General features: G+C 37.4%; 4 protein-coding genes and 2 long non-coding RNA genes across 7 annotated transcripts in view; 3 read left to right on the forward strand and 3 right to left on the reverse strand.

Annotated features, from left to right (window-relative positions):
* Positions 1 to 30027: 30027 nt before the first annotated feature.
* LOC114358611 (fructose-bisphosphate aldolase-like) lies at positions 30028 to 43318 on the reverse strand. Its single transcript, XM_028312629.1, has 9 exons — positions 43103 to 43318; positions 42890 to 43018; positions 42637 to 42805; positions 39852 to 40082; positions 37883 to 38086; positions 37013 to 37128; positions 36285 to 36384; positions 35484 to 35683; positions 30028 to 30897 (listed from the first exon to the last, which is right to left on the reverse strand). Exons 1-9 carry the CDS (start codon positions 43316 to 43318, stop codon positions 30802 to 30804), a joined length of 1461 nt encoding a protein of 486 aa, XP_028168430.1. The 3' UTR covers positions 30028 to 30801.
* Positions 34039 to 35457, reverse strand: LOC114358610 (uncharacterized). The gene is made up of 2 exons (XR_003656384.1): positions 35275 to 35457; positions 34039 to 34198 (listed from the first exon to the last, which is right to left on the reverse strand). It is a non-coding gene; the product is annotated as an uncharacterized LOC114358610 (long non-coding RNA).
* A 661-nt stretch (positions 43319 to 43979) lies between the features above and the next one.
* On the forward strand, positions 43980 to 44541 carry LOC114358621 (uncharacterized). Its single transcript, XR_003656385.1, has 2 exons — positions 43980 to 44256; positions 44393 to 44541. It is a non-coding gene; the product is annotated as an uncharacterized LOC114358621 (long non-coding RNA).
* Positions 44542 to 46714: 2173 nt separating this feature from the next.
* Positions 46715 to 47836, forward strand: LOC114358618 (uncharacterized). The gene is made up of 3 exons (XM_028312636.1): positions 46715 to 46933; positions 47172 to 47490; positions 47649 to 47836. Exons 1-3 carry the CDS (start codon positions 46753 to 46755, stop codon positions 47671 to 47673), a joined length of 525 nt encoding a protein of 174 aa, XP_028168437.1. The 5' UTR covers positions 46715 to 46752; the 3' UTR covers positions 47674 to 47836.
* A 2958-nt stretch (positions 47837 to 50794) lies between these two features.
* LOC114358612 (uncharacterized) lies at positions 50795 to 61663 on the reverse strand. Its single transcript, XM_028312630.1, has 13 exons — positions 61430 to 61663; positions 60552 to 61025; positions 60369 to 60475; positions 59777 to 59918; positions 59059 to 59582; positions 58752 to 58839; positions 58362 to 58515; positions 56490 to 56696; positions 55456 to 55526; positions 54243 to 54436; positions 52686 to 52807; positions 51886 to 52054; positions 50795 to 50926 (listed from the first exon to the last, which is right to left on the reverse strand). Exons 1-13 carry the CDS (start codon positions 61446 to 61448, stop codon positions 50795 to 50797), a joined length of 2403 nt encoding a protein of 800 aa, XP_028168431.1. The 5' UTR covers positions 61449 to 61663.
* A 587-nt stretch (positions 61664 to 62250) lies between these two features.
* Positions 62251 to 72089, forward strand: part of Ire1 (serine/threonine-protein kinase/endoribonuclease Ire1) — a 17637-nt gene continuing 7798 nt past the window's right edge. The window contains exons 1-10 of one of the 2 annotated variants that reach the window (XM_028312628.1): positions 62251 to 62593; positions 62690 to 62807; positions 64596 to 64847; positions 65031 to 65222; positions 65975 to 66215; positions 66547 to 67117; positions 68773 to 68954; positions 69595 to 69744; positions 70226 to 70365; positions 70804 to 70994. In XM_028312628.1, the coding sequence (XP_028168429.1) occupies positions 62519 to 62593; positions 62690 to 62807; positions 64596 to 64847; positions 65031 to 65222; positions 65975 to 66215; positions 66547 to 67117; positions 68773 to 68954; positions 69595 to 69744; positions 70226 to 70365; positions 70804 to 70994 (2112 nt within the window). In that variant the 5' untranslated portion in view covers positions 62251 to 62518. The remainder of the gene's footprint in view (positions 62594 to 62689; positions 62808 to 64595; positions 64848 to 65030; positions 65223 to 65974; positions 66216 to 66546; positions 67118 to 68772; positions 68955 to 69594; positions 69745 to 70225; positions 70366 to 70803; positions 70995 to 72089) is intronic. The other variant, XM_028312626.1, reaches the window with a different exon arrangement.

Raw genomic sequence — 72089 nt, forward strand, 5'->3', positions numbered from 1 at the left:
TTAATCTTTATACATAATTGATAAATAAATTATACTAATATGATAGGTTCTACATACCCTCTCTTGGCTGAGAAAAGGGGTCTTAGACGGACAATGAACTAACAGTGTTAAAGGGTTTCTTAATAGGTACGGGACCCTTTTGAAGCAAGGAAGTGCGCTGCTAAATTGCGGTCTGTCTTCTGCACATCCCTCAGGAAATGTGATTTCCGGGTGTAAATCCCTTACTATGCTTTAGACATAAGCACACGCACAAACTAGAAAACCATTTCTAGTTTGTGCTCGGGGTTTTTACTGGGGGTATTTACCTACGTTTTTATTCCTAATGCATACAGTCTGTATTGTCAACTCGATGAATAAAATATTGTAAAATGCATTCCGATTTATCAGTTTGGGTTTGACAGCTGTAAAGCTTTGAAAATTACAATTTTCTTAATTAACGTTTCAAACTTTGAAAAACTTTCTCTAGCCTTTCCATTCGGCTTCACAAAACTGTCAATAGAGCCGAAAATCGCTTACCGTACGTCACGATCAGCTGTTCACACATGGACGAAAAAAAAGACACCACCCCCTGCATTGACGGTCACGCACACACCTGCCAGTTCGATGGGAGAACGAGACGGGTATCGACTATTGATCGGTTCGAAAGAGCTCCTGCTTTATTCTGCGCGCCTGGTACTTTCCGATCGGGCCACCATTATCGGTATTCGCCGATACCCGACCAATAACTTGCCGATTGGTTCAGTATCGATAGATTTGTATCGATACTGCGACGTGGTATCGATTCCAATTAGTTCGGAGATGAATTTCATTGCGATGTTTGTATGCTACATTTTCGGTTGTGATGCCAATTTAGATTATGAATTATGATCCAATTGTATTAAATAAAATGAGATTAAGTTTCGAGTATCGGTATACCAAAAAAAATTAGGCTACAAAATTCTGTACACACACAATCTATCGAATTTTTAACTCTCAGGCAGGAGCGACTTTATTCTGACTTAATTTACAGATACATAGCGCTATCGCAAAATAATACATTAGTGTACCTTCCTAGATGGTAATTATGATTTTTTCCTGAAAAATCCCCGCTCATTTTTACCCCCTTAGGAATGGAGTTTCGTAAAATCCGTTCTTAGTGAGCACCTACGTTCTAAAAGGAACCCCCATGCTAAATTTGAGACTCCTAGCACATGTAGTTTCTGAAATTTCGTGATGACTGGGTGAGTCAGTCAGTGACCTTTCGCTTTTAAAAATATAGATAGATAGATATTTAATTTTCATTACATGCCTAATTTGATTTTCACTAAACAAACATAATTTCGACGAAAAATGTTTACTTCGAGTAAGCACCGAATCATTTCGAGGTCGATGTTCTTTTGTCGGGATCCTCGGAACAAAAAACTTTATCAGAAAAACGTTCAAATTGATTTGTTTATTAATGTTTACAAAAAGCGAAATTAAAAGTGTTGAAGTTTACAAAAAGAGCGGTTCGTGGGAGGTTGGAGAGTTCGAAAGATTTCAAAGACGTTAGAAATTTGACCTGCCAACATTAATTAGAAAATTGATCAAGTGTGAAGTTAATATTTTCAGCTAAAGGCAGGTTCTAAATGTAGAGCTTTTTCATAGATCATGCTTGTAGAGCATGGATTTCTGCTTTTTTTCAGTCATTAAAATTAATTGCCCAGAGTCAAAAATCTACCTTTTCATCGGTCCTGCGACAGTTGGCCAGCCTACTAGACGACTGTTAGGTAAGTAAGTACCTACTAGTACGATTTAACACTGAGTAGTATAAAATCTATTTTTATGATTGTGGTAATGAACTGTCTCTATCAATATTCAAAAGAAGCCTGAAAAATAATCCTACTATAATATTATAAATACGAAAGTTTGGATGTTTGGATGTCTGGATGTTTGTTACTCTACTACTGAACGGATTTTGACGAAACTTTACAGAATTAATGTTTATAACCCAGAATAACATATAGGCTATAATTTATGACGATCTGTGACAAACTAAATTTCATGCGGGTGAAGCCGCGGGCAAAAGCTAGTATGGAATATATTGCATTGGTATAATTCTATAGGACGGGGTTAAAAGTAAACTTTTTCTCATGGGATAGGCTCTGTTCTAAATTGAGATTTTTGGCTCAATGCTCTTTCTAATCAAGTATGAACTGACATAATTAAATTCATCTTCGAATAGAAGATGAATGAATATGCTAAAGTCATAAATCTTTATTCAGACAGGCCTAAATCTCAATTGATTGATTGATAATAATTATGTCAACAAAAATTTTTAGAATCCGACCACAAATTCCAAAGACAATACATACAAACGAATGAATTTTTAGTACCAATAGACCACGTAACCGCGTTACGTTCGAAGGTTGATTTACACGGCCCGATTAGATGCGTATGCGCACTTACAACCGTTTCGCAATGTTACTGTGGCCTATTTCCGAAGTGTTTCTTATCGTAATCTCGAAGCTAATTTGTGGTGGCATTTGTATATTGATTCGTGGAGTTTACACTGCACGATTTTTGGTTTGGTTTTCTTGGAAAATTCGGAATGCTGGTAAAATTGCTACAAGGATCTAATTGCTCACCAACCATTGTACTCTTAAATGAGATCTAGTTCAATTTGATCAATTTCTTAATATAATTATTGCAAAGCCAAACTTTTAACTGCCATTACTTTAATTTGCTGATTTTTTTTCTTTAAGATAATATTATAATTATTAGATGTAACCAATTCCCTGAGCACGAATGACAGTCGTTATCGTATACCTAGTACAATCGCATTCCTAATAGAACAGTAGCAGCCTGTTTTGGTTTTCATACAAAAAAACGAGAACGATATTTATTCGTGCTCCGGGTACTGTTTTTTTCTAAAACGTAAGGTATTCCATCAGAACTCTTGACTCATCAAGACAGTAATTTAAAGCAGGAATCGAATGAGTCACAGTTAAATACAGCTTAATCGTAAGTCACGCATCACTCCATAGAGTGTTGGCAGCCGAAGCATAAATATTTGAATTGGAGGAGGAAATTAACTATTAAATTACGATGTTTATACTGAACCATCAAAATGGCAGTCCACTCATCACTTGTGGATTGTCAGATGTTTCAGCTATTGCGGTGTTGACGCAGTCCTGGGTTTTATGTTCAGTGGGGTCACTTTTGTAAATAAGCTCGTTATGAACAGGCTTTAGTTAAAACAAAGGAATTTTCTCTGGATTTAGATATTTAATTAAAAATGTTAATCTCCCAAACATAAAGGGACGTACTTTAGTTATGGTTTACAAGGTATGGCGAAAATAATGGCATCATGCTTAGGTGTCTACAAACCATGTAATTCAGTTATAGTTTTTGCAACTCACGAAGGCGAGTGAGCTTTACTTGTGTGTACGTGTACACGCATATAACGATAGTGTAATGTCTAACTTTTGAAAAACTTTTGAAAAACGAACAGTAGCGAGCCACCACCAGCCACCACACATGTAAAGCTCACTCCGCCTTCGTGAATGAGGGTTTTCGCGTATGAAAAATCCGCCAGATGGCAATAAGTAGACGCGAGGTCCAAATGCTGCATGATTGGTTATTTTTGACATGACATTGACAGATATATTAAAATCCACCAATCACGCAGCAGTCAGACCCCACATCCACGTCCCGCCATCTAGCGGATCTTTCAAACGCGTAAACCCTCATTGCAAAAACTGTACACGTACTTACATATCACATAACTTAATCAATTTCTAGCCATGACCTTCGTTTTCGAGCAAAAGATTTTATTTTTCATCTACCAAGACTTTCATGTCAATCAATAGCGTCAAAAAAAGACCAATGCCCAGTTTACAAATTTTCGCTAGCTGGAAAAGTCTCCGTTATTTTTTAATACTTTTCATTATACATTAATTTACTTTCAGGCCTCTTTATCCAGCAGATAACTTCGTTAACTTGTCAATCATGTCAGGAGCAGTATCAGTCAAAATACAAACTTCGTCTTGACAAGTTAACCCTTGCCTCTTATGACGTTGTAATAGAGCCCATTTTGCAACAAAATGGAGAGAATAATGTGCTGTTGTCGGTACTTAAATTTGATGATATAAAATATTTAGAAGGTTTCTCACCTTGCCCTCTGAGAGGTCAATAGACTCTTCATTTCATTATAGGCTTTTCAGATGTTGCGGATGAGTGCGAGTGAGATGTTACTTTAATTAAGATGGCCACATGGTTAGTGGTTTGAGTGATGGAGCAATCGAAGAGTACCGGGGTCGAATCTTGGGGTCAAAAGAAAATAGTGTATGAGCATGAACATTCTACAATACTCAATATGATTATTCTTATTATTGAAATTCTGACATCGTTTAATCTAATGCTAAAGATTAAGGCCCAGAACAGACGGTGAAACGCAACTGCAACGAAACTGCAACTGCTAGTTACTTTTGAGTTGCATCTAAGTTTCTGCCATAGCGTCCGTTGAGAGACCAAACATGACGCGACCAGTTTGAAACTTTCAGTTTCAGTTTCATTCATTAGAATCATCACAAAGTTGCAGTTTCGTTGCAGTTGCGTTTCACCGTCTGTTCTGGGTCTAAGTTGAATAAAATTGCGTTTTGAACTCTGTTTTGTGATACGAGTTTCACGCTCGTATTCACAAACGATGCCTGCTTAAGTAAAGCATCAAATCGAACGCCTATCGTTGAATAGAGCTCTATGATTGGTTTGTGTGTCACCCTGTGCGTCCACGCGCACTGTGAGACCTCATAGTATTGTTTGTGAATACGGGGATTAGTCATGTTCGCACATTTTAGCTAGTCTTAAAACATTTCCATAATCCTATTCGAACAGTGTAAAAGATACTTTGAATCCAAATGTTTATGGATCTTCGCTGAAGACGTTATGTGGAGTGTCGATTCAATTTCTCAAAACGCGGGACCGGCCTACATCCGATCTGAGCAGCATTTGGGATGCAAATACCACGGAATGGGTTTCCAGGATTATTGAGAAGTGGGAATTGGGTACGGTTGGCACACTTTTTTGAATAGCAGTACTTTAGAAAAAGGATCGGGTCTTCGCGCAAAAATGTAAAGAAATGGAATTGCGAAAAAAAATGATTACCAAATACCTAGTATTAGATCGGTCTCGGACGCGTTCGCCCCGTATCTTTCGCCCCTTTGCCAAAAAAACATATTTTTGGCAATTTATTTTTTCTTTTTTAAGTGCTCTTTGGTTTAAATGGTTAGCTTGCTGATATAAGGTTGAGTTGCACCTTGGTTGCACCATCTAACTTTAACTTTGACAAACGTCAAAAATCTGTCAAACTCCAAACAAAGAGCACCGGTTATTGTCATTGTAACGTGAAACGTCACTAATATGGATGATTGAGACACTATTGAGACTAGCGTAGTATTATTGTCCGCTTCTTCTCAGCACCAACCGATATTTGTCCTGAAGTGGTGGTAGAGCAAGCTATACATTTGGGACGTGTATAATATGTACCTACCCTTAAAAGGGCCAACATACTAATAAAGTATTTGAATTTGAATTGAGCAGAGATTTACTGGTACTGGTTACATAACTGTATTTAAATGAAGCATAAAAAAATCAACTGCTTTAGGTAGGAAATTATGGTCTAGCTGCTTAACGCAGTCAGTACTTGAGCTATGGGAGCGGACGGGGAGGTTTTTTTGTAACGTCAAACGTCAGCGAGACTTCAAATCTCCTTCAGATTTATATGCTTTGTCACGTCTTTTATGTCAAATTCACCCCTCCCACCGCTTCCATACCTTAGGCACTGACCAATTTAAGACCTATAAATAAAACCGGAAGGCTCTACGTAACCAGTAAAACCTCTGAAAATGAACTAAATAAAGCTCTGACTTACTAAACCCATTCATTATGATACAAAATCTTCGTTCTAAATCTAACCCACTAGCGACAATACGGTAATTAATTTGAATGCTGAAAAGAAACCCTAGCAATCAAAGTGGGAATGGAAGTAGGTTAATTTTCAATCGCCTCGATTAATTAATATACTGTTTTAATTACAGAACCTTCGCGAGGTCTGGAACGTTCTTTGGAAATATGGTGTTATGAAACACGACCTCATTCTACTGCAATGTATTTCTGGATTTGGTTTCTTAGATTTATGCTATGTTAAGGTCTTTGAAATGGTTATGTAGGGACTTAAATTAAGTAAAATTAAACTAATTTTCCATAAAATTTTCTTATAGGACTAAAATTAACGGACTTTTAGATGTTGTGTCTTCGAATAAATGGTGAGATATTTATTCAGGATTCAGGCCTTTAAATACAGATAGTTCTAGAGACTTTTTGTCAGAAAAAGAGTTTTCTTGCGTTGAAAAATAAGTTTGCTATAATATACATCGAATAATGGATAAAAGGAGCTATTTATTATACTTTTTTATAGATGTAATAAAAAACCAAATGTCCCTATAGATAGATAGACTGAAATAAAATCCCCAGTTTTTATTCATCTCATAAAAAGGCTTAGGAATTCTTCTTTGGCTTCGCATCACGGCTCCAAGCCTTCAAAAGTACCAGGCGCGCATAGCTCGGTAGCAGGTGGCCGCATTCCTTCGCTCCCAACCTTCCAGACAGCCGAGCCCGCCGCAGCCCGGTCAACGAACTAGACAAGGAAGGAAAAGGGACTCCTATTGCTGCGCTATTCCCGCATTGTTTTTCAGCTTATATTCGAAATGAAACCCTAAAGTCTTGGGTTAGAGTCGAGTGTGAAATTATGTAGAGACAGGATGCAGGTAAATTCAACGAGACCCGAGCAGCTGATTTCTTGCCATTGATTGTAATATCTTATAACTATCGCGCAACAAAACGATTTGAACTTTATAACTAGGCTGCTAAAGATGAAATCTCAAGACAGATGTGATTTTGGTTTTGTTAAAAAATGGATGGGACCGTGAGAAATTCGGGAAGAAACTTCTTCGGTGTTACCAGGAGCGCATCCTTCGTGAGGACGTCGCGTTCCCACGTAACTCACTACATCCTTTCCCACGGTAGTATGTGTGCGGGTAGAGATTCCGATGTGTGCGTGATTGGTTTTATTGGGCTTCCCGGAACACAATTAGCTCACAGGAGCATTCCTTAGATGAATTTTAAACAGACTTTCGTTAAAAATATACTGGTTTCTCAACCTGTCCATCTCTGCCTTCACAAGTTTTCACGATATTGAATAACGCAAATTTTGAAATTCAATTTCACAACTGTTAAAAAACGTTGTCCATTTTGCAAAGGAAAAGGGGTGGGTAGGGGGGATATCGAAGTATTGAACATTAATCGAGTATTGGCAATTGCCGATAATGGACAACCGTTCGGAAAGTACTAGGCGCGCATATTCCTAGTGGAGGTGTTCCGAACCGATCGATTTCCAGCCGATACACGCACACAAGGAAACATGCGGGTGTATCGCTTGTGTGAGAATTTGGGAGTGAATGGAATTTTTCTGGAAGGGTCGTCTACCTGTATTCATGATTAGACGGTGCACTGGATTGAGGGCATTTTGCTCGTTAAGCTGCGAACAAATTGAGCGAATTTTTCCATGATTGGATGAGCATTTGTGCAGGTTCGAATGAAAAGTAGACGGAGTGGACATTTTTAATAGACGAACGAAAATAACGTTATTTGGGTGTTTTCAGTTAAGGAAAATTTATTTTGTTTTTTGTTTGTAAACAATGTTACAAACAGGGATGTTTTTGGAAAATTAAGTAAAAGATTATTTCAGATAATTACCTCCTTAATCAGGCTAANAAGGCTAATTATTATCCGAAAGTATATACAGTTTTCCATTGAAAAAATCTTAGTAAACAATAATGAAGAAGATTAAATTAAGCCCACTCCTAGCACAGACATTATCTACATTAATACCTACTTATTTTAAAGAGGAAAGATTTGATTGTTTTTAGTGAATAAGCTCCGAAACTACTGGTCTGATTTAAAAAAATCTCATCATTAGAATCCTACATGATTTCTGATGAACATAGGCGGTACGAAGTTCGCCGGGTCAGTTAATTTAGCTTACATACTTGGAAGAGTTAACAGGGATATCAGTAAAGTTTACGAAGAACTACTAGAAGAAATCTTTAAAAAACGATAAAAACATAACTGTCAAACGCGTACTTTCCTCAGTCATGAGCCAAGAGCCAAGAAGGTCATGGGTTATAATTAATAATTTTCAAACGTTCGCCGACTGTTAGTAAACATCTTTGGCTAACATTAATGCATGTGTGATGATGAATGAACTGAGTCACTCACTTTTCAAACAAAGGAGCTTTTTATAGGACGATCGAATATGACTGTTCTAACTTACTTATGTACCAACTTATCATCAAACGTAGTTCAGAACTTTGTAGAGAACAAAAAAATACTAGGTATGCACTAACTATAATTCCCGTAGTAAATATAAATTCCCGTAAGTAAACACCTCTAGCTGAGGACTCTACTTAAATAAGATACTCGGAGATCGGAAAAGAGAGCCTAAAATTTAACTTGACACTGGCTAGCAAACCACTCGAAGCCACAAAAAATCTATTTGAAAAAGAAAACGTGTGTTCGAATTTCAAAAGTATTTTTAAAAAAAATTTTTTCGTCGTCAAATATTTTGCACATTTTCACCTGCCAGTTTCATTTTAATAATGCAAACGCTATCGTTTTTTCTCGAAACTACCTATTTTAATTTGAAACTTGTTGCGTATGAGAAAATTCTAAGAGAAATTAACGACATTGTGAAATTAATTTTAATCGCTTTAAAATCTGTTCCTATTTCCAATTAGGTAATAATTAACTTTCAATTGACGGCATGTTATACAATTTCTCCATTATGTTGTTAAATGTTTTCTCCTTCAAGCTCTATGTTATAAACCTAATTGCTTAGCTTTTTCAACTGCCTACATAAATGGGTACATCTAATTAACATTTTCTTTATTGTGACGTCATAGTAGTTACAGTCGTTTTCCATTACGAACAGCTGAAAGTGGCGCTTGATGTTATTTTAACGTTGTTGTTTTTTTCCGAAAATAGAACCCATTTTTTTTAGAAGCCTTTAAGGCAGGAAGACTAGACTCTTCTAAGTAGGGGAAAGTAGTACGAGATGATCCCCTTAAGCGGGAATCGCTGTAAAATACATATTTTTCAAGGTAAACCAAAAATAAAGACGATTACTACTAGTATATTTATCTATCCAACTTTCTTTATACTCAAAACCAGAAATTAATTGAGGTTTCATTAAAATATTTCATTTTTTGCAAAACCTTACAAAGTGATCATCTTGTACACCCCTGTGGGTAAGATGATCCCCCAGGTAGGGGTAAGATGATCCCTATGATTCTGTTCTATGATCTATTCTTTTCTGGTTATATTCCTTTCGGAGTACCTAATTATGCGAACAGATCGTTAAAAAGTTAGAAAAGAAAAACNCCTGTGCACAGGCTGGGGATGGTCTCTGGCTACATCCCATGATATAGTCAGAGACTAGATCCAGCATGTGCACCACTTTCACTGTTGTCGATTATTTTGCGCTTAAAACGGCCTCTACGTGTTGGATCTGTATCCCCACGCAAGCCTTATAAAGGACCGGGCCACTTTTAACCCGTGAGCTCCAAAGCGTACAAACATAATAATAATTTATTTTATATACTCCTGTTTACAATAATCTCTTAATCTAAGTACATAATGGAGCTTGAACAACATTATTATTACAAAGAGGTTAGCGTTGACAGCTGTACTAGTATACACTGTGTCACAGCTGCCAGCGTCTTTATTATGACGTCATAGTAGTTACAGTCGTTTTACATTACGAACAGCTGAAAGTGGCACTTGATGTTAACGTTGTTGTTTTTTCCGAAAACCCATTCTTTTTAGAAGCCTTCACTTTAAGGCAGGAAGACTAGACTCATCTAAGTAAGTAATTTCTCCGCTCTGCTCTGCTCCGCTCCTCTCCGCTATGGTGGAAACCGGGCCTAATAATGTTTTGTGCTACCAACTTCCAAAGTTTTTAAATTTTTAAATATCCTTGGACATTTTACACTACGCTTCTAGTCCCAAACTAAACAAAGCTTATTGTGCTCTAGGTACTGACAACGGATATAAACATACTTATACTTTTTTTTTGTAAATACATTAATATACTTATTTTATTAATTTATGTAGGTAACTTACAAAAGTATGACGAATTGACTTTTTGGTCAATTGAAAAATAACCTTATGTAAAATTACAGATAAATAACCTAGCTTATAGTTAAATAGGAGGTACACGTAAAACTTTACAGACGAATGACCTAGAGTTGAATAGGTATAATAAAAGTTGTCCAGTAAAATTATTAGCTACGTAGTAACTATAGTTACTTTATAGAGCACTATTGTATATAGTGCTCTATAAAATACAATTATGTCTTCAGTGTCAAAGGTCAAAACTATGCTAATACATTGTATTCCCATATCAATATGTCAGTTTAAGCAACAGTACCTATTGTGCAATAAGGTACTTACTACGAACAATGACTTAACAAAGGGCCCAGTGAACTACTTAACAAAATTATGTATGTAGGGTACTTTTAATATTCATCGCTACTGCGGTGTTGTAACTGAAAAATAGGACCAATTGGGGTCAAAAGAACAACAATTTGGGGAGATTACAGTGGATAATAGTGTGCTAATTGGGTAGCCCAGTTCCCGGATAGGGGTCAACAGGTTTTTCGTTAGTGTTGTCATGTAAAAGTAAAAGATATTTCGTTTTTTGTTGGCAACATTTATGAGATGGACTACGTTAACACAAAATACCTTAAAACATAAGGACTAACCAAATAGGAAAGTAATCACTGAAAAGTCATGCTAGTGCTACCATAAGTAGCTATATGAATTTTAAATTAAAAATGATTGCCTATTTAAGAATTTGTAGTCCCTTAATAACAGTATTATTATGTATTATTTTTGGTAATGTATTTGTGACAACGAAGGAATTGTTTGCATTTTGTAAGTCATTTTTCTTCCACCAACCAACCCTACGTGCAAGTGCATGGTCAACTACAAGCAAATTAAGCCAAAGATATATAATAATTTTAATTTTCCCAGCCATAACAGAACTTTAATCCCTATGTAAGTAATTTGTATTTTTAGTTTTTATTTTAACACCCAAAAAACTATCACCTTCTCAGATCATAGAAGGGAATAGATGTGAAACGGGGGCGTGGCGCGTGTCTCCGCGATATGCCCAGAAACGAACATCGCCCGCGACGCCAGGTTAGTCGCGATTCAGTCGTACTGAGGAAATGTTCTCCGATTTTGTTGGATAATGCGTCGTAACGTGCAATAACATAAGTGAAACGAAGAACTACAGGAACAATGAAGTCATTTACCACATGTAAGTATTGCAAATCCATTGGTATTTTGCTTATAAATAAAAAAAACTAAACATTTTTACGAACGAATTCAGTGCCGTGACATTTACTGCGATATCGAAATTAGTGGTGATAAAAATTCAAACACGTTGTACATTGACGATTTAGTTAGCAACCACTTTATGTCATGCGTAACTACTGCGCAATGTATTTTATTTCTTCCGATATCCACTGACGCGTGAAAATACACAGTACGGCCGCATGTGCCGGTCGTAACATAGTGCAGGGCTCGTGTTCTAATACGGTTTCCTATTTCTGGCAACACTGATTATTTGCTCCATGCGTATGACAGTTTAACGCAAGTTTGTAACAAACAAAAAACAAACTTGATACTTCATCTTTGAAACATAGCGCAAAATGCAAACTTGCTTCAAAATTAAAAAAGCCTTGAAACATCATACCTAAATCAAAAAGCTTACAGCAATATTGCCACAAACTTGATTTGTCATATTTGACGTGACAATCTAATTTCAAATAAAAATCATGTTTGCAGCAAGTTCGCTTGCTATCTGGGACATGTTTCCATCAGGAGAAAATTCGACAAAATCAACATTGAACTAATATTCTAGACATGCGGGAGCATGTTAAGCCTAGTTCCAGGTAGGGGACTGCACCGTGCGTATATTTAGACCAACCAATTGGAGCCACTTTTGACTCCTCATCACTCAAAAAGTACTGTGCATTAACACTTCAAATTTGGCTCATGTGTTGAGTGGGCGGGGACTTTTGCTATGTTCACCTCCTAACTAGTCTAAATAAAGTCCCGAGGTCAGAAATTGTGTTCCAGGGATTTCTCTCTACACCGTCGTTAAAGCATTCATTGACTGGACTATTCTCTATTGCTACTTTATTATGACAGTTATTTGGCCTTTTATGGAATTAAAACTTTTAGAGATAGATTGGCATAGAAGCAATGACCATCCAATTTGATTTTAAAATGAAACGGTTGCTAAGTGTTAAGTGTGTTACGAGGCGCAATATCTTAATAGCTCTACCTTTTAAATTTAAATCTACGTAAGTACTTAAGTCTTATTTAAAATTCCACTAAAATATCGCAAAGTCACCTTTTAAATAAAATTCAAAAACTTAATTTAATAGACTCGTTTATTTAACTAAAAACCTAGTTACGATTTACCCCTTGGTGACACTGATTTGTGTTATGTGAGTGAAAGTTTCATTGAGGGTTTTGTTAGGACAAACCTCTCAATAAAACATCTTAACAACCCTCACTCAAACAATTAGGCCCAGAACAGACGGTGAAACGCAACTGCAACGAAACTGCAACTTTCTAATGATTCTGATGAATGAAACTGAAACAAAAAGTTTCAAACTGGTCGCGTCATGTGTGGTCTCTCAACGGACGCTATGGCAGAAACTTAGATGCAAGTCAAAAGTTACTAGCAGTTGCAGTTTCGTTGCAGTTGCGTTTCACCGTCTGTTCTGGACCTTACTCTCTTTTTCAACCGACTTCAAAAAGGAGGAGGTTCTCAATTCGACCCGTATGTTTTTTTTTCTATGTTTGTTACGCGATAACTCCGCCAATTATGAACCGATTTGAACAAATCTTTTTTCGGCGTATAGGTAATACCTCAAGAGTGGTCCCATTTAAATTGAATAATAGAAAAAACAACCCCCAAGGGTGGAANCCGTTACTTTTTTTTGTAAATACATTATAAAATATACTTATTTTATTAATTTATGTAGGTAACTTACAAAAGTATGACGAATTGACTTTTTGGTCAATTGAAAAATAACCTGAGGTAAAATTACAGATAAATAACCTAGCTTATAGTTAAATAGGAGGTGCACGTAAAACTTTACAGACGAATGGCCTAAAGTTGAATAGGTATAATAAAAGTTCTCCAGTATAATTATTAGCTACGTAGTAACTATAGTTACTTTATAGAGCACTATTGTATATAGTGCTCTATAAAATACAATTATGTCTTCAGTGTCAAAGGTCAAAACTATGTTAATACATTGTATTCCCATATCAATATGTCAATTTAAGCAACAGTACCTATTGTGCAATAAGGTACTTACTACGAACAATGACTTAACAAAGGGCCCAGTGAACTACTTAACCAAATTATGTATGTAGGGTACTTTTAATATTCATCGCTACTGTGGTGTTGTAACTGAAAAATAGGACCTATTGGGGTCAAAAGAACAACAATTTGGAGAGATTACAGTGGATAATAGTGTGCTAATTGGGTAGCCCACTTCCCGGATACGGGGTCAACAGGTTTTTCGTTAGTGTTGTCATGTAAAAGTCAAGAATATTTCGAAAAAATGGTCTTGTTTTTGTTGGCAACATTTTTGAGGTGGACTACGTTAACACACAATACCTAGGTACCCAATTATTTACTTAAATTTTATAGACAAGTAATCACTGAAAGGTCTTGCTAGAGCTATTTTAAGTAGCTACATGTATTTTATATTAAAATTACTCCCTGATTAAAATATTGTAAAGTCATTTAGTTACTATTTCAGTGACAATGAAGGTATTGTTTGCATTTTGCAAGTATTTTTTCCTCTACCAAACTTACGTGCATGGCAAATACGTACAAGTAAATTAAGCCAAAGATATCCAAGTATGTATTTTAAATTAGGCAGTAATAACAGAACGTAGGGACTTATAAACCCCTAGAAAGTACACTCGGCATCAAATAAATCGCACCTCCCGTGACAAGCACTTATCAAACGTATGCATCCCCACTTCCCACCAACATTGGTATCATTTGAAAGCCTAGTTTTACACTTCATTTCATTAAAGGAAAGGTTTTTACCCCAAAAATGTGTCTTTACAAGGATCCAGAGTCACTTCTTCAAAAAATAGGTAGTTACGCTATAGCCATTTTTTATGACTATAAAACTGTTAAGTTGGGATTAATCGCTATCCATCTGTTAAAGAGGACACGTGAGATCTTTATTTGGTTTTATAACCATACAAATTGGTCTAATTGATCCCAGAGGTGAGCCCAAAGTGAGGTCTATTTTCAAGTCACATTTATGGTATATGTTAATCATTTATTTAGAAAAGAAATGTATTTTTCTTTAAGGATATTTATTGGGCTTTCAAATAACACCAATATTGTTGGGGTACCATGATTGTGTCAGAAGAAAATCTTTAAAGTTCGCGTCGCGGAAGGTGCGGTTTATTTGATGTTGAGTGTAGTTTGAATATTATAATTTTTATTTTAACACCCAAAAAAACTACCACCTTCCACATCACTAGCTCTAATCACAACAAATAGAACCGCAACACTCAACGATTGACACAGAAATGTAATTTATTGCATCGTAAAAACTATCAGGCGTTTTCGGAACAACGTCGTGTTACAGGAAATAGAGTGATATTGAATAACAATTAGTAGAACAATGGGTGTTATGTCGGTAATAAAATTGCCTAGATCTGGTTTATGGTGTCGAGTAGTTATTAGGCTTGTTTTTGTGATAATAACACGTCATAGAGGCAAATTGGGGGTAATTAAATGATGGAAACGCTATTACTGCACTAAATACGCGCCATTCTTCGCAAACACATTTGCGCCCGTAGTCACAAACATTACTATGAGGTCTCACAGTGCGCGTGGACGCACAGGGTAACACACGAACCAATCACAGAGCTCTATTCAACGCTGTGCGTTCGATTTGTTGCTTCACTTAAGCAAGCATCGTTTGTTAATACGGGCGTTGGTCGTTTTTATAGGCTTTTATTTATAACACTTTTCACTTCACTATTGCTACCTATTACAGTTATTTTTCCTTATAAGGGATTTAAACCTTTTAGAGATAGATTGGCATAGAAGCAATGACCATCCAATTTGATTAAAAAATGAATAGGATGCTAAGTGTTAAGAGTCCATTAAAATGAATCCCCAACCCTTTATTGTCTGTGTCAATGACGAGACGCAATATCTTAATAGCTCTACCTTTTAAATTTAAATCTACGTAAGTAAGTCTTATTTAAGTAACATTCCACTGAAAGCCAGCAAAGCCACCCCCTATAATTAATCAATTTTAAATAAAATTCAAAAACTTAATTTAATACAGTCGTTGTATTAACTGAAAACCTAGTTTCGATTTACCCCTTGGTGACACTGATTTGTTTTAAGTGAGTGAATGTTTCATTGAAGGTTTTGTAAGGACAAACCCCTCAACGAAACATTTCAACAACCCTCACTCAAACAATTAGGCCCAGAACAGACGGTGAAACGCAACTGCAACGAAACTGCAACTTTCTAATAATTCTGATGAATGAAACTGAAACTGAAAGTTTCAAACTCGTCGCGTCATGTGTGGTCTCTCAACGGACGCTATGGCAGAAACTTAGATGCAAGTCAAAAGTTACTAGCAGTTGCAGTTTCGTTGCAGTTGCGTTTCACCGTCTGTTCTGGACCTTACTCTCTTTTTGGCACAGTCGATTTAAAACTGACATAACATCGACAAACAAAAATAACATTAATATTACAATCTCTAACCGGAAAGTTATTCAATATTCGACCTTGTACCTATGCACTCTCCGGGAAGGTCACAGTACATTTCCTTTCAGAAGATTCTCAGAAAACAAATATTTACACTGTTGGATCACAGTATCTGGTTCCTGAAGTATTGAATTATTATCTAAACTTAAAGTTTCGATGGCTTTCAGTTTCCAAGGGCTTGGACAAGGACTTCTATCAGTCAAATGAACTTGAAAACTGTTTGGGTCTACAAGAGCATGAAAGATTTATGATTGGAATCAGACACTTTAATGCCTTTAAAAAAACTTTAAGGCTGAGTTGCACCACCTAACTTTAACGATAACTGGTGTTTTTTGTATGGAGTTTGATAGATTTCTGACGTTTGTTAAAGTTTAACTAAGATGGTGCAACCCAGCTTAAGTTTAATTACTTTTAACTAATACGTAGCCCGCTAAAATAGAGGTTTACTTAAAGTAATACCTACTGTATATTTGTTTACCTACTGAAAAGAAGGCACATAATATTTGGAACAGACGTTACAACCTACAAGGCCTACAATCATCAATTAAAGCTTAAATTAGACAACAACAATTTAAGTTTCGGTTTTTTGAAATAGAGTCTGTTCTACATTTTCAAGAAGAGGCATGACGGAGAGGACATTCATAATAATATGTCTATTTTTTTCTTATTAGCCAAAAAAAACTTGTCACTAAAGCGATCCGGAGGATTTTTTTATAAATATGTTGCTATTATAAGAATTCCTTATAATAATATACAAAACCTTTATTACAAAGATCTCTGTTACCTAAGTATCAGCAAAATCTTATTAGGCCTACACAGGGAGTATTAACCTTTACAAACACGAAAATGCCCTATTCTTTGCAAAAACCTCTAGTTACTGACAGCCATTATTTCTCTGTATTCGATTTTACTTTGATACACCTAGATTCTATAATATTAGAATCGATTCTCTCTTTGCTCTAGAAAATATTTTTCGAGAGCATATTCGCAATGCTCTTAAAGGCTGTAGACACGTGGCCGTGCTTGACGCTGGGCACGGAGCAGTGCATGCGACATAATATAGAAGCTCCTATCATACTTCTCTAAAGTAAACTAAACAGTTTGCTCACTTGAAACTACCTCCACAGGTATTATCATCATCATCATCATCATCTTCAGGCCATAGTCTCCACTGCAGGAGTACGACCCTCTTACTAAATCTAATCAGAGGCAAATATCGTGAAAATCAACGACATGGCGCGATAAAAGCTTGTCGCTCCATTTTATCGATTTTACACGATATGCCCAATACATTTGTCGTCTAAAATCATCGATAAGATTTAATCACGGTGCACATTCTAACCCAGCTTCTCGCTGACGATATGATGTAACAAAAACACCAGCACTACTAGGAACGTACTCCTAATGCGTTAACCCTTAAGTCTCTTATTACCGTTTAATGACGTTGTTCTTCTTACGTGGGTTAGCGTGATTGAGTTAGGTGAAACCAGCGCACTCCTACGCTGTGACATCATTATTAATCCTTTACTTCTATGTATATCCGATTTCATTGCGTAAGACAAAAATAAAACTAATTCCATATCCTTAAATCTCTCGAATAGCCTCACATTACTTTAGATTATATTCTCACCTACATAAAATCTATAAAAGGATATAAAAATGGAGGAAACGACGCAAATAAAAGGCTTTCAATACACTAATGTCGAGTATATATTTTCCTTACAACAAATAACAAACATTGGTCTTAGAAAAAAGTTGAAAATACAGTCTAAATAATATCACTTCAAGATTGACGATGGTCCACCGACTTAGTTTATCCTGGAACAAGGAATTAATTTGAAATAATGAATTTAAAATTAACATTCTAAAAAGGCGACAATGGTCCAACAGTGTTGGTGTCGGACTGGCCGACTCAAGATCAGGGGGCATAGTGTAAGTTTACGTCAAACGCACTCTATGTCGACTTCGTAAAAAAAGTGACATTTAATGTATGACGGATTATACAGCGCCCCTAGTGGAAACTTTAAAGAACTAATATCTTCAAAATATATTCAGTCGATATCGAATGCGTTTGACGTAAACTCACACTACGCCTCCCGAAAAACACTGGTTCAAATCCTGGGCTGGACTATTGTGATGAATCCACTCGTATAACACAAGCGCTTTTTGCTTAGCACGAAGGGGTTAAAAGTGACTGTATGTATCTAAACTTATCTACTCGTAACAGAAGCATTTTAGCTTAGCACGAGGGGTTAACTTAAAGTGACTATGTACCTAAAGTTATGTGTGGTGTAGCTTTGGGCATCAAAGAATCAGGGTAAGTGTACCATAATCATTTGAAATAACGCTCAAAGTTGAACAAATTACCTAAAGTACAAGTAAAACTTTATCGCAAGCGCGGGTAAACAAAATGAGTGTTAACAATAATGAATTTTCTTGCGAAGTAGGTTAAAAGCATGGAAATGGCCATTTCCCTAGTGAATAAGATTTGTTGCTTAAGAAAATGAGATTCGAGTGAAGCTGATGAGTTTTGTGTCAGATTTTGTTTGTTTTTAAGTTAATAATAATCACCGAATCATCGTAAAAGAAGGACCTCTATGTACAGTCAGCGTTAAATAGTTCGTGACACCCAAAGTAGCCAATATTTGGAATAAGGTTGTGTTGTCAACTTTTTGGCCGCTTTGGGTGTCACCAACTATTTGACGCTGTATGACAGTCGAAAGCCTACCAGTAGGCCTAAGATGCGCGCCGTGATAACTTTTATCGACGTCAAAATGTATGGGCAAAATCGATAAAATGGCGTAATAACCGCTTATCGCGGCGCGCATCTTAGGCCTACAGAGCACAAATTTTTGTCACAAAATAACACATAATATACAAGTAGCTACATAAAATGTCACAGATATAATTATCTGTGACATTTTTTAGAAGATAAAGACCAGCGCATCATCAGCTAATGCTTGATGCGCTGGTCTTTATCTTCTATACTTATAATAAATCTGTAGAGATGTCAATTCTGTACATGAAATATATTTTCAAAATAACTATCAGGGGGTGATTAGTGATCGATACTGATGCCAAAAATGCAATCAGTAAAATTTTTGTCTGTCTGTCTGTGTGTCTGTACTATGTTCCTTATAGAAACAAAAACTACTCGACAGATTTTAACGAAACTTGGTTCAATTATTCTTCATACTCCTGGGCAGGTTATAGTATACTTAGGAATTCCCACGGGAACGGGAATTAGCGGGAAAATCCTTTTGTATGAAAAATATAAACCGCTTAAGTTAGACGCTTGAAATTTAGCATGCAGGACCTTAGTTAACTTAAAGCTTAGTTACAACAGGATATTGCAAAATTCCCACGGGAACGGGAGTTAGCGAGAAAAAACATTTGTATGAAAAAATCTAAACCGCGTAAGATAGATGAAGGGGGTAAAACGGGATCCACACGTACGAAGTCGCGGGCGGCCGCTAGTACCTACTTAATAATAATGCAAAATATTTTGATGAAGTTGCTTTCGCATTAATAATATTGTTATGGATAGAGCCATAAGTCAACTTCATGTCAAATAGGATTATCAAAATCCTCCATAAGCCCAGTTCGCGTTAACACGAGATTTCACATGAAAGCGTTTAAACCGTATCAACAGACTAATCCATCTGGCAGGCTTCTAGAACACATTTAATTAACAACCATCCAGCTTGTTTACATTCTAAAGCTGGTAAATAATTGGGAACAGCTATTTTGTTTATGAAATATAGGCAGAGCCTTTTTACAAACTCTTATTATCTTGGGTATAGCAGCGTCAAATGTTTGTGACATCCAAAGTAGCCAAAAAGCTCGCAACATGAGTCTTGATTACAATTTATTGGAATAAGGTTATGTTGTCAAATTTTTGGCAACTTTTGGCGCCACGAAATATTCGACGCTAACTGTACGAGTTTGTTTGGGACCAATCTTGTAAGCTGAATTTGGACCCACTCCCTGACAACTGATTGAGCTGAAATTTTGCTTCATCATCATTATTTCAGCCACAGAACGTCCATCCACTGCTAAACATAGGCCTCCCCCAATTATTTCCACTTCGGTTTGTAGCTTAAAATATTGTGTAATTCGAATGACAATGCATTATAATGGTGTCATTGACCTGCTCTGATGATGGAGCCGGAAAATGGTCAAAAGATAAGCTTAACATTATTATTTGTAAAGGAAAAACTGCCCCTCACAGTTATTTTTTAAGCAGCTTACGAATTAGAACAGCCGCTTAACTCAAATAAAAATAGTTTTCCGGAAAAAAAAGTCAAAGAAGAAATTTTGGGCAAGAAGGAAACTAAAAAAAACCTACACTAAAACGTAGAAAANGAATTGTGGCTGCATACGACAACGGTCGAAATTAGAAGAAGATGTCGTGAGTGTACCTATACGTTGCCGAGGCGGACATTTTGAACAAAATTTGTAATAATTAATAAACGATCAAAATAATTATTTTCGTCTATAATTTCAAGAAATCCACATTGAAAAACGATAGGGAAAAGGTTTTTACATTGCATAAGATAAATAATTTTTACCTGTTAGGTGTTTAACGTGCTATTCACACAAAAAGGGGCTATAAACACAAATTTCGCAAATCAATCCGAGTAGAGTCAATGCACTAATTTAAGTAATTTGTGAAGTTGTTGTTATTATTTAAACAATATTAATATACCGTTTGAATGGGGAGAGACTAGAGAAGTTTTGATAAAATCCGAAGATCGCTATCTCTTTTAAAAAAAATTTTATAGCCATGTAAACTTAAATGTTCAGTCCATTTTTAACTTTTCGGAAAACTTCAAAACTGAATTTAAAAAAAACTAGATGATATTTGCCAGTAAATTTAGATTTGATGTAACCCTACATCAATGCACGTCAAAACAAAATATTTACTTTGAGGCTACGCCTAGTAGTTTTTTTTTAAATCGAAATTAAATGATGCGATTTGGGTATTTTGGTGAAATTACTAAAAAAAATTAATTTAAATGTAGCCGCCTGGCATAGAACGTGTTATGGGGGCTGAAAATATAGGAAATGACCCATTCTATTCGCCAAATCATTTTGGCACACGATGCGCCAAACACCCTGTATAATGTATGATGGATTATACAGCGCCCCTAGTGGAAACTTTAAAGAACTAAAATCTTCATAGTATATTCAGTCGATATGGAATGCGTTTGACGTAAACTCACACTATGCCTCACTGGTTCAAATCCCGGGCTGGACTGTTGTGATGAACCCACTCATATAACACAAGCTTTTTTGCTTAGCACGAAGGGGTTAAAAGTGACTGTATGTACCTAATCTTATCTACTCGTAACAGAAGCATTTTAGCTTAGCACGAGGGGTTAACTTAAAGTGACTATGTACCTAAAGTTATGTGTGGTGTAGCTTTGGGCATCAAAGAATCAGGGTAAGTGTACCATAATCATTTGAAATAACGCTCAAAGTTGAACAAATTACCTAAAGTACAAGTAAAACTTTATCGCAAGCGCGGGTAAACAAAATGAGTGTTAACAATAATGAATTTTCTTGCGAAGTAGGTTAAAAGCATGGAAATGGCCATTTCCCTAGTGAATAAGAATTGTTGCTTTAGAAAATGAGATTCGAGTGAAGCTGATGAGTTTTGTATAAGATTTTGTTTGTTTTTAGTTAATAACTAGCGGCCGCCCGCGACTTCGTACGCGTGGATCCTGTTTTACCCCCTTTTCCCGAATTTTCTTTGCTATAAACCTCATGGAGCCCTCGGGCTAGGTCTCGACCTTTCCAACGAATGCAAAACCGTGGAAATCGGTCCGTGCGTTCTGGAGTTATAGCGTCAGGGAGGAAAACCCGACTTATTTTTATATAGTAGATGATCACCGAATCATCGTAAAAGGACCTCTATGTACAGTCAGCGTTAAATAGTTCGTGACACCCAAAGTAGCCAATAATTGGAATACGGTTGTGTTGTCAACTTTTTGGCCGCTTTGGGTGTCACAAACTATTTGACGCTGTATGACAGTCGAAAGCCTACTAGTAGGCCTAAGATGCGCGCCGTGATAACTTTTATCGACGTCAATTTGTATGGGCAAAATCGATAAAATGACGTGATAACCACCTATCACGGCGCGCATCTTAGGCCTACAGAGTACACATTTTTGTCACAAAATAGCACATCATACAAGTACATCAAATGTCACAGTAGGTATTTAGCTTGATGTGCTGGTCTTTATAATTAATAATAATGCAAAATAATTTGATGAAGTTGCTTTCGCATTTATAATATTGTTATGGATAGCTAAAGCCATAAATCAACTTCATGTCAAATCGGATTAGCAAAATCCTCCATAAGCCCAGTTCGCGTTAACACGAGATTTCACATGAAAGCGTTTAAACCGTATCAACAGACTAATCCATCTGGCAGGCTTCTAGAACACATTTAATTAACAACCATCACGGTTGTTTGCATTCTAAAGCTGACAAGTAATTGGGAACATCTATTTTGTTTATGAAATATAGGCATGATCCTTTTTACAAAACTTTTTATCTTGGATACAGCAACGTCATTATATGTATTAGTTTTTGACATCCAAAGTAGGTAGGTACTCAGTAAAATCGCAACACGTCTTTGTTTCAATTGGAATAAGCTTGTGTTGTTAACTTTTTAACAACTTTGGGTGTCACGAAATATTAATTTGACAGTGATTGTACAAGTAATTTTGGATTGACCTGCTCTGATGATGAGCCCGAAAATGGCCAAAAGAAAAGCTTAACATTATTATTTGTAAAGGAAAAACTGCCTCTCGCAGTTATTTTTTAAGCCGCTTACGAATTAGAACAGCCGCTTAACTCAAATAAAAATAGTTTTCCCGAAAATGAAGTCACGGAAAAAATTTTGATCAAGGAGGAAACTAAAAATAACAATAATCCTGAAAAAGCCAGTCTATTTCAGTCCTGAAAAATCCGATAGTTCAACGCCCTAGCTTCAAAGTAACAATCCGTTTATTGGATTTAGAAGTCCCAAGCGTGGACTAAATTGCAAATCGGGGCAGTACAATGAGATTATTTGAATTTGACAAAAGAACCGCATTTTCATTTACACCGATTTCAATTACGCACTTGTTTCTAATGACTTTAGTTTCAGTTTAGCACTCAGATTTAACCTGACAAAAGGGTCAAGAACATAGTATTTATAAAAAAGACAAATACTAATTTGCTCTGAGTGGACCGATGAAAATCCGATGGTAGAGACTTTGGCCAGAAATGGACGCCTTTTGGTTGAAAAGGAAGATCAGCATCAGGCTAGCATCAGTAATATCCATGTATCACTTCATTTTAGCTTGTTTACATCATCATCATCATTTCAGCCGCTGGACGTCCACTGATTAACATAGGCCTCCCCCAATGATTTCCATATCGCGCGGTTGGTATAGCGTTCTGCATACAGTGCTGCTACCTTTATGAGGTCGTCGGTCCACCTTGTGGGTAGGCGTCCTACGCTGCGTTTTCCGGTACTTGTTCACATAATTCATTTCATACTTATTACCGGCATTAGTAATTAATTTGGCAGATTTTTCAGTTCTCTCCCGTTCAGAAATGAAGACGAAAAATAACGCCCAATAACTTTTCGCTCCAAAAGTCTTTGTCGCGGTCATTGTAGACCTTTTACCACCACTTTTGGCGCTAAGTGAACGTATTTTAGGTAATTTGGACCACAATTGAGGTCCTTCAGGTCGTCGAACCATGAGTGATTATCCCTTATAATTAGAGGGTGCTCGGGTGTATAATAGGTTTGAAGGTTGAGAACCTCTTTGGAAATACATTTGCAAGTCAAAATATCAACACAGTAGTCAAGTCAGTCAAGTCACTAATTTGGTGAATTATGTAAAGACTTAATAAAGGGAGGGTACTTTAGAAATAAATACCTAAAGATATGGATAGGTACAGTTAATATCAGTGCACCTATCGTATCTACGCTTAACTTGCATATAATTTAGAGACAAAAAAGTGCTTTTATAGAAAACAATCATTCTCAATTTTTATGTAAGAAGAACCTATAGATAGTACCTAGATACTCAGGGTATGTAAGTAACATCTCACAAATCTAACAAAAGATATAAAAAATTGACACAGTCTACTATTTAAGCGGTTACTAGGAAGTGATTTCTACCAGACAACCCAAGTAGAATGAAGAGCACTTTTTTATTTGAATTTTAAGTAAACCCCACAAAGTTAAGTAGGTATATGAAAATTTCTTGTTTCAGATTTCCATACTCAAAAGTAGTGTCAGAGCTAAGTGCCTAATTCTGTACCTATCGCTTTTTACGCATTTTCCAGCTAATACGTAGGCGTCGTAGATTAGACAACCTGACCCAAAAAGGGGTAATAAACCAAAAAACCATTGGAGTCAACCACTCCCTGAGATCCCATCAATCATTGGCTTAACGAGTCCGTTGCCCCAGCTCGGATGGCTGAAACTTTCCCATCATGTAGTGATGGTGTGACGTAGTGATGGGGTGTAAGTGTGAAAAACAATCGATATTTGCAGCGGTCACGATAGTGCATCTAGGAGCGGGCAAATGTGATAAAACCGCGAGATTTATAGAATCGATTTTTGATGGGACACAACTACACGAGTGACAAGAAGTCTAACGCCCGTATTCACAAACATTACTATGATGCCACCCAGTCTATTCAACGCTATGCGTTCGATTTTCTGCTTTACTTAAGCAAGCATTGTTTGTAAATACGGGTGTTAATCACTGATATTTGCCATTTTTGTAACGCTTCTCGCTTCATCTGGCCAAGGGGTTAATTAACGAGGACTCACGTCCAACATCGAAACTTTCGTGCGATTCTATACGGAGGACCCATAAGTGCCATTGAGATATGTCAGCCTTTCAACATTTTTGTACATATTATCAGCATGGTTGGAAAAGCGCTTCCAGTGCTAATTTACACTTTAAACCCTATATGATTAGCAGACATCTTGAAATATCGCAAACATAGAAAAAACTTGTTAAGCGTCCACCACTCGCGCCATTATAGGTAGGCAATACTTGCTATGTAGCAAATTTTCCAGTGTCGACGATAAATAATTACTATGCAGACGAACCGTTGCTCAATGAACCGATAAATGGCGACTGAGCACTGCGACGGTGTCGTAGACTGAATTTTACAATATAGAAGAGCACAGAAGGTCCACTCCAGCGTTGTTAAGTGACGGTTGACGCAATTAACTATTTTAGGTTCCTTTTGTACCCTTTGCACCACCGGCCTGCACCACTGGTGGTGCAAAGGGTATTTTTTAATCCCTTTTGCACCACCAATAGTGCTGCCCTACCATTAACTGTAAAACGATTATCTATAATCATATAATATTAATATTACAAAGAGGAAAGATTGATTGTTTGTTTGTACTGAATAGGCTCCGAAACTACTGGACAGATTTGACAACATAACATAAAAAAAAAAATAACAACCATTCATACCTACATATTTTATAACGAATAATATTCCTAAAGTACCAGGGCAACATAATCATAAAGGAGCTATATCAAATTCTTCTTGGTTGATCCGAGAAAAAAACATGTATAGCTCCTTTATGGTTATGTTGCCCTGGTACTTTATTCGTTGTATGTAGGATGTAGGTCCGGGGTATCGTGGGTTTGAAGTGAAATGTTTATAGGCACTTACACACACACAAATTAAAACTTTTAGGTAGGTTTGATTTATTTATAACAATTAAATTATTAAGTATTTTACAGTCTACTACTAGTTTTACAGTCGATGGTAGCACAGCACTATTTGTTGGTGGTGCAAGAGGGATTTAAAAATACCCTTTGCACCACCAGTGGTGCAGGCCGGTGGTGCAAAGGGTACAAAAGGTTTTAGGTTCTGCGAAACGGGCCACCAACCATAGTCGGTCTATTCCACTTTAATCACATGGTTTTGATCACCTAGGTGATCAAAGTGTACCTACCTACTCCAGGCGACACTGGTGTCCTTTGTCCTTTGATCACCCATCAATAAAATCACTTTTTTTTATGCAAGAGAAGGCAGGTATTTGACCGCAATCGCACCTGGTGTTAAGTGAGATACTGTCACTTAGGTGATCAAAGTGGACTTCAATCCATGGGTCCATCCACATCAAAGTATCGCCCGGAGAACACTGATCACCTGGGGTGATCAAATCCAGATAATAAAAGTGGAATAGACCTCATAGTCACTGTGGCTTTCGTGTGCTACGTCTTTTGGTACAGCCACGAGTGGTTGGTGCATGGCTCTCACACGGTAACGTGTGCGGCTTTTATAAGCAAAACATCCTAAAAATCATGGAAGAAACAGCTTGTCGCGTGGTCAGTGGCCAATTTGCGCCGAGCCTTATCGGGCTTAGGTCTCGACACCTCCAAAGTAGGAGTACCTACCTACCTATACAAATACCTACTTCATCTCGTAAGATCTGCTGCATTCAACTCCCATTGTAACAAATTGTTCACTTATGCATAAAATAGTGACGAGAGAGAATGAAATTTTAAAATCATAGTCCACGGAGCACTAAACAAGAGAATAGTTTTCGAGCTAGAAAAATTAAAAAGTACTTAGTTATTCTGAAATTGAACTATCGCGCTAAAATAGTTTCTACTTTAGCATACTAAAAACTTTTTCTGCGCATCTGGAATGCTGAAAGAACCTAGACATTTTCTTTTTCATCGTAATCGTCACCAGCATATCAAACTATAGGTCTAGTGCTTAAAACTCAGTCAGTGCCTGGGATATGGGAGCGGCACGGGAGGGTGATTTTTGTTACGTCATACAGGGTGGAATTTTGTAATTCCACCTGGAGGGAAAGTACTTTAATACTGAAACAGAAACAACTGAACAGAAAACATTCCTTTATTTTTGAATAGAAATAGACCTGCATTCAAAGATTTCCAAAAATTAGCATGCCACACACGGGAATCGAACCAACTATTTGTTAAAAATTTCACCCTGTATTTTTATTGCATCGATCGTTAGGGTTAAGTTTATAGATGAAATCTCTCTAACAAACTTGATAAATTAAATGAAAGGAAAACCATGAAATCTTAAATTATTTTTAATTATTTACAGAAAATTTTATGGTACCTACTTAGTGAATTTTCGAAAAATTTTCAAAAATCTTTGAATGCAGTTCTCTTTGTTTTCAAAAATAAAGGAATGTTTTCTTTGAGTAAAATTTTCTATCTACAGTATTAAGAGTACTTTCCCTCCAGGTGGCATTACAAAATTCCACCCTGTATATCAGGGAGTCTTCAGATTTTTATGCTCTGACACGTCATAATAATGTCAATGTCACCCCTCCCGTGCCGATCCTATTACCTCAGTCACTGGCTGAGTTAAGGGCTAGTGCTAGCTAGACCTATAGGATAAATGTTTTATTACAAAATCGCGAGCAATAAGTAACTATAAGTAAGTAACGAGGTTGGAAATGAGGAGATCCGTAAACGAACCAAAGTCGCTGACATAGCCCGACGGATTAGCAAACTGAAGTGGCAATGGGCAGGGCACATAGTACGCAGAACTGACGGCCGATGGGGCAGAAAGGTTTTGGAATGGAGGCCGCGTACCGGAAAACGCAGCGTGGGACGTCCACCTACAAGGTGGACCGACGACATTGTAAAGGTAGCAGGGAAGCGCTGGTCGCTACCAATAGATCAACATGGAAAGCATTGGGGGAGGCCTATGTTCATCAGTGGACGTCCTATGGCTGAAATGATGATGATGATGAATAAGTAACTAAAAACATTAAAATGACCCTCGAAAAGCTCATTAACAGCTAATTTCGAAGTGTATTCAAAAGGTAACTTAATTATTAGATTTCCATTTGAAATGAAACTTTTACACACTTAATTTTCATTAAGTTAAATTGGAAATTCAACAGCTAGGTGACTAGGTAATTTATTGGGCACTCAAATCGCGTTAAGTGACACTATGGAGGGTTCAGACCCGGTCAAGGCGGGGGCAGGTGACATTGAGTCTACGACCTGGATAATTTGTACCTAACAATAGATCCGTAGGCAATATGAGTAAGACTAATTGTGTTTGACGGGGTAACAGGTATAGTCTCAAAAAACTCGAGAATGGCTTGATCGATTTTGGTTTTGAAATGTTTGTTGTAGTCCAGGGAAGGAAAAATGGTAAGAAAACATGGGGAAATACGATTTGACTCCCACGCGNGGTTTTGAAATGTTTGTTGTAGTCCAGGGAAGGTATGATGGTGAGAAAACATGGGGAAATACGATTTGATTCCCACGCGTTGGAAGTCGCGGGCATACTAGTTATAATAGGGTAAAATACAGTTTAAGAATTTTCTGAATTAGGTGTGATCTAATCAAAAATGAGGAAGGAGGAATAAAAACCAAAGTAACCGACATAGCTTGCCAAACATAAGTAGCAGTGGGCGGGGCAATTGAACTGATGGATGGCCGTTAGGGCAGAAAAGTTGCCCAGTGATGAACGGACGACACGGACCGACTAAAAGAATTTCTTTAAACATAGGCACCATAGCTAAATACACCCTCGCCTTTCAAAATAAATAAGATGAAAATTATTACCTAGGTACATCAGTTTTTGGGATTCAGGTATTACAGAAACTCTTTACGTCAAGGGTTCGTTTCAGCCGATTTTCAAGCGTTAAAATTACATAACTTGGTTGACCTTAAAGTATACGTAGTAACTATTTAGGTATATCGTTTCTGCTTGCTGAATTAACATCGACTTCACACTTTACAGCTAGTGATGTACCAGATACAAATTTGCGGGACAGTAGAATAATAAATGCATGTTGGAAGAAATAAAAACAACAAGGAAATGTAACATTTCTTCCAATTCGAAGTTATCCGTGTTCCGAGCGAGAGATATAATAGTGTTATTTTAGCTAATAAAATAAGTTGTCCCATTTTGACAAATGTTAACTTGGCTCCATGANTTCCATGAAATGAGCCAAAGCAGTGGGTATTTTAGCTATGGCATAACTTTTATGAATAAGAGTTTTCAGACAAAAACTGTCTCAAATCTGCATTACTTAACTGACTGACTGAATAGATCAGAACCTGTGTGTGACCACTACAAATTATGTAAGGTATTATGGGACATCCATTGAAATCGGGACATACATTCAAGGGGACACTGGCAACACTACAAATACCCACAATGCTGTCGAAAGCTCGTTAAGTCGTAAGGTTGGGAAACAAATTAATATGGGACATCCACCGTCGAAATCGGGAAATACATTCAAGGGGACACTGGCAACACTACAAAGACCCACAATGCCGCCAAAAGCTCGTAAGTCATTGGGAAACTTTAAAACAATGGCGTCTCGAAAACCCTTTATTATGTCACCGCCACTGAAATAGGACATTGTGAAGAACATACCAAATTAGGAACGTTCTTGAAATAACTCTATTGTTGGTAGAGACGGCGTTTGCAAGGGTTACAAAATACAGGTACATTATTATAGTGTGTTATTTTTGTACTTGATCAAACAAAAAGGATTAATTCTACAGTCTACTGCGTAAATGTTTTCCAGGGGACCGAAGTTAAAATAACTACCTACCTTTCCATACAAATATATCAATCATTTAATATGAGGATGACGTTTTTTTACCTATTTAATTACTAGAATTGAACTCAAAGCGCGTAGGCGTACCGCATTGAAAATTAATTGTATGTGGGCTTCGCAATATTTTTTAGTTTTTCTTTTTAGGGTAGTTCTTGTCATTTTCAAAATAGAAGGTTAAGGCGCTGAATGAGAAAACGCTAAATTATAGATCCCTACAACTACCTATTTCATAATATTAAAATTTATAGTTATGTTTAATATGTACATTATTCTGTAGCGGTAGTGGTGCAATATTAAAATTTATTATTACGAGATAAGTAGGCCTACACAACAGTTGGGATCTGTAAGTTAAAAGTTCTACATGGATTTTATTTTAACTGTGTGTAATGTTTATAACAAGATAGGTATTCTCTCAATATTCTACAGGGTGACAAATGAAACAAACTACATACCTGATTGAAGATATAACTTTAATCTTAAAAATATCAAAATTACATTACAACTAAAATGATAATAAATATAAAACCATATAAATGGATAAAAATTAACAGTATGTACCGTTTCTGTAATACTTAATACAATTTAAAAATAAATTTTTAACATTTGATTTAACAACATCGATCTAATATTTTTCTAGATATAATTTCAACATTTTACTCTTCTTGCAATGACTCTTCTGAATAGAATCGACATATTTTTTGAGACGATACAACATTTTTTAAATGCTCATATATTTTTAACATCAAAATAGATTTAAGAATCTTTGCAAGCTAAGTTGTACGCCTTTTAATATTCTACGCAATCGATGAAGCACTAATCTATAATCTCAACATACGAATACAACACTACACACTCTACGTGACCAATGTTGATCTTATATTCGAGGCATATGCTTACATAATTATGCGTTTTACTAAAAAAAAAACTAGAATGTTCATAGAAAAATGATAGTTTCAGTTGTTTTGTCAGCGATTATATCGACAAAAGTTAATAGTGTCGATAAATCGCATTTTGACAGCTAATTTAACTGTCAAACCGACATTTTTATGGACCGCGAAATAAAAGACGCGTCACAAGAAGATTCAGACATAATTTTGTAGTAATTAAAATAGCAAAAAAATTGATATCGACATGGCTTTGTGAGTGGTGTGACACGTCACTATTTCATAATTGGACCACGAAAAGAAAATGGCGCGCGAACATCTGTCAATCTGTCAAACGGTGCATAGACCGAGTGTTGCTAGTGTGGAAAAGTGTGTGTTTAGTAAGCGTGGTTGGCAACGAAAAGGCCGGAGTCGGCGCCCACACCTGTTACTGATCCAGCGACGTATTTGCCCTGGGAGGCCTGGCCGTTAGCCTGGAAAAGAAGAAAGAGTATTTTTAAATATTTTTGTTGCATACTGGTCGAAAACAAAAGATAAGACAGTAAAAAAACAATGTTTCTGGACGAAAACAAAAGATTGAAGTGAAGAAAAACAAAACGTCATTCTATAAACTTCGCTCCCTAGCTAGCCAAGTGGCATAACGTGACAGTTGAATCTCGAAATCACTTCAAGGAGCGAAGTAAGTGAAGTAACTACATACAAAAAACACCCTAGCGAAGGGTTTTCGGAATTACAACTGTTACGATTTGCCCCTTGTCTGGGAGAGCTGATTAGATAAAGAGTTATCTACAGAAACCGCTCTTGAACAAATATAACACGAATGATTCCTATTGGTTCATAGAACATGCGCTGTCCTTCAAACCTCGCTCGAGTTGTTTTGCATAATATATTCATTAACAAACTAGGCAAACATCATAATTATTATACAGTCTTAACATTTAAAAACAGATAAAGCTGAAACTAAAAACAATTTGTTATCATCGCCGCTAGAACAAAGCAATATGATCCATCTTAGCAACAAAATAAGACCCCCCACTGGAATGAAAATCCGGTTAGTGATAAGTTATCAACAAGTCCAAGGGGCCCTTATCTAGGTATAAAAGCAGAAACTTGTTTTGAACACGTCATTCAGTTGCTGTTGTGCTGTCGAGCGAAAAAGATCAAATTGTGTTAATTAATTGAGTCTGCCAGTGACTTTGCCCACTTCTAGCTTGGTCCACATACTTACACAAAGAGCTAGTGAACGCCAGACCTAGGTCATTTTATAAAAGCTGAAAGTTTGTCAGCGTATGCTCCCAACAAAGGTAAGAATGTTGGTGTAATGTGAAGTTTGGGTCATGGTGGCTTTGGCAGCTACCCTAAAAAATTGTCCGGCAAGGAGTTGGAGCCGTCAAAACTATCTATGACGTAGGTCTGGCGTTCACTAGTCTAATGGCCCAAGTCGCTGGTTTGAATTTTTAAATAGTTTTTCTAACAGTTTCTAACAGGGCCTACTTCTAAGATTCTAGAATAGATTTTTATTGATTTGGTGATAAAACATTGAAGGTGGTAACTGGAAGACTCATTATTTTTAGACACGGACGTAGGCAAACAGGATGCTTGCCAAGAGCCAACAGAATGTTTTAATTAAGTCCGGTTAGATAACATGACTTGGAATCAACAAGTGTGGAATGTACAACATGTTAGTGTTTATTTCTTTTTTACAGTTACAATAAATGTAATATTAGGTAGTTGGACCCCGTTTTAGAGTGTTTTGTGATATCGACAAGCTAAGTAATGTGACGTTATATGTTAGGTTTTTAATAAACCCTCTATTACCTATAGAGTTTATTATGTAGGCCAAAAATATAAATACCATTCTGTGATTAACAAGTGCAGGTACTACCTATTACACTTACTAGTGAAAGTACCAGATTTGATAATAATAAAGCCTTCAACAACTAAAATTCAGTGTAACAGTTTAGATGAAGAAGCAATTTCAATCATTATCTTCAATAACAAGATGCCATATTAATAGTCAAGTAACACTTATCTAAACTTTAGGGTGACATTCCCCCTAGACAAAAGTGACAGTTGTAATTTCGAAATCGCTTCTAGAGACGAAGTAACTACATAAAATAACGCCGAAGCGAAAGGTTTTCGAATTTACAACTGTCGCGTTTTGTGACTTGTCTAGTGGCGCAAGTACACTATGAGGGAAATTGATCGAGACGTACGTGTAAACACGCACTTTGGTTAGTTTCGCCGCGAGTCGCCCATACTTCGGTGTACGTTCTCGCGCTTCGTCTCGATCAATATTCCGCATAGTGTACTTGCGCCATAGGGATACAGCCCATATTACGCCAGTGGTGCCATCTCTTGGCAAGAGCAAACACGATAGCTCTCACCGCTTCAACGCCACCAGTTACATCTGGTGGCGCCATCTAGTGAACGCAAGTACCATAGGCATAGACCGTCGACAGCACGTCAACGTAAGCACTGTGGTATCTTACGTAGTTGCGATAAGGGCGACTTTGCAACGAAAATGTATTGTCTGATGTGCTGTCGTCTTTCTCAAGGTAATGTATCAGTGGATTGAGAAATAAGCTCAATTTAATAGTCCGATTAAATATTCATTGTATTCAGAAACTGATGTGTACCTTTGAAAATTGTCTATGGTGTTCAGGTCCAAATATATGAAAGGGTTTTCAAAATATAGTACATAAATACAGCAATACTAAAAACACGCAAAAAGCATAATAAAGTTTTTTATTGTGCATAATAACAACTAACGAAATACGTAAACAGAGCAATGCAAATACCTACATAATATAGCGGTATTTTATTAGCTACAGAAAAGGCAATTTCAGTACATAAGCTTTAACTACATTTAGTAAATAATGTTTTGTTAAGCTAAATAAGTACAGTAAGTCAGAACGGAATGTAAAAAAACAACTCACCATGCATTATAACAAGTTTTGGCAAAGAACCACAGTGACCTAAATCAAATTTTCATTATTTTGAGAAAGTAAACATAATTTAATTCATTCAAATCTATATATATAAAAGAAAGTCGTGTTAGTTACTTCGCTTATAACTCAAGAACGGCTGAACCGATTTAGCTGAAAATTGTCAGGGAGGTAGTTTAGAGCCAGGAGAAGGACATAGGATACTTTTTATCCCGTTCGAAATAAAAAAAAGTCTGCTTATTTATTGCCATTAAGGCGGAACAAAGTTCGCCGGGTCAGCTAGTAGTAGAATAAAAGTTATTATGTATTTCAAAAGGGTAAAGTCAGATCACAGTGTTTCCTCGCTAGTTTATAGGGTGAAATGTAAATGATAGCAACTAATCTAGGAACACTAAACTAAAATGTATTCTACACTGAGAATGAAAATTTTAGTAGTGGTGATTTTAATAATACAAAAACAGTAGAGGATAAAAACTGTAATTCACTGGAATATTAATCATTTATCGTTGCGTAGTAGTCAGCCGCCATGATCATTACATAACATACAAAAGTCCTTCTCGATTGTTAAAATCTGATCTTAATAACAATTTGTATAACAACCAAGAGAGCTGATAAGTTTTAAAATCATTTATAAATAGACTCTTTATCTCATGATTGTTTCAATAATTTAAAATCTCTGTGTAAATCGAAAAATTCGAGATTTAACCATAAACTCTTTAAAGATAACATTTTAGTAGGCGTGCGACTTAACAAAGTTGGATTTTGAGGCAGCTAAAGACGGAATCGAACCAGCTACGTATTTGGCTTGGCTGGCTAGACCGTTAGCCTATTGTTTTTAAAATTGTACAGACGTATTACCAAAAGAACGAAAAGAAAGCATGAATGAACAAAAAAGAAAATAATACAGATTATAAATGGTAAACAATGTTATTGGCAAAGGAATAAAATGCCATTCCGTTTACAGATTACAAATAAGTTTAATTTTTTTTTAAATTGGCAAAGGAATAGAGTGCCATTCCGTTTAAGTAACATTAAAAGTTTAAATATAGAATGCGCGTGATTCACGTGGTGCCATGGCGTCGTCGTGTGCGTGGAGGATGGTTGTGGAGAAAAAAAACACACTAATTAGTACTACTTCTAGGGGAAATATTACGACAGTGAGAATTAGTAGAACCAAAGTTTCTCAAACTGAGTGTGTGATTTATAAAATACATTAAAACGGCTACACTTTCTGTTACGACTATACTCTTGGCCAATGTGCTACACATTCATTGATTTTTTATAGAAAAAATAATTGTCACGGAATTGGGACAACAATTTTTGAAAATACTTTTTGAAAATATTATTATTGATTCTGAAGTGATGTTTTCATATTTTATCAAACTCAAACAATATTATGAAGATTATAATAATGTATTAAGAAATGTTGGTTCCATAAAGCTTAAAAAACAATAATAACTTGTTTTCTTATATTATCTCATTATTATCTACTGCATGCAACTATTATAATTAACACAACACATAAAAAGCAACACAACAGATTAGTAAGCAATAAATAAACAGTAAAAAACATACACAGACCAAATTACAAATAGCTCCATCTATCGAAACTTTTCAAAAACTAAACTGTAGATCTGTTAGGTATGTTCGCTGAACCCTCTAAACTCCTCAGCCATGAGGCCCACATTCCTTCACCTTAGCTCTCTTCAGAAGCTCCTGATGTCCAGCCAGAACGTACTTAGGCTTCCCGGCTCAGGCTTGGACTAAAGTCTGGACGGCACGACCGTAACTCCTGAGCCATAAGACCCAGTTTCCCACATTCAAACCCCCACCTAAGTTAGACCTGTAAACCACACTAAACTCCACCTAAATTCCTCAGCCATAAGGCCCACATTCCCTCACCTTAGCTCTCTTCAGAAGCTCCTGCTGTCCAGCCAGAACGTTCTCAGGCTTGCCGGCCCAGGCACGGAGTTCAGACGCCTGGAGAGCACGACCGTAACTCCTCCGCCATAAGATCCAGTTTCCCTCAACCAAACCCACACCTCAGTTAGGCCTGTAAACCATATTCCCTGCACTTAAACTCCTCAGCCATAAGGCTCAAATTCCCTCACCTTGGCTCTCTTCAGAAGCTCCTGCTGTCCAGCGAGAACGTTCTCAGGCTTGCCGGCCCAGGCACGGAGCACGGACGCCTGGAGAGCGCGACCGTAGCTGAAGGTCAGGGCCCAGGGTCGCTTGAGGTCAACCGCGTTGATGGCGTTCAGGTTGACGGAGGCCTCCTCCTCAGACTGGCCACCGGAGAGGAATGTGACGCCTGGAAATAGGGGGTGTTTTTGATTGGCATATTTACGCAGTTTTTTTATTCATAGCAAGGCAGGTATTTGACCACAATCGCACCTGGTGTTAAGTGGGATACAGTCTTGGATGGTACATATCTGCCTTGTAAGTGCCTATTCACTCTCGCCTTGAAAAGGCTCCGATTATAGTCATCGGGAAAGACAGTGTTTACGTTTGACAGCTATTGTTGCGTGATCTAATTGAATGGACCTACATGAATGAAGAGGACAACAGGTTCCTCTTAAAGTTTCAGATACATTGATCTATTGCTATCTAACAAAAGGTGCTGTATAACAGAATGTGAAACCAAAACTTGTAGTTTATCTGGCAGATAAGTTCCTAGTGATAAATCTATCAGGCATATTATATTATCGAAAAGTAATGAATGAAGTAGTAATTAAGTAATAACCATAATCGTGGGTACATATTCTGATCTCCTTATCATCATCATCGTCAAGTGACTAATTAGACTATCTAATTCACCAGAAGCAAAAGAAAGGTATCCAGAAAAATTGTCTGTAATCTGATAATATCGATAGTATCGATATCGTGGAACAACACTAGTTTTCTTGACTTACCGGGAACGGCAGCGGGCACGGTCCGGAGAAGAGCGGTGACGGTAGCGCGTGCGACGTCCATGGGAGTATACGTCTTCTTGCACGACTGGCCGGCGGTCACCTGGGCAACAAATATCAGTCAATTTCTATACTAAAGCCCGGTCTCCGAGCACGTAGAATTTTGTCCAATGACCCCAAGCTACCCATCCTTATCGCTCGCGCGTAATTATGTTGCTGTCATGCTCGCACACTCACTGCGGGCGCCCGTCTAACTACTCTGTCAACTATGATATGATATGACATGACCCTTTTGTATGAAAAATAAACATAGTTGTGCCATTTTCTCAAAGTACAGACATTGTTTAATTTTTCACATCGTTTCCATTTTTGAACATTTGTATTGATGAAAAAGAATTTCTTGACTCGATCGGTGTGTCAAGGGTCATAGTCGATGACACTTATGTAATGCCATCGCCATGTATAAAAAACCCTCTCTTGTTCTCTATTATCATAGTCTAGTTACTTGACAAATAGGCTGACAATAGTGACTGATTTTCTTGTGCTGCTTCTTCTCAGCACTGGTCCATTTATTGTTCCGAAGCAGTGGTAGGGTTATAACTGGGACGTGTAAAGTTGCTTTTTAAAAGCCTACTTGCAAAATAAAATGAGTTTTATGAGTTGTTCAGTTACAATCATTGTTAAAAGCGTCAATCTCCCAGCGTTGAGATGGGCTAAATGTGAAAGCTTACCATGTTGGGCTTCAACAGGGTACCCTCGAGGAACACGTGGTGGTCGCTGAGAGCCTTGTAGCAGGCAGCCAACACCACCTCGGTGACCTTCTGGGCGCGGTCAAGGTCGTGCTCACCTGAACAGAGCAAATTGGAATAAGAATAATTTCTTTCCTAGAATCTGGAGTTAGATACAGACAGCAAATTTATTCTGTCTCTGCTAGTGTAGAAATGCCATTGTGCCAATGTGGGCGAACTACGATTACGATTTAAATATGATGAAATGATTCTCAACATCAATTAGCTATAGTAATCTATTGGTAGTTCGGCATCTCTGATAAATCACTACCGCGAATGGGGGCTGAACCGGGCCTTTAGCTTTATGGTTTTAAAATTTACATAATATGGTAAAAGTGACCACTCATTTTAAGCTTATGGCTAATCGTAACGTTGTTTGGTACTAGGGCACTTTGGTTCGACCGATCTTCAGCAAGCAACGTCACTTGGACAAGCGATTCTTTGACCTGGGAAGACTTACCATCAGGCAAGACCTCGGGCTCCACGATGGGCACGATGCGCTGGCTCTGGCAGATGGAAGCGTAGCGGGCCAGAACAGTAGCGTTCTCCTGGATAGACTGGTAGGATGGCGTGTTGCGACCGATCTTCAGCACGCGACGCCACTTAGCTAAGAGATTCTTTGATCAGGTCAGACTTACCATCAGGCAAGACCTCGGGCTCCACGATGGGCACGATACGCTGGCTCTGGCAGATGGAAGCGTAGCGGGCCAGAACAGTAACGTTCTGGATAGACTGGTAGGACGGCGTGTTGCGGCCGATCTTCAGCACGCAACGCCACTTGGCTAAGAGATTCTTTGACAAGGTCAGACTTACCATCAGGCAAGACCTCGGGCTCCACGATGGGCACGATACGCTGGCTCTGGCAGATGGAAGCGTAGCGGGCCAGAACAGTAGCATTCTCCTGGATAGACTGGTAGGACGGCGTGTTGCGACCGATCTTCAGCACGCAACGCCACTTGGCGAAGTGGCAACCATCCTTCTTGTACTGGGCGCAGCGCTGGGCAAGGTCGTCCAGACCTGGAAGAAAGAATAATGTTAGCTTGAACGATTGTCTTTTTTATGAAGAACGTGGTAGGTATTTGACCGCAATCACACCTGATGTTAAGTGAGATGCAGTCTTAAGTGTCTTTTCACTCTTGCCTTGAAAAGGCCTGGGTTATAGATCAACTGACTTGACCTTCATTAGTTGGGTTTTTATTGGCGGTCACGCTGTAGATCCTGGCTACACAGGAGTTTCAGCGGTGGGAACGAGAGATGGGAATAGTCCTGATTGTGTATTTTAAAGGTTAAATAATTAGTATTGACGTCTCAGCACAGCATATCGATTAATTTATGTCAATATTTTATTGCTTTATTTGTTTTTATCTTATTTTTCTATATTTGGAACACAAACAGTATAAGTACTAATTAACAATGTGATAAGGAACCTTTACACCAATAAAACATAATTAATATGTTTTCGCAAGCAATACCCGAGTTTATTGAGTAGTTATGGACTGGAAAAGTTACGTTTTACAACTTCTATATGCACAACATCAGTCATGGAAAATTATTTGTCAATGTCAGTTGACCATTTGTTTCCAAGATGGCCGTAAGTCTGACACAGACTGTATGCATAAATTTTCCATCGGAATATTTCCAAAAGCAATCGATTACTTAATGACCCCACTATCGCAGCTATAAAAGAACCCGCTACTTAAATAACCCCTCGAATGGTTTTACAGTCCTCGTGAATAAAATGATAATTTCACATGTGATAAGTCGATAATAAAACGAAAGACATTTTGACTTGGGTACGGAGACGAATGACATAGACCATTCCAGTCGTTACATAACTTACCTACACATGTATGAGAATAATATTCACCTTGCATTCATTGGAGATACGCCAAACGTCTTAGGCCCGTATCAAAAACGTCGCTAAAACTTGCTATTTATTTTAAACTTTTATTTAGACCTGTAGCGAACTGTTCACTTAATTTGCAAGCGTCTTCACAATAAGATAACGTCTTGGCAGGTCGTGCTTGTTTCTATCATAAGATAGACAAGGCGTGAAAGTGTATGTGGACAGACGGAGCAGATAGCTCGTGGTACTGATGACCGTTGGGGCTAAAAGTTCTCGAGTAAGCATGGACCAAAAATACATGACTCGGAGGACCGATGATGTGATGAAGGTTGCTGGAAGCACCTGGATGCGGGTACCGCGGAATCAATTATTGTGGAAAGTCTTGGGGGAGGCCTTTGTCCAGCAGAAGGCTTTCTAGGTTCTGGTGAAGGTCACTAGAAGTTTCTGGGTGCGGGTAGCGCAGGACCGGTTATTGTGGAAGTCCTTGGAGGAGACCATTGTCCAGCAGAGGACGTTCTTCGGCTAAAATGGTAAAGAAGAGGAAAGACGCGAGACTATGGTAGATTTTTACCCTGAGTGCCATGCAGGATTGGTCACTTTGGAAGTCCTGTAGGAATCCTTGGTCCAGCAGTAGACATCTTTTGGCTAAAATGAGGGGATATGCAGACACTACGGTTGCTTCTTAACCTGAATGGTGCACCTGTTCTCAGATCAAGTGCCGGGAAACCCTCGAAGGCCCTGAGTCTAGTTGTGGACGTGCTTTGGCTGAAATGAGAGGAAAGACAAAGACTATGGACTGCCAAAAAAGACATGTTACTTTACTTTCTTAACCTGCACCTATGCACTGGTCTTCAGATCACAGTGTGGACGTCCTTTGGCTGAAATGAGAGGACACACAGACTAAGGGGACATACGAAAAAGCTGCTATCTTCTTACCCTGGGTGGTGCACTCGTCCTCAGATCCGAACAGCGGGACGACGCCCTTGTCGACCTTGATGCCGGGGATGATGCCGCGCTTCTCCAGCAGGCTGACCAGCGGCGTGCCGTCGTCCGCCTTCTGGTACAGCGTCTCGTGGAAGAGGATCACTCCGGAGATGTTCTCGGAGAGAGCCTGGGGATAGAGGGGCCTTGATAAGAGATATTTGTGAAGACTGTGGAATTTTAAATCTGGGGCAAAATGTTTTAAGCGAGAATAGGGATGTTTCCTGGATAAAAAGAGTTTGAATTAGTCCGTCAGTTAACTTATCAAAAAATACTAGACACGTATTTTTCGAAGATCGGCTAAGTGAGCCATTTTCGGGCGCACCAGCGCCGCCAAGAAAGTTTAGAAGTCGAATTGTTCGCCATGGCCGAAATCAGTCGGATGAATCAATCGATCAATTGTTTTATCATCATCACCAGGTCATTTAGTCTCCACTGCAGAAGCATAATCATTAATTTACCAGAGACGAATAGAGGACAAATCAATCGCCACACTGGCTGGCCGAATTTTTACGATATTCTGGTCTGAAAGTTAGCATAATAATAACATTGAAATGATTGAAAATTATTAAATAAACGAAACAATTACTTCGTTAGCATAAATTATCCTCAGATATCACTATTTGAAGAGCAAATGTTTGTGAAATGAGGCTGATCTTCGGTTAAATATGTAAACTGCATTTTTCCATTACATTTATTTGCTTTGTCACAGGCAAAAGTAGACAATTCAAATAGTGGTGCGAGTGTTTGGATTGTAAAAATAAGTAAGAATTTAAATCTATCTAAGACGTTTCAAACTTTTTAGAAATTGCAATTCATTTGTCGCTTGTATAACATTTCAGAAAATAAATGTTAACTAAGGGTAGATTCGACCAAACAAGAGTAAATATTAATCTCAGAATAAATCGTCAGTTATTCGACATTTTGACATATTTCCTATAGGTACTGAAACTGTCAATGTGCCAGTTATACCAGGAGTTATTCTCGGATAAATGTTGTAAGTGAGCAAATTCCTTATAACTACTCCGTTAAAAGCACATGCCCAGTCGCAGGTGATCAAGTTTGTATGAATAAGTAATACGCGACTGTCGCCAAACAACTGTGAAACCGGTATGGGCCGCGGCTGCGCACACCCACCGATCCACTAGTAAATAACCAACCAAGCTGTCTTTTGATATGGTATGATTTTAGATGTAAAATATCTTACAAAAATCCCATAGATTAGTTACAAAAACTAGCCTTTAAAAAGTTCAAACTATTACTGTGTTCAATGATTCTGAATCTGATGCATGTTAAGTTTACATCAGTGTTTTCCTCATCTATTGGATGCAAACCCCCGGCTTAAGGCGTCTTATTGCAAAACGGGGTTTGTTGAGCGGATTCCTAAACAACTCGAAAATTTTATTGGTATGTGTGTTTCTAGATTAAGATATCAGAAAGTTTAGTTTTAGTCTTTATAGAGAGGAAAATTTGAATTTGCTTTATTCTAAATTCTATGATCTACTTATTTAATAGAAAGATAAGTCAAATACGGTTAAAGACATTTATTTTCTCAAAAGAATTTACAAAATCCACTTATAGAGAAAACACAAATACAATTCATTACAATTAAATACATTATTACCAACTAGCATTTTAAATGTGGGTATGTTTGAAAACATTCAAACATTGAGTTGTTCGACGCTGCGCGCTAAGCGTATTGCGACTTGCGACTACTTTTAGTGGGGATATTCACTTAAGGGTGATAGCACAGTACAATGCGATAACGCGCTATTGAAATTTGCAAAAAATGTTGAGATGTACAACATATTTTAAATACCAACTTTAAATGTATAATATTATTGCGAGCATCTTACAACTTAAATCTGAATCTATATAATAAAAAATAATAAAAAAAATATAACAAAAATAGTAATCTTAGCTAAATATATTTACGAGAAATCCCTTAAAATGTGAGCCTTTAGTAATTTTTTAAACATGTAAAGAGACTGACAATCTTTTATTGTTTTTGGTAGCTTGTTGTAGGTCTGGGCTCCTTCATAAATAATGGTTTTTTTTCCGTAGTTGGTACGCGGTGAATTTAAGCAAATATTATTTGCCTGCCTTGTTAAGCGTTTATTATGAGTAAATTTTTTAGTAAACGTTATTTCGCTGTGAATGTCTTTCGTTAATATTTTTCTTACGAGTATACATATGTTATATTTGTATATCTGGGTAAGGTTCATTAGTTTAGTTTCTTCGTAAATTACTTTAGTATGTGTGAGGTAAGGGTATCTGAATAAAATTTTGATTAATTTATTTTGTGCAATTTTTAATTTATTTATATGTATTTTCGCTGCTGATCCCCATACTTCAATTAAGTAGTCTAAGTGCGATTTGACTAACGAGTTATAGATAGTGTACCTCACGTGATTTGGGAGACATCTTGCCATCCCTTTTAGAGCACCAGTTAATGATGTTAGTTTATTACAAACAGTATCTATATGCGCTTTCCACGTTAATTGGTTATCAAGAACTAGGCCGAGATATTTTTCCGTATTAACTTTTTGAATTATTGTGTCATTTATCTTTAAAGGACTATAGTTAGGTATTTTTTTATTTTTAGCTGCAAAAATTATATATTTTGTCTTTGATATATTAATTGTTAGTAGGTTTGACTGAAGCCAGTCATGAAGGGTATTCAAATCATGTTGTGCTTGGTTTATTATATCATCGAGAGAATGACTAGAGTAAAACAAACTTGTATCATCCGCATATAGGAAGACGTCCCCATGGAGGCCTATTTCACTTATATTGTTAATGTATATGAGAAACAGTAAGGGGCCCAGGATCGATCCCTGCGGAACACCACAAGAAACTGTCCGGGGCTCACTCTGCTCATTGCCAATCTTAACAATTTGGCGTCTGTTCTGCAAATACGATTTAAAAATTTCAAAAGCCACACCTGTAACACCCACGCTTTTTAGCTTCAGTAAGAGTATTTCATGACTGACCGTGTCAAAAGCCTTCTGTAAATCGATAAATATTCCTAATGTAATTTTTTTCTCATCAATATTTGTTTTAATTCTTGTGACTAAGTCTACAGTAGCAGAAACAGTATTTGATTTGGGCCGAAAACCATACTGTTTTGTAAAAAAGAAGTTAATAGATGACAAGTAACTAGACAAGCGGTCGTAAATTAGTCTTTCAAAAATTTTGGACAATACTGGTAACACCGATATAGGCCTATAGTTGTTAGGGTCCATTTTGCTGCCAGATTTGTGTATCGGTGTGACCTTAGCAATCTTGAGAGAATTCGGAAAGTATCCCTCAGAGAAACATTTATTGACACTCTCAGCTAAATTACTGGCAATAATATTCTTAATGCATTTGATAGCTTTAGTACTAATTCCGTCTATGCCAGCACTTGTGTTTGCGTCCATTTCATCAATAATTTTTGTGATTTCTGTCTTTTTAGTTGGGTTTAATATTGATAATTCATTGGTTTCGGTTACTGAGTTTTTTGATGATATTGTGTATGTTAAACCGTTGTGAAATCTCTGCGGAATCCTGTTAGCTAATTCTAAGCCTATTGTACAGAAAAACGAGTTAAAATGGTTGCATATTTCTTTTGTGTCTGTTATTATATTTGACGATATTTTAAGTTTAATCTCAACGTGATTGGTTTTATTTTTATTTATTGTACATAGCTTAGTTAGTAAGGATTTCTTAAGAATATAAAATTCTATTGTAATTAATTTATTGTTTTATTCTTATGAATAAATAAATAAATTATTAAATTTCATCTTAAATTCTGATCTTCATAAATTCATCACTGACAATACCTCACTCCCTGAGTAGTTTTAATCCAATTATTTGTTCAGAGTTTTCGCATTATTAACACTTTCTCTTTCATTATTCTTAGCTCTATAGCTATCTCTTTCCCAGCCTTCACTGCCCCCAGCACTATCGCGCTCTCCGTCGCACGTGCTGCGCGTGCCCTGATTGGCTCTTGCGCTTGGGTGAATTCGTCACTCGTTCAGGTTCCTAATGAGCTGATAAAGACGGGTTCGGGTACAGCTTATTCATTTCACGTTGATTCATCAGAGTGAAGCTCCTAAACAAAACCTTAGAAACGCCACCATGTCAGCATCCCAGGATAATTCTATAGAATTATCGAAGGAACGTATTTGTGGCGTTGGGGTGATTGCCGATGGTGCTGCCCGTGTTCTGCCGTACCAGCCGTGCCTGTTCGGCGCTGAATGCCCGCGTCACGGCTTCCCCTACGCACAGGCGGCCCCCAACGCGATGCCTCAGCCTCTGAGACTGACGCGAGACCCGCGGCTTCTCCGCAGACTCAACGCCTGAGCTCCATCCATATGTAAGTGTACACACTTTTGTCTTCGTTTAATCCGTCGCTATGATCTAGTATCAAAGCTCTCGCTGCAATTATTTGTTTTGCTGTTCATCTGCATTATTATTTTCAGTAACTAATGCCCTTTTCTTTTCTTCCACAGATTTTTGCATTATACCAGCGCCAACTGCGAGCGCGACAGCCGCCAGTCCCCTGCCCCGTGTTACGACTTAAGTAGCGTTTATTTATACATAATTAATGTACATAGCTTAGTTAGTTAGTAAATTTCATGAGAATATAAAATTTAATTGTAACCTTTTATTGTTTTATTAATAAATTAATTATCATCTCAAAATTTGATCCACATAAATTCATCAATGACAATACTTACCTTACTCCCTGAATATGTATTCAATTATTTGCTCATAGTTTTTCACAATAATAACACTGTCTTTCACTACCTCAATCTCTTAGCTCCATAGCTATCTCTTACCAGGCATTAGAGATCAAAATATCTGACCCGCAGCGCATGTTTGTGTTCTGTCATACTCTCCGTTCGGTATGGACTTTATAACCATTTGTCAAGCTACCTTGACTTTATAGTTATACAACCTGTTGAGGAACCGTCAATATAGTTTCAGGAGGATGCTGTTCACCTGCAGAAGCAGATGACATTTCTTGTGTGTAAGGTATGATACAAATTGTCATTGTATGGGCGTGTTTCTGGACCTCGCCAAGGCCTTCGACACCGTATCAATACAAAACCCATACCTACTTCTAGGCAAACTTGAAAATTACGGGATCAAGAGAGAGACATGTAAGGTGGTTAAGGAGCTACCTCATTGACCGTAAGCAAATTTTCCGGAGAGATAGCGACATGCATCCGGTTCCCATTGGGGTACCGCAGGGAAGAATATTGGGACCACAGCTTTTAGTAGCCGTAATGCTTCCCGTGGTTGAAATGATAAATTTTCATACATTTTTTAAATGCGCAAACTCACACTCAGCCCACTGATGGTGCAACTCAAGTTGCTACCAGCAGCGCGTGTGTTCTGTTCTGCCATACTTTCCGTTCGGCATGGACTTTGGAGCAAATTTTCCGGATAGATAGCGACATGCATCCGGTTCCCATTGGGGTACCGCAGGGAAGAATATTGGGACCACAACTTTTAGTAGCAGTTATGCTTCCCGTCGTGGTTGAAATGATAATGTGTTGTGTGTTTATCAAAATTAATAGGTACCTACTATGAACCCAAACACAATTGTTTTTAAACATGTATAGGATATAATAAATCCTAATATAATTCAGCGAGCGTCTTCCTGTGTTGCTTGAATAATTGGGAATAATTATGTTCTGTCGTTCTGAGAAGAACTGCTTATTTTTCTTTTGTGTCTCGAAAAAGAAACAGAGAAAGAATAATATTCAACAAGATGAGAATATCCCATCTCCCTTGAATAATATTGAGAACTATGTTCTCCATCGTTCTGAAAAAAACGGTTTTAACGTTCGTCGTTAGAACAAGAAATATTCAGTAGAAATTCAGCAAGCGGCAGCTTGACCGGAACTTGAAGACTGGAAAACGTAGGTCGGCCTCCCACTCGGTGGACCGACGATCTGAAGGTGCGGGAAGCTCTGTCAGGCAACGCAGGACCGCTTGAACCGTGCGCGTCCTCTTCGTGCAACGCGCGACGATCAACTATGCGTATGCGGCGCCAGGGCACGACACGTAACCAGTGCGCATCGTGTACGTAAGAGATAGCGCTATGCATGTACCGTTGTCTCTTTCTTACACGATGCGTTTAATAAATTTCACGTGGTTATTTTGAAAATATTTTGTCCTTTTTACACTCATGACTCTAAATCACTGTTCTATCACTACAACTATAGTATTAGTGCTAAAATTCCTCAGTAGGATTTCAGACACTATTAAATCAAAAATGTAATAGTTATAAAAATAAAAGTAAATAAATAAAATAAAAATGCCAATGTCCTTCTTATTAATTTGAAACTACACGCAGTCTTCATTATTACTAGTACTAATTCAAAAATAGCTACTGCGATGAATGTGCAATGTCACCACAACCAACATTCTTGTGTTTATGACATAAGAAGTGTATAGATTAAAAGCATAACTTTGTAATTAACTCAAAATAAAAGAAATGTAAAGGAATGAACTTCGTATTAAGTTGATATACTTAGTTGTAATTGTAACGTAGTAGGTATGTGGGTAAAGTACTATGATGAACCATCATGCGTATGCAGCGTATGTGTATTTTAAAATTAACATTGATAACAAAGTTTCTGTGCATAGATTTGATAAGTACTGCAATCGGTGCTCTATAGCTATCTCTTTCTCCACATTCACTCCCCCAGCACTATCGCGCTCTCTGTCGCATGCGCTGCGCGTGTCCTGATTGGCTCGTGCGCTCTGTTACATTCATCGCTAATCCAAGTACCCTAATGAGCCCTTAACGACGGGTTTGGGTAAAATTATTCAGTTCACGTTGAATTTCATTGCCAACATGTCAGCCACCCAAGTTTATTCCGAGGAGATTAGTGGCGATGGAGACATTACCCAAGCTGTATCTTCAGTAGCAGCTGTTCCGGCTCGGCCAGTTGACAGAAAGTTCGCTGCAGTTGGATTCAGCCAAAGAATGAGGAAGGCGGTTTTATCGCACCTGCGGTTGGGTGAATTCCAAAAAGGTACTTTATTCTATCAATTTTTAATGCTTTGTTTACTATTTGTTTTATTTTCTTCATAAAATGTCTAAACTTGATCTTTAAAGAAAATTATTTTGCCCAGAAAATAATTTCTTTTATAATTCTAAAATTAGTGAAGTTTTCTTTTCAATTTATACGTAGTTAATATCATTTAATCAAACGACCTTCTACCTTAAGACTGGTAGAACCGATATTTTTATTATTGATTTTTTGTCCACAGAACCTGTTCCCAAGCCAGAAAAAGAGCCGGGGAATTGCAGCATTCCTAGCAACCCTCGTTGCAAGTACGGAGTGGAATGCCTACTCCGTAGATGCGTGTACTCACACGTAGCTCAAGACGAGGCGACGCCCGACCGCACGCCTCAGATGCGGCGTCCGAAGCTCCTCCGCCGACACATTGAGCGAGCCGCCATCCCTGAGCCAGCGCCAACCATCAATGTCCGCCATCGAGACGCCATTGCTGACGCGACGCCCGCTTCTCCGCAGCCGACGCGTCACCCGCGCCGCGATCGCCGACGCAAAGATCGCGCACTCTATGTGTAAGTATAGATAGATACACTATAACGCACTAAATGGATTTTTATAGATAGGATAGGGTTTCATTTTAAGATTCAAAATTGAGTTCAAGCTCTCTCTGTTATTTCTGTACCTATTCATATTTAGCAATATACTAAAACTGTTTTCTTTTCTTCCTCAGTATCCCGAATCGTGCAAGGAGCTGAGTCTGATAGTGATGATCTCCGCGCCGCCCCAGTTCCTGCCAAATGTGTTCATACAGCTACAACCTCCTACGACGTTGTACCTATAGTAGCTACTTTATACTTTACTTACTTTTGTTTAATGTACTAATTAAGATTTTTTTTGAAATATAAAATTGTATCACAAGCAATTCTTTCATTCATAAACTTTTTTAAACCACACACACAATTTAGGTAGGTACACTTTGTACATCACACTCAGATAAACCCAACTCCATCAGACATAATGGAGTCAAAAGTCAGTTGGACTTGGAATCAATTATCTAAACTTTGACAAAGTTTTATTATATAGAAATTACATACAAAATTAAATTACAATTCAAAGAATAAAAAGTACTGTACAAAATTAAAAATTATTTATTTAAAAAAATAAAGTAGGTAACACAAAGTAAATACAATAAAACACTAAAAATCACATCTAAGGCTACATCTACGAGTAGGTAGTATTCGCTCTTTTTTCGCATCCATAGAGATAATAGAGATGTCAACTAATGCGCCGAGTTCGAAACTCGTGTCGTATTAGAAATTAAAAATTCACACACACAAAGTATTCAAAAATGTGTTTATTATCCACTGCGGTATCAGTACACAACGTTCGAATAATCTTTAGTAGGTACTACGCAAGCAATGTTTACATTATGACGTTGCTGCTGTAATCATTGCTATCACGAGCAATGTGTTCTGTTTTTGGGCATATTGATGAGACACCGGCCCCGCCCCCTTGTCACATCTCCCTTTAGTTTCTGTGATCTGTGTTCGCATCATACCAGCGCCAACTGCAAGCGCGACAGCCGTCAGTCCCCTGCCCAGTGTGTTCAGTCACGACTTACTTATGTAGCGAATATTTATTTCTTGCACATAGCTTAGTTGGTTAGTAATGATTATTAACAAAATAAAATTTTATTGTAATCAATTACACTGGTCAACAGTAGTTTTGGTGCCAAGGAACTGTATATATTTTTTGATTAAGGACCTTATGCTGGTTGCTTTAGTAGCAAAGTTGTTGATTTCCTACGTGTAGTTTTCTAGATTTTGATGTGTATAGAAAAATTCAAAATTTCACTAAAATCAGCGTTTATAATATTTTGAAGTGCTTAAAAACTTTCTTTTCCACGACTTTTGTGAATGAGGTGTAATAGAACTATCACGTTACATCCTCCAGCAGTAATCAGCCATCATATAGCTATCCCATCTGCCTTGGTACCTCTCTTCCAATGGTTTTTAGGTCTTGATAGCATCGCTCTCCCTGTTCTTAGCTATAGCATGCTATAGTGACCCAAGATTCTCTGGGAATTGATCAAGATGACTGTGGAGGTAGTGCCCTTTGATAAAATTATTACATCCTGAGTTTTTAGGGCATGTCTCACAATTTCATAATAGTTACTAGTCCTGTGATTTCCGAAAAAATTTTTAGTTACTTCAACGAACGAAGTCCACGTAAATCGTTCCAAACGTCCATCAAACTTAAGAAATCAGTATCTTTTATTAATATTCTTATTTGTGGGCCCTCAAAAATTTACTGCTTTGACCTTTTTTTATGTTCAAACCAGATTTTTTTTTTGTTTTTTCCTCACTTTTTCCACTCTGAACTTCATGTTATGGCTTTTTTGACCATTGAAACATTGCCTCAGTGTTCACAGCAGATTATACAAACAATTTCGGGTATCCACGGCTTGAAAACAACCACAATTTCCGACTTAAAGTAAGAAAAATAAGCACTTTTTATTAAAATTTTGTCAAAATTTTTGAAATTCTTAACTGTGTACACATCACAAATGTAACAAATTACATTTGGATCGTTGAGGCAACTTCTTGGCAATGCAGACATGATATTAAAATAAATTTCGTTATAAAAATATACCGATAACATTACAAACTGTGCAAACAAAGTACCGATTAAAGCTAAAATTTAAAACTGAGGTTAGATCAAAAACTACACGTAGGAAAAAAAAAGAAAAATATTTTTATTATTACTAATACACACCTAATAATAAACTATCAACAGAATCTCGGCACCATTTTAATTTTGATTTTTTGTTGACCAGTGTTATTATTGTTTCATTCGTGCATTAATAAATTATTCCATCTTCAAACTCTGATCTACATGAATACCTCACTTCCTCAGTACCTACATTTTAAACCAATAATTTTTGCAGAGTTTTCACATCATTAACAGTTTGTATTTCATTATCTCTTAGCTCTATAGCTATCTCTTTCCCAGCATTCACTACCCCCAGCTCTATCGCGCTCTCTGTCACACGCGCTGCGCGTGCCAAGATTGGCTCGTGCGCTTTGGTGAATTCGTCACTCGTTCAGGTTCCTAATGAGCTGATAAAGATGGGTTCGGGTAAAGCTTATTCATTTCACGTTGATTCATCAGAGTGAAGCTCCTAAACAAAACCTTAGAAACGGCATCATGTCAGCATCCCAGGATAATTGTAAAGAATTATTATCGAAGGAACGTATTTGTGCCAATGGGGAAATTGCCGATGGTGCTGCCCGTGTTCTGCCATACCATCCGTGCCTGTTCGGTGCTGAATGTCCGCGTCACGGCTTCCCCTACGCACAGGCGGCCCCCAACGCGATGCCTCAGCCTCTGAGACTGACGCGAGACCCGCGGCTTCTCCGCAGACTCAACGCCTGAGCTCCATCCATACGTAAGTGTCACACTTTTGCCTTCTTTCAATCCTTCGTTATGATCTAGTATCAAAGCTCTCGCTACAATTATTAGTATTGGTGTTCATCTGCATTATTAATTTCAGTAACTAATGACCTTTTCTTTTCTTCTACAGATTTTCGCATTATACCAGCGCCAACTGCGAGCACGACAGCCACCAGTCCCCTGCCCCGTGTTACGACTTAAGTAGCGTTTATTTATATATAAATAATGTACATAGCTTAGTTAGTAAGAATTTCATAAGAATATAAAATTTAATTGTAACATTTTATTGTTTTATTCATAAATTAATTATCATTTCAAAATTCTGATCCACATAAGTCAATGACAATACTTACCTTACTCCCTATATAATATGTGTTCAATTATTTGCTCAGAGTTTTTCACCACAATAACACTTTCACTATCTCAATCTTTTAGCTCTATAGCTATCTCTTTCCAAGCATTAGATATCAAAATCTCTGACCCGCAGCGCATGTGTTCTCTTCTGCCATACTCTCCGTTCGGCTCGCGGCTCCCCTTGAGGACCAAACTGATGGTCTACAAGACGTATGTCCGGTCGCGCCTCACCTACGCGGCCCCAGCGTGGTACCCCCTCATCTCCCNTCTAGTTAGACTTTCTTTTATATAATAGATGTATGTATTTAAAAAAAAAGTATTTAAGTATGTTTATATCCGTTGTCTAGTACCCATAGCTTTGCTTAGTTTGGGGCTAGCGGCGCAGTGTAAAATGTCCAAGGATATTTATTTATTTATTTAAAACACTGTTCAACGAGCGTGTAAGTTTTATTAGTATGGGGGATCATGTATAGAGGCATCAAAAAAAATTACGCAGTGCAAAACTTCCGCCTAGCAACAGTTGGATCCTATCGATAGTAAATATTTTAAAATACGCGACTCAAATTGCGTAGAAGTAGAAAAACCAACGGCAAACAGGAAAATGATAGATAGGAACTGATTTTCCTCAATAAATAACAATTCATAAATATGAGCTGTTTTTTCAAATCTTTTTTGTTGAGCGGCTTTTCTTGTTCAATGGAATCCTAGTATCACAGCGACCGGTATCGATCTATTGTGATCACCACTATTTTTTATAGTTCGATCGGTATCTCGTAAAATCGATAAAATGGCGCGATAAAAGCTTAACACCATAGGCCAGGGGTAGCCAACCGGTCGATCGCGACTATTAGTCCAGTCGATCGTGGCAAGGCAAAAAATACTACATGATTGTGTACTAAACTTATGCTGTTTCATTTGAGATTTCAAGTAGTATGTAAGTGGTAGATCACCCAGGGTTTCGTTAGTAAATCTTATGTCTAACCACCCCTGCCCTAGGCCTACTACTGCATCTAGGTAGTACAGTATCTTTCGGGGGCGATATATTTTACATACTGTGGGCTTATGATGTGTTTATCCAGGTGTAAGCTAAGCTTGACCTTGTGCATCGTGGGTCCGCGGTCTCTAAGAAATTGTAGTTTCATCCGCCTCAAGACACTTACCAACGTTTTGGCGAAAGCAACAGTCTCCTTCTCAGCGAGTTTGTAAACTGCCATCTCAATGCCTTCCTTGTTTTCCGCAGCCGGGTCGCTGTTGGTCTTCTCTTCGGCTGCTGAAGAATCCGGGGACCCTGCGTTGGCTTCTGACACAGCGGTGTTTAGGCGGCGATACCTGGATAGAGGAAAATGGGCGTTATTAATAGTTGGATAAGTTATAGATTAGGGATACATAATGCAGCGAAAACTTCTTTATTTTAACATCTGCTTCACTGCTGGACTCAAGACACGATCACTATTGTGAAACTAATACTGTGCAAATAGACTTTGATTTGACTTGTCATCTTTTTTTCACATCCTTTTCCATTTCATATCCTCCTTTAATTTTCTTCGTCTTACCTAACTCTGCGGTTACGGGACTATTCCCACCTCTCGTTCCCACCACTGCAACTCCTGTGTAGCCAGGATCTACAGCTTGACCGCCACAAAAACCCAACCAATGAAGGTCAAGTTGTATCAAGTAACTCTGCGGTTGTTTGACGCTATTTTATTGCGGTCTTCATTGGAGAACCCGTCAGCCTACCTTTCATCTATCTTGTGACAGATTGGTCCATTTTTGTACCATGTTCACCGTGTGGACCTACGATCTGGTGTAGGTCGCGTGAAGAACATTACCTATCTGGATGCAGGCAGGGCAGGATCGGTCGTTGTGAAAATTTTTGGGAAGGCCTTTGTCTAACAGCGACGTCATTTGGCTGAAACGATGTTGTATTATTGTTCTATCCAATGCCGTTATCATAACTTACCACTCGTGCTTATCGCGTCCCGTCCTAGCGAATAAGTACAGGTGGGAATGCCTGTCCGTGGTGCGTTTGACGTGCACGCTCCATTCTCCTTCCACCGCGCCGTCTGCTCCGGTTTCTTGCTCCTGAATTAACAATGTTTTTATACGCGTTTATTTAATTTTTCAGGCGAGGTAGAAGCGCAGTTTTTTTTATATAAACACATTGTTATATTACACGTCATATTACACTATGAAGCGACCCTTGCTGCAGCGTCGTCTGGTACACATGCCATACAAGATTAATAAAATAATGTTTTGACAAAAGCAGCAGTCAACACAGCGCAGCTGATCAAATAAGGCCCGATTATACATACTTTATTTGTTTATTTACATAATACTGACAAAAGCACATCAAGCAAACATTACAGTACTTTAAGCCGGGTCCAGACGGGTGTAACGTGTAATGGAATGTATCGTGTAATTAGTTATAAAGACAGATTTATACAAAATCTAATTATGCAAATGCATTAAAATGTAGTATGGATTGAAGTATTCCGTACATACAAACATCTTTGTAACATGTAATGCATGTGAAATGGTCGGGGGGTCGCCAAATATTTTTCATACTGTCAGGAGGTCGTGTCATGAAAAAGGTTGAAAAACACTGGTGATAATGTAATGGAAATAATGTGGGCAAGACTTAACATGTAATGCTCGAAGTGCCGTCCACACGTAGAATTCTTGTTACATTACACGTAATCTTACATTACACATTACATCCGCCTGGACCCGGCTTTAGGACGCTGTAATAGTTGTTTAAAAATATATTTATCGAATTGAATGCCAATTACTTTACTAAGAGACTAATTGGTCTAGTCGTTAAATAAAATTAAAATGCCATGACAATAACACACACGTACGAATTATAAACATGCGGGTCATAAACGGTGCACTTAATCGATAGCACAATGAGTAATTAATTAACTAATCAGTATATTATGTATAAATAAACATGACGCACTACTTTAATTAATACAACCTATGAACTTAGCATGCACTAACGGTTTTAAAAAGATAACATAGTTAATGTACAAAAATCCAGCTCGGTTTAAGTACATATTTGAACTAATTAATGTCAACAAATACCGGGACACTTGTGTTGTGCCAATTAGAAATATGTACATGTTGTCGGCATACGTACTTTTAATCATAATATTAATGTAAATGATAGACTTCAAGTAGACTAGTCAAGGTGTTCAGAATTAAAATTGGAGTATAACACGTAAAAAACGCACGAAGATAATGTTAATGTTTTCTTGAGGTAAAGGAGCGGCACGGGAACGGTATTTTTGTAACGTCAAACGTCAGCGAGACTTCAGATTCGTATGCTCTGATCATGACGTCATAATTGATTAAGATTTTATTTCAGTACAGCTTGTCTAGTACACATAAGTCTGGTAAACAACCAATTTTTTACCCACACCAACAGAGAGGGGACGTCACGATGCCAATCATAAACAACTCTACTCACGCGTGCTTTGGATCGGTCCGTGCGTTTGGAAACACCGTTATTACTCACGGCTTCCTCCAGGAACTCCTTGATCTTTGACAGCTCATTGTCATCGATTTCTTCATCATCATCCTTGGTGCTGGTGACCGATTTAGTGGCCAGGTCCATTTCAGCATCGTGGAACAAGCTCTCTTCGAGTACATTCTTCTCGGACTGAGATTCGGCGGTCTCTGTGCATGTTGTTGTGCTGTCGGCCTTTTTGTCTGAAAGAAAATGGTTTTGTTTAAAAAAAGGGCGGGTTTAGTTAAAGAAAAAAAATGTTGCGTCATAAGAAAATGACCAGTGGTTTTTACAACTTATTCATAAGTATTATATTGTTATTTATTACTCAATGAAAGAAAATAGGTTTTTAACATAAATACCTGGAAATCTAATCTGACCTCTTAAAAATTTTAAGACAACTTTTTGGAGGCATTAAACTTTCAAAAATAGAAAAGGCGATGACATTGAATTCTTTAACACAAATCGTATGAATAAAACATAGTGTAGACGAAAACAAATAAAAAATATGCAAATTACGTTTGTTTATAGTGAGTGTGGATTTGTAGAACAAGTATTTGTAGGTGCTATCATAAATAGGCGTTTATTATAAAGGTAATAAAAAACGGCAAGCACAATTATATAGTAAACCTGCTATGATACAGAAGAAAAAATTAAAATTCACGAGGCGGTGACAGGTTGGTTCTAGGTGGTTATAATGGGAATTTATTTTAGCTGTGCTAGCGTAGAACTAATCGTATTTACACATATGAAATAGCACGGCTAAATTAATTAGCAAAAATAAAAAATGTGTGCTTAGCATCGCTAAATACACTGGCCCATTGCCGTAGTAAAGTTTAGGACCAGGGGTCTATTTGGTTATTTAAACAGAAATGAATTAATGTATTCTACAGCATATCTACAATAGATTTTGTACTTTAGTACTTTCGAATAATGTCCAGAATTGATTGCGAAATAATAATAAATCTTTGGACCTTGAAATATTTGATGGTAGATATGCTGTAGTGTAGACTGTACATAAGAAAACTATTAAAAACCAGGTCCTAAAACTATTTACAGTACACGGTTAATATAATAAAACAATTGAAGAAAAGTTTCAGATCAGTTTTACACTGTATCCGATCCGAATTTTAGCATGATATTTATTCTTACACCGTGTATTGTAAATTCACTTAAACTTACGTGGTCTAAAACGTGGTAAGTGAGCATGAAAAATACGAACCTCTATGCATTTTTCTAACAAGCCTGTGTCGAAGACCTTCTTTACCTGTTTCTCCGTCGGAGTGGGAAATGCTGCAAGATAAGAATGGTTCAAACATTTTGCAAAGAAATACTCTCTTTGGTATTAGCTGTATCAATATTGAATCCAAAGAATTCCGTCAATACATCATTTGGTTTCGATGCAAAAAAACATACGGTGTACAGATAGCTAAGAGGGAATTAACATAATTCGTCATTTTTGGTACATTGACCATTACAATGATTCATATCATAATGCTAATGAAGTTAAACGAGGCAATTACTCAATTTTAAACAGAAGAGTTTATAGTTTTAAACAAGGCCATATCATGAATGTCAATCACTAAGGTTTTAGGTATTTTTGTTTAAGAAATACATAATCTGACAGTTATTTTAGTTTACTTTGTGCCTCAACCTATATTTTAAGCTTCAGTCGCTTAGTTTGGGAATACAGTTGTGTGTCTTATGCCCATTTTCACCATCGATCTCTAATTTTCAAGTGATCCCTATGAAAATAAAATTCCAGTTGTGTTTAGAGGTCACTTAAAATTAGGGATTGATGGTGAAAACGGGCATTAGTATTTATTTATTTGAACACCAACAAGGTTACATTGAGGCTTCACAAAAGTAACTATAAAAAATGACACTTGTTAAATGCAAATTCATTGTATTAAATGTATTTATTATTTATTATGTTTAACTTAGGTATACAGGGTGTTAGGTAAATGGGTATATGAGCATATAAATGGTACGGTGAAGTCAGAAAATTGATATCTTCATTTTAATTATTTTAATTTTCATACAAGTCGGATTTTATAAAATTTATTTTGTATGAAAATGTAAAAATTTAAAATGAAGATATCAATTTTCTGACTTCACCATACCATTTATATGACCATGTTAACATGGGCTAGTGTCGGCTCATATACCCATTTACCTAACACCCTGTATAACTTTGGCTTTGTACCCCTTGCTTTTGTATTAAGAGCAATAAAGTTTAAAATAAAACATTCATACCTCTTCTCCCGTCTCCGCCACACGAACTTGCGTTTCTTCTCCGGGCTGGTATTTGTCTCTGTACTCTCTACTTCTGGCTGTTCCTTACTCTTTCTATTCGTAGCCTCCGCTGTCTTCCTTTCCGCTTCCACGTTTTCCTTTTCCAAAACTTGTATTTTCTCTTTTTCGTTCAGTACGATGCAGATGGGATATTTTTTGCTCCATTGCCTGAAAAAGTGTTAACAATCAACATTGTTTTCCAATTTAAGAGTATTTTAATTATTAATAATCTTCATTAATCATTTACCGATGATTGTTTAAACAAGTTATAATAGATTCATTATAATTTATCAATGTAAATATTGTTGTACATGAGCATAATGCATTTAGTCAACTGTTTTAATTTAGTTATTATTTATTGCTTTTATAAAAAATTAGCGTAATTAGTTTCAATAAAAGGCCATTTGTTTCAGGTAGCGATAGATTTCCGCGATCGATTACTTGTAAAAATAATTATTTGCTGGAAACGTGTCAGTGCTAGCATGAAGTTTATATCACACGGGTCATTAGCCTATTTTGCCTCGGTTCAGCGGGTCCGTGCGCCGGCGCAGTCTAACAATGTAGTTGAGACGAGACCTTGTCGATGTCTTTGTTAGTGCTAATAGGACTGCATTAGACCAAAATCAAGACCATGAAATCCAAATCAAAAATATTTATTCAGTTTAGACCACAAGTGGCACTTATGAACGTCAAAATATATTAAATAATAAAAAAGAAAAGGTAGCCTTTATGGGGCACTTTACATGTCTCCTTATCTTTTGGGCCCTACCAGCGCTTCGAGACAAACATATGGCAAGTGCTGAGAAGAAACGCCGGAACAAACAAATGATTAAAGATTATCATGTTATTAATTTATTTTTGTTATTCGAGAGCTATTTTTCCATTGTTTACAGCAGCGGTCGGCAACCTTTTAGCATTCAAGAGCAAGGGCAAAATAAACTATAGGTATTATATTGCCATTGATAAATAGGTAATGTAAGGTTGCCGACGAATTATTCCGAGTAGTCCCCTGAAATACACTGAAAGGAGTGGACAAATGGGAAGGAATCGTATCAATATCACCCCTTCGATTGGGATAATTGAGATAAAAGTTACCAGTTATCCCCTCTGGCTCGAACCGGAAGGGGAGAGTTCGGAAGTGCTAGAGGGGACTACCGGGAGTAATTAAAAATAGGACGTTTTAAGACCTTTGCTGACGTACATTCGAATTCGTGAATCCTACAATGGCCGAGTAACACTTTAAAATTGTCTATCAGATTAACAGACAGTCTGGCATTGGCAACTAATTTTGGAGGTTATCAAATAAAGATACATAGCTTATTCATCGCAAGATAGCAGTCCTTGCACAAACAAAATAATAAACACGCTTGCTTACAGCGACCTAAACGTTATCTACGGAGTGGTGTTACTTACAAACGCGTCAAGTCAAGCATACGATACGACAAGTCTAAGCCGGCTGAGTGGCGTAATACTGGCATGACTCATTACTACACACGCTTATACAGGGTGTATCAAACAGAAAGGATTGATTGTACCGCTCGAATGTACCAACTTTCTCCAAGGAACCGAAGTAAAATAGGTAAAATTATTAAAAAAAAAATCTTATACGAATTATTATCAGCAATCCATTTAGTACGCAATTTTACGTATGAGGACGTAATTTTTTTTGAGAATTTGAAAATGATCCTGTAGAAAAAGTAGTCGCATTTGAGTAGTAGAATATGTTTTTTAATTGGTTATGTTTAAGTAGCGTCTTTCTGTGCATGTATATAAATTACAATTCATGCTGTTGAAACATAAGACAAAGTATAAAAATAACACCCTGTATATTACCTTCTCTTCACGAGCCCTTTGGGCAGCAATAGAATCCGAGCTCCCGTCAAGTTGTATAATCTGTGCTGGTAAAAAACTACGTTCTCGATTTTCTCGTCCCATAAAGCTCTCTTTGCAATCTTTGTCCTGGTATATGATATCCTCAAGTTACAACCTGTATAGTAAAAAAGTTAATATCAAATTAAAGGTAAACAGCAGTTATCGGAGCGTAAATGTCGATCAGAGAACAAACAGCGGATGGCATAGTAAATAATGAGCAAAACTATTGCTTACATTATTCACTGTGTACTTTAATTCTTTAATTTTTAGTAGGTAGAATGTCTTAAATTAAATATTATTACATCATGCCTAAGTATGATTCTTTTACCACCCAAGTTTATCTTATCTTACCTTCAAGTTTCATGAAAGCAGTCGTTGTTTGATTAATATGGTAGGTGTAAGGATCATATTCTGGAAATCTATAATGGTTTATCCAGCCCTGAAAAGTTTCACACTATTATGTACAGTTTCATCATGAGGATAAATTATTACGTATTCCGGTTATGATTGAGACTCAACTGCTGAGTAATAAACAACTTATTTGATATTATTGCACAATAATAGCTCAGTTGACAAACTGTGTTGCAACTCAATCACTGCCAGGGAGTAATTGTATAAAAAGTATATCCAATAAATTATTGAATTAGTTGTTATTTACCTCATACTTTTTTAAAGGCCTATGCTCTTTCACAGAAGGAATTGTGTACGATGGAGGCATGGCACTGCTTCGTTTCAGCTGCAGAAAAGCTACTTTAGTCGGCTCAGTATCACTGAAATAGTTGTCTAGCACCCAACTCTTTGTTTCGTTTGCCAAACAGTAGAACCAGATGCCCAATATAAAGCCGTTCCAAATACTCGCGTTTGGGAACAAGACATAGTTGATGAAAAGGAGAAACGTTAGGAAGTACATGGTGAAGGTGAAGAAATAAACCCTAGGTTTATCTGATGATGGAGCTTTGTGTAAGTTGCTTTTGCTAGGAGGCATTCCGAAATTGCTAGGCAAGAGGGGTGGAGGGGTAGGGGGGATATTGTCCTGGGCATTGTCCCTTGGGTTGGTTTCAGGGTTGGGCACATAGCCGAAGCCATCCAAAGTATCTTCCAAGGCTTCTACGCCAGATTCTACTTCCATCATGTTGCTGTCATTGAGGATATCCCGTGACACGTCAGCGGAGTCGCTGTTACCTGAAAATGACCCGTCATTAGTCGAATTACACATACACACATTCACGTAGGACAGAGTACATCAAGCCAAACTGTGACGTTTCAACTAAGATGAAAATGTGCTTTGTGTAAAAAAATATGATGTGCTGTTGATTCCACGATGGATAAAATAATGAAGAAACCAAATGTAGTTTAGAAAGACAAAATTCATTTACCAATATTTTTATGTGTGTCATCGCTGGAATCCGAATGGTTCTTGCTCTCTGCAGGATAGATGAACTCCTTTTCAGTTGCTTTCGCTGTCAGTGGTTGTGTTAATTCTGACAGATTTTGAATGCTGCTATCTAATGATGATACCTGTGGGACGGAATACAAAATTTTTAACATTCCAATGTTAAAAATAACACTTTTAAGAAGTACCAATATTATGTGTGTGAAAATATTTTGTGAAAAGAGAACTTATTTAGTATCATAGTAAATATGTAGGAATTAAACTTAAGCTAAATATTAATTACTTTTTAACTAAGTACTTTGTAATAAACAATAATCACTAAGCCATTATTTGTTTCCAAAATAACATTAGTGCTTAAGTAATTTTAATCTTACACAGTTGTAATAGATGCTATATTGCTACAAAAATGTAATAGAACTGTACATTTGCACAGATGTACTGCCATAAAAATAAGATAAGAATGTTGTTATTTTTGCAAATGTTATATGAGAAATATTTGATTTCAATTGATTGCACAATAGGGAAATCACTGTAATTTAAACAAAGTTTAAATGTTATCATAAAATATTGTGTACCTGATTGTCAGTATCTCCAACACTCTGTTGATCTGAATCCTTTACAGCTGAATTTTCCTCAGAATCTGATGTTGAATTTTCTCTTGGCACTGATTTCTCTTTTGTTTCTATGCAAAAAAATAATATTTAATTGAAAAAAAAAACACTATTTAAATATTATTTTAGAAATGCTATTTGTAATACCTTCTAGAGATCTTGTCTTCATATCCTCAACAGCTTGAGCTATTTTGAATTTGAAGTCATGAAATATTTTCCATGTTTCATTGCTCTCCTTGACTTCTACTTCTGATGAGCTCCTCTTGCCTAAACGGTTGAAATACTCCTTCATGGGTGAGGAGGACACTTCCTTAGGTGGAATAGCAGTAACTCCTTCCTCTGCTTGCTTACTTTCCACTGGTTTGGCATCCTCAGCTTTTTCAACAGGCTTCTCAATCAACTTCTCTTTTTCAATCGGTTTGTCACGGATAGACTTAAAATACTTGTCAATTATAGAGGAAGTTTTATCACCCCTTTTAGGACTCGCATTTTCACCCTGTGCACTCTGAGGCACATCACACTGCGGCGTGGGGGGATCATCTTCACACACATTGTACAACTCTTCTAACTCCTCATTATTGGCATTATATCTAAAGGATAGGGAGGTGTTAGGAGATTTTCCTGCAATAACATTTATAAGTTTTTAACCTAACTATAAACGTATTTACGCAATTAACAAAATACATACCCATTGTTGATGTACCATCTGTTTACACAAATAACATCTTACGATTCATTTAACACTTTGTAACTACTATCAGATGATTGGTGCGAGAAGCGCATTACCAATTCTCGTGTGCATACAAAGACGGAATAAGATTGAGATTGTTTTGACTATTGCTGCCTTTGTTGTTAGAGAAACGTATCGTAACTACGGACGGGCGTATGTTTGGTTTATCGTCGAAAAATGGCCACTAATCTTTGTGTATTTTGCACATATTATTCGAAGCAACTGATGTCATTCTGTGCAAACTTTAATTAAGTTGGATTTGCTGGTAGAATAGGAAAAAATATTGTCAACATACCAGAGCCGGAGATCTCCATACTGGAACTGAAAAGTCAACTAAAACACTACACAGCCAGTAACTCATGAAACACTTTAGTCTATATTCTCTTACACGTCCAATAGATTTCAAGATTAATCAAATTGTAGGGGATTTTTTGTAATCCATTATTTTAGTCGCTCACTCAAATGTTTTCTGACACTTTCAAACACGACATTTGACAGATTCCAGTCGGAAAGTGAGTTGTAATGACAACTTTGACAATTGTTTGTTTTTTTTTTTTCAATAGGCCGTGGTTCATATTTGTGTAGCATAATGCGTCTTTTACTATTTTCTGGTTAGTAGGAAAATATTTTTTTACCAACGTCTTCCAGCCCAAAATGTAACAGTTGTATTTTCGAAAACCTTGCACGGACACAAAAAAAATCTTCGTTAAAATAAAAAATCCAACAAGAAATAAAGAAGATAAATTATAACAGTCATGATGACACGCGCTCATACTAGATATGATTTATTGTATGGAATGTTGCCTAATGTTTTAATGCATATAATGACGTCACGATATTACAAATGAATTATAATAATGTTTTTTTTTAGAGATTTATAAAGAAGAAAGCTTCTACCGTACTTCTTTCTAAGAATTACACAGTAGCAACATTATAATTTGTAAGAATATTATCACCGCTAAAAAGTAAAACAATGGCGTTAAAATATTGAAATACTAATAATTGTGCTTTTGACTAACATATATATTTAGTGTGATTAATGGTATCAAAAACTAAGCAAAATGCCAATGCATAATTATTTTTTGTTACTTTGTTGTGTGGTGTTTTCACCGTCATCAAAGTGATCTTGCCCGCGGGCAAATATGATGTTTCAAATTGCTAGAACACGACACAGCCTCGAGTTTTGGCTCCGGCTTGTGTTGTTTTATGTCAGCCAGCCAAGCCAATGTCATTGCTGTCAAAGTGTCAAACACGATGATATTTCCGTCACTTTTCCTTTGTATTTTTGGTGTTTTTCTTGTATTTGATTACAAAGAATAATGGGATTTGCATCATATTCGTTTTTAATTGTGTATATTGTGCTAAGTGTTTAGACAGTGTTAAAATGACATTATTATTTTTGGGGTTGCTTTTGTGTGGGGGCTTTGGCCTCGGGTCTCCTGACGATGCTGGTGGAAAGGTGAGCGCGACGTGAGAGTCACGCCGATTGCGTTGCATTGATTTTGCGATTATTACGTTATGTTCAGGTTGAGTGCATTATTTATACTTATTTTAGGAGAGCACAGAGTTGTCTCGTGCGCTAGACGACCGGCCTCTGTTGTTTGCCACGTTAGGAGGCGGCATGGTGGCCGTCGAACCTGTAGCGGGCAATATTATATGGAAACTGAAAGACGGTTAGTGAATTTATACTACTTACGCCTATCTAATTAATGAAATCTATAAAGGTATGTACATTTATTTTCACTGATAACCAACCAACCGAAGGGAAAAACCTTAATTCATTGTGTTAACAATCTACTGAACTGCTCCACATGGTGGTGTTGATGTTTTTCATCCACACTGAGCAAGCTCTTGTATAAGATTAATTGTTTTTTTGGTTGATTTATCAAGCTAGAAGCTATATTTAAAGAATCTATTATCTGTTTCTAAGGTTTGTATCTTTACAAATGCTTCAATACATAAATAATAGAAGATAGGTAATTGATTCAAACTGCGAAAAGTTTGTTCAATCATCAGGGTATTAAGATATCTAAGCCATTGGTCTTATCTGATTAAAATGACACTAATTAAACATGAAAGGAAATTATTTCTTTCTAATGAATTCTAGAATGAAACAGATACAACCAAAAGTTATAAAAAAATAATAAAAATGTTTATTCAAGAATAGTACAGAAACCTATATGAAACTGGAAAAACTTGTAATGAATTTTTTAGTGATTTGATAAAATGCTATTAATTTAATCATAGTAAGCCTTAAGTTGGCTTAGATAAAGGTAAAATCAATAATTCTATCATTATAACTGTAGTAGGATGTAATAAAATTGCAACAAATACAATGTTGCATGCAGGTCACATCACACAATAAGTAAGTACAGTTCAATAGATAAGAGACTTATCTCCGCATGGTGTGTCCAACACACATTATCTGCCTAAAATGCACCTGGTATGTGTCAAATATTATCAATACTGAGTATTAATTGGTCTTTTATCAAAAAACATTTCACACTGGCCAGTAGAAAGATCTAGAGTAAAGATTACACTCACATGGCCTAACACATGTTTTAATTGCATTTAATATGTAGGCCGACTTTTGGAAGGGTTTAGGTTTATCTATTATCAAGCTTTATCTGTATAAATGATAAGGGTACAGTGTAATTTCAAACTGAAATAACTTTGAAAATGAAACAACAGTGTTTTTTGATTAACATTTATTATTGCCTATTTTAAAATAAAAATTTAAATATCATGTTTTAGATTACATTGGGGTATGCTGTAACAAATTACAATGAAATAGTAATTTCATGGAAAAAATACATAAAAAAACTCATTTACATAATTTCAAAGTGTACTGAACTGCATTGAAGGCCAAACACAAAGTCATGTTATTTGAAAATCTAATGATATTTTTTTGGCTAACTATTTTTGTATCTTATGTCTTGTATTTTTTATTACAATGTGTGTTCTAAACAACAATGAGTAGGCAAACTTAACGTACAACATATTTCTGGAAGCCTTTGGAAACTTTCTACCCATCACAATACACGGAGCGGCCGCGGCGCAGGCGCCAAAACGGAATTACCAGTAGAATTGTTATGCATTATTATACTCAGGTTAAAAGAAATACCCATTTAATTGTTTTCAAGTGATAAATACTTGATTATGTATGACTGATTGTGTCTATCAGAAACATATTTCCTTGAGGATTATTGCCCTATTTATAAAAAACTGACTAGACACATGTAACAAAGCAATTAAAAAATAAGTTTTATTAATATTACTTACTAACAAAATTACTAACACATTTGCATCTAAGAAATGTTTATCAGATACATCTTTGTTGAAAAATCGCACTTCTTACAGCTAGATAAGATGCCACTGTGATTAGCTTCAAGTGCCACCATCTGCATGGTCTGCTTTACACTATTTACATAAATAAATAAACACGATCTTTTCTGTTTTAGAACCAGTAGTAAAAGTCCCCAACCAACATGCAAACCTCATGCCTCAGTTTCTACCGGACCCTCGCCATGGGTTCCTATACATGTACGGTCCACGAGGTGACCAGCAAATGCTTAAGAAACTGCCTTTCACCATACCAGAGCTGGTGGCTAACGCCCCATGCCGGTCCACTGAGGGTATACTTTATACAGGAAAGAAAAGCGACACTTGGTTCATGCTGGATCCCTTAACTGGATCTAGGGAACATGTTTCAGGTATTTTATTTCTGTTTTTAATGCTGGCGACACTGTTTTAGTTTGCCAGTGTAAAAAAATAATTATGGTATTGTTTTTCTTATTTCTGTTTCTAATGCTGGCGACACTATTTTAATTTGCCATTGTGAAAAAATAATAAATGTATTAATTGTTTGCGGTATTCTAATTTTAATTTAATTTCAGGTTTCGACAAATCGAAAATATTCAGCGAAAATTCGAACACATGTGAACCAGACAAAAAGAGGGGCATTTATGTTGCTAGAACTGAATACAATATTCTGATGCATGATTCCAAGAATACAAACCAGAAATGGAATGTGACGTTTTTTGACTACACATCCCATGCAATGGGGAAAGAAATGCTCAATGACTATGGTAAGTTCAAAGTTTTTTTTATTATTTATTTGTAATAAAAGGCTTTTGTTCGCAGGGTATGCCTTCAGGTGGTACCTTATTTGTTTCAAGAGTGATGTTAACTCTAAATCATACTAAACTACAATATCAAGAAGGACATGAGCATAAATAAAAAATAGTAAACAACATCCACTCAAATATTGATATCCGATTTAACTTATTATTACTAAAGATAAACATAATATTGTATAGTTTTTAATCCCCAACATAGAACATTTACGTGAATTTAATTACGACTCGATTCTTATCAGTGATATGCCACGGTTTTGTTGTACGCTTATGTCGTTGCGTAAATACGCCATGCATAATTACCTCCTTCTGCCATGCGTAAAAATTGTTTAATACATTTTTATGTCAATTTTAACTATTGTTATGGAAATAGTGCAGTAGTAAAAATCACATTACTTTTTATAATGTGTTTTGTCTAGCACTTATTACGACGTAGCCGACGATAAGCGTTCTGAAAAAGACAGTCGCGCATGGCACAGCACGCGTTCCTATTTCATTCAAACAGGTGTCCAAAATCCTGGCCTCGTGGACTTTTGAGGAACTAACTTAAGCTAAGCCATCCTGTTTCTTAGTCAAGGAATGATCATCTTAATGTTTCTCCATTAGGTACATATCAATGTATACTTTCGAGAGCGAGAGCCACAATTTCTGCAACATAATAACTGGAGCCCCTAGTAAATGCTTTATTATTTGTCTTGTTTTAGGCATAATACACTTTGCATCGACTTCAAGTGGTCGGCTGATGTCCTTTGACCGCAAAACCGGGGACCTAGTCTGGTCTCACAACTTCGAGACGCCTGTTGTGGCCACCTATCTGCTGGACAGAGAGGGCCTTATCTCCGTCCCTTTCAACTCTATCGGGGACGACACGCTTGACCACATCATGGAAGATGCCACTACTCTGAGGGATGGTCAAGGGATTAAGAACTCTAATATTGAGCTATAGTGAGTTTTATATTCTACTAACGTACTCTGTTTATTAAAGATATTAGACATTATGTCGTCATTAGATAAATACTGGTGTGAAATCTACGCACGATATAACACATGGCCATATCGTATTATAGAATTATGCTAACTTATTTACACACACGCGCTGCAATGTACTGCCCTTGTGAATAATGGTACAATAGTTAGAATGAAATAAATAATTTGTTAATTTGTTTGCTTTGTCGTGGATCGGAACTAATGCTTTCACATGGAGATTCCGTACTTATTCGTTTAGATATTGAATTAATTTCCATATAATTTAAATAAGCATTTACTTCTTCCACAGTCCTACGCTTTACGTAGGAGAGCATAACCATGGGTTGTACGCTTTATCGTCTTTAGTGGACAAGAATACTATAACAATATCGACAGGACACACGCAGCCTTTGCTCCTCGAAGGCCCAGCAACGGAAAGCGTGTCCAACGCGGAGAACAAATACGAACCGTTCACGAATGTACATTATAAACTGAACGATTTAAATCTACACGTCGCAGCTCCATACTTGTTATTGGGACATTACAAAGTTCCAGAGCTTACCACATCGTGGTCTCCGAAACTGCCTAATTTGAATCTTATGAATGAACGCGAGTCGCAAACGAATGGCATCAAACTCATCAATGGCCAAGTACACTCTACCACGGATAATGATGTTGAGAATGAAACGAATTTGAAGTCAAGTTCGATTTCGGTGTCAGTACAAACCGAGGAACTGTTCGAAGCTCTGAACTTCAGGCCAGATATATGGTACAAGCAAATGAATTTGTGGCTCCGGCAGCAAGAGAATACGGCTCTGAAGCTGGTGCTCATTATCCTCGTCGGGCTCGTCATTATGATGTTTTGGTATCTGCGTTATCAGGTAATTGATGTTGATTATTGCCTCTCAGTGTACATATTTACTGTAGTTACATAAACCGGCTTGTCGATCGAACAAATATCTATAATTTTTATGAGTTTACATATTTATTTTTTGTAATTACATAGAGATAGTAATTTATAACATAGTTATTTTCCCATAAAGGTAATACAAACGTTAGGAATTGACTCATAAATGTAATAAAATCCATTGGATTATTCGTCACTAACTGATAAGGTGATCTGTTGGTAACGGTACAGCCTATTACAGTGTCAGCATTATCGGAACTGTATAATGTTTCAGTCCTGCATTAGCAATGCGGGGCCCGCGGGGGCGTTTTTATCATACGTTCTTTGTTTCTGTCTACATTATCGTCACTATCCCATAAGAGCGCTTTCACATATAGGCGATTTAGCAGCGCGACAAACGCGCGACAGACGCGCTGCCGAAAATTTCATACTATGTGACAGCTTATGCATGTCTTCACATTATAAAAACGCCGCTGCCACGCTGCTGTCGCGCTACTAACGCCCTAATGTGAAAGCGCTCTGAGTATGTACGACTTAACGCACTCTGCGTATGTAAACTTCAAACCTAAGTATGTAGTATGTACGCTTAAAACAATACATTGACGCGTTTCTCCACGCACGTCTTTCAGAATGTCACACATTACCCTCGCTTGTTTAACATTCTCTGGATTATTTGTACCCATGGCAATTTCCTTCGGTTTGCTCAGATGGTTTGAGATAAAACCACAAAAGTATATTTGCATTGATTACGTAATCCATTAAAATTTAGATAGGTGTATTATTTAATTTAAACGTTACTAACCACCTTTCGTTCTACCTTATGCTTGGAAACGGTTTAAACTTATAATTGAGTAGTGCTAATTTAAATGCAATCATATATAATTTAAATTAACCACATGTGTCGCGTCACGTGTGTAGAATATTAATGCATATTTCGTTTGATTAATTACTTAGTTTCAAATGTTTGCAAAATAGATTAGGGTACTTATGTATGTCAATGGCATGCACATATTATATGCGTGCGACCGATAGCAGAAATAATTAAAGTACCTATTACATTTTAATATAAATGAAAAGTGGTGCTTTTAAATAATTATAGCGATCGATGTCCAACGATAAGACCGTTTGAATTGCATGTTTTATCTTCTGTAAATAGCTTGTATTGTTTGGTGTATAATATTGTGTGGAGTAGCTTCTCTATTCATTTAGATATGCATCGTGTGCCTGGTTCTATTTAGTTAGACATTATGTTATGTTATGGAGTTAGCTCTTAGTGTTTAAATTTAGTTTGCAGCATTGTTTCATAATACCAGCTTTAAACAATATCTGGCATGCCCACACTTAATCATTAGGTCTACGACAAATTAATTAATAACCACTTCAGCCACATAATCAGTTATGCTATTGATTAGTAGTTCGATAATTCTCATTCGCCCGGCATTCTAATTAATAAATAATTAAACTGTGTAAGATTGTCATTTGTTCTGAATTCTTTTTTTTCCATGGGCCTAATTTAAACTTCTATCATCATTAATTTGCATGATTGAATATTTGAATTTAGAATTCAAATATTGAGATGCTCATTTGTTTTAACATTGTTTTTTTTATCACGCGTGTTTTCTTTTTCAGGCTCGAGAATTTCAACAGCTCTCTCAAGGAGGTTCTCGCGGCTCGAATGTGTCTACGTCATCGAATGGAGAGATAACGGGATATTTAGAAGAAATAGGGGAGGGTGAAGTCAGAATAGGGAAGATAAGCTTCCACACAGATCAGGTGCTGGGCAAGGGCTGTGAAGGAACCTTTGTTTATAGGTTTGTAAAATGATTTATAATATTCTAGACTTTGTGATTCTTTAAAAGAAAAATAGCAGCTGAGATATAAGAAACTACTTGGTCTGCTAAAGTATGGGTAAACAATGTTTTGCCCTTAGCTCACTTGGTCTTTTGTATTTTTCATTATTTTTTTTAACTTAAAAACAGTGATACATTTTATTTAGACGTACCTATAATGTACCTTCTGTGATATAGCTTGACCTCTCCGCTGGACGATGTCCTATGTTCCAGTAATTTCAACACGTACGACGACACGTCATCAACACACCTAGATTTAGATAAACGAAATCATTGACGAATCGTAACAACAAATTGATTGATTGATTGAATAGCTTTAGATAACTTTTACGGCCGATGGGGCAGCAAGGTTCTGGAATGGAGGCCGCGTACCGGAAAACGCAGCGTGAGACGTCCACCTACAAGGTGGACCGACGACATAGTAAAAGTAGCAGGGAAGCGCTGGGCGCAGGCCGCTACCAATCGACCAACGTGGAAAGCATTGGGGGAGGCCTATGTTCAGCAGTGGACGTCCTATGGCTGAAATGAAGATGATGATGAGATAACTTTTATACTATAATCCGATCATACCAGTTCATCAACGTTGAATGAATATTTTCAGAGGAACATTCGACAAAAGAGACGTGGCGGTCAAGCGTCTCCTGCCGGAATGTTTCACGTTCGCCGACCGCGAGGTGGCGTTGCTGCGCGAGTCGGATGCGCACGCGCACGTAGTGCGATACTACTGCACTGAGCGGGATAAGCAGTTCAGGTAAGGTTTCCCAAAATAACTAAATCAGTAAAACAATATTATAATCCTTCGTGTTCGTTTGTGTAAAAAAAAAAGGGTAAACAAAATCGATGTAAATTGTAAACCAATATTAAATATAGTTCTCTTATGCCCGTTTTCACCATCAATCCCTAATTTTTAAGTGATCCCTATGAACACAAAATTCCTGTATGTGTTACCATAGGGATCACTTAAAAATTAGGGGTTGATGGTGAAAACGGGCCTTAGCCCTCAAGTTGCGTGCCCGATAGGGTTCATAAAATATAAACTTACGTATAGATTATGTAACATTATTTTGCATTGACGATTCTTATTGGCCAAATATTAGGTATGGTTTGCGCTGCTGTGCTGAAAATAAGGTGATCATAAATTGGTTACTTATTAACAAGATTCAGAATTTGGTGGTTACAAATGCTTTTTTAATCTCTAAAGTACAATCATGGTTATTCTTTAATTTTTCCAGATACATTGCTTTGGAGCTCTGTTCCGCAACATTGCAAGACTATGTGGAGAAAAAACTGAACTTTGAGTGCCGAATCGATGCCGTCGAAGTGCTCAGGCAAGCCACTATGGGACTGTCGCATCTACATTCGATGGATATAGGTAACTATTATTTAATATTTATGAATTAATTTCTTGATGTGATAACTTCGTTACTAGGAGAAATCGTGAGTGTAATTTTGACCCCAATAAACTTACTGTAATCTGTTTAAATTAAGATATTGTAACTATGGTGCGAATGGTGTATGAGCGCAAGTTTTAGCGTTAGCCTTTAGGTCCGGGTTCCACCAAAGCGGAGCGGAGCGTAGTAGTGTCGGGTGGATGAATTTTTCTATAGAATTTGACAGCGGCGGCGGCACGGCGCAGAATGGAGCTGTGCGGAACGAGGAATAGGTGTGGAAATAATGATTGATTGGTTATTCGAAACACTTCTCTGCTCCGTTCCGTCTTAGTGGAAACCGGGCCTTAGAAGTTGTATGCCTTTTCACCGCCTCAAAAGTCTAAAAACAATTAATCTAACTGTGCATCGTTTTCTTTCAGTACACAGAGACATAAAGCCCCACAACGTGCTACTATCGATGCCGACCGGCACCGGTGAAGTCCGAGCCATGATATCCGACTTTGGTCTCTCCAAGAAACTAAACATCGGCCGCGTGAGCTTCTCCCGGCGGTCCGGCGTTACCGGTACTGATGGCTGGATCGCGCCAGAGATGATCAACGGGGAAAGGACCGTGAGTATGTTGTTTATTGTAGTCTTTCAGTATACAACGAGGTCAGCGCCAGGACATAGCGAGGTCAGAGCCAATATATAGCAAGGTCAGAGCCAGTACACAGCGAGGTCAGAGCCAGTACACAGCGACGTCAGAGCCAGTACACAGCGAGTCCGAGCCACGGGGAGAGGACCGTGAGTCTGTTGTTTATAAGTCTTTCAGTACATAGCGAGGTCCGAGCCAGTAAAAATCGAGGTCAGTGCCAGTACACATCGAGGTCAGTGCCAGTACACAGTGATGTCAGAGCCAGTACACAGCAAGGTCAGAGCCATGATATCCGACTTCGGTTTGTCCAAGAAGCTGAATATCGGTCGCGTGAGCTTCTCCCGGCGGTCCGGCGTCACCGGCACTGATGGCTGGATCGCTCCGGAGATGATTAATGGGGAGAGGACCGTGATTCTTGTTATAGTCTTTCAGTACATAGTGAAGTCAGAGCCAGTCCACAGCGAGGTCAGAGCCAGTACACAGCGAGGTCAGAGCCATGATAGCCGACTTCGGTTTATCCAAGAAACTCAACATCGGCCGCGTGAGCTTCTCCCGGCGGTCCGGCGTTACCGGTACTGATGGCTGGATCGCGCCAGAGATGATCAACGGGGAAAGGACCGTGAGTATGTTGTTTATTGTAGTCTTTCAGTACACAACGAGGTCAGAGCCAGTACACAGCGAGGTCCCAGCCAGTACACTACGAGGTCAGAGCCAGTACACAGCGATGTCAAAGCCAGTACACAGCGAGGTCAGAGCCAGTAAACGGCGAGGTCAAAGCCAGTACACGGCGAGTTCAGAGCCAGTACACGGTGAGGTCAGAGCCAGTACACAGTGAGGTCAGAGCCAGTAAACAACGAGGTCAGAGCCAGTACACAGCGATGTCAGAGCCAGTACATAGCGACGTCAGAGCCATGATATCCGACTTCGGTTTATCTAAGAAGCTCAACATCGGTCGCGTGAGCTTCTCCCGGCGGTCCGGCGTTACCGGTACTGATGGCTGGATCGCGCCAGAGATGATCAATGGGGAAAGGACCGTAAGTCTGTTGTTTATTGTAGTCTTTCAGTACACAA

This window comes from Ostrinia furnacalis, unplaced genomic scaffold (assembly GCF_004193835.3).
Source record: "Ostrinia furnacalis isolate ACB-3 unplaced genomic scaffold, ASM419383v2 OfSCF4053, whole genome shotgun sequence".
Classification (NCBI taxonomy): domain Eukaryota; kingdom Metazoa; phylum Arthropoda; class Insecta; order Lepidoptera; family Crambidae; genus Ostrinia; species Ostrinia furnacalis.

Excerpts from the sequence above, each read along its gene's own strand:
- LOC114358618 (XM_028312636.1), top strand. The coding sequence starts at position 46,753 with ATGTCAGCCACCCAAGTTTATTCCGAGGAGATTAGTGGCGATGGAGAC. Across the intron at positions 46,934-47,171 it reads GTTGGGTGAATTCCAAAAAG|AACCTGTTCCCAAGCCAGAA; the intron begins GTACTTTATTCT and ends TTTTGTCCACAG. Across the intron at positions 47,491-47,648 it reads AAAGATCGCGCACTCTATGT|TATCCCGAATCGTGCAAGGA; the intron begins GTAAGTATAGAT and ends TTTCTTCCTCAG.
- LOC114358612 (XM_028312630.1), bottom strand. Across the intron at positions 58,840-59,058 it reads GGCCTTTAAAAAAGTATGAG|GGCTGGATAAACCATTATAG; the intron begins GTAAATAACAAC and ends GAAACTTTTCAG. Across the intron at positions 55,527-56,489 it reads TGGCGGAGACGGGAGAAGAG|CATTTCCCACTCCGACGGAG; the intron begins GTATGAATGTTT and ends CTTATCTTGCAG.
- LOC114358611 (XM_028312629.1), bottom strand. The coding sequence starts at position 43,318 with ATGGACGCAAACACAAGTGCTGGCATAGACGGAATTAGTACTAAAGCT. Across the intron at positions 42,806-42,889 it reads TACAGAAGGCTTTTGACACG|AACAGACGCCAAATTGTTAA; the intron begins GTCAGTCATGAA and ends TCGTATTTGCAG. Across the intron at positions 38,087-39,851 it reads GGACGAGTGCACCACCCAGG|GTCTGGACGACCTTGCCCAG; the intron begins GTAAGAAGATAG and ends TCTTTCTTCCAG.